This window comes from Hemicordylus capensis, chromosome 1 (assembly GCF_027244095.1).
Source record: "Hemicordylus capensis ecotype Gifberg chromosome 1, rHemCap1.1.pri, whole genome shotgun sequence".
Classification (NCBI taxonomy): Eukaryota; Metazoa; Chordata; class Lepidosauria; order Squamata; family Cordylidae; genus Hemicordylus; species Hemicordylus capensis.
The window spans coordinates 336,397,393-336,454,253 of record NC_069657.1 but is presented as its reverse complement, the minus strand read 5'-3'; the positions used below and the strand labels follow the sequence as shown (position 1 = coordinate 336,454,253).

Sequence of the window (56,861 nt, the reverse complement as noted above, 5' to 3'; positions counted from 1 at the left end):
CGCAGATAGAGAAAATGGTAGATTATGCCAGTGCCATTTTCTTGCAATTACATCAAATACAGACACACAGTTTGAGGGTAATTCATAGACCATAAACACTGGTCAAGTCACACTGACTGCAAAGGGCCCACAGGAAGTGAAGATAGTGGCTGCATCCACATGTAACATGAAACCACAGGTTGGTGAACCTGCGGTTTTAATTTTAAACTGTAGATCACATTGCAGATGTTCTTTCTGGAAACCTCTTGTTACAGGAGAGGGAAGCCTCTCCCTGCTGCTTGTCTGCTGAGGACGATTCCAGCAAGCAATATGGCTGGAATGTGTATAAATTGTCAGCATGTCAACGGAGCAGCCACGATTTGCCACAGTCTTAAATGGGGCATGCCGAGTGCAACTGTGCCTTTTCGGAGTGGTCCGCCCATTCTTAACATGCAAAGGGCATTTAAATCCCTTTTCATGCCATAGCACTTAGCAATAGCAATAGCAATAGCACTTACATTTATATACCGCTCTATAGCCGGAGCTCTCTAAGCGGTTTACAATGATTTAGCATATTGCCCCCAACATTCTGGGTACTCAGAATGTCCAGTTTGGCCATGCCATGCCGTGCCAGTCATGCCAATGCCGTGCCAGCCATGCCATGCTGTGCCAGCACTTCTGACAGCAATGGCACCATTGCCCTCCTAAGAGCCCAGCATCAAAACAGTCCCATACAAGCACGATTTGGGGGTTGGGGGCCACTATTTCCTGTTCCTCGGGAAAGGGAAGGGGAAATGAAGAGTTCCTAGCAGAGAATATGTATATGATGGAGGGCAAAGGATATTGGTGGGTCCATCCCGCCATGACCTAGGATGCTCTTGCAAGGAATCACCCCAGCATGGCAGTGCATGTGAACTAAACCACACTCCTGCTCCCTTGGCAGCTTGCTGCCAGTGGGCTATTAGTCTCATGGAAGGGCCAGTCTAATGGGGAGGACCATGGGGTTGTAAACACTAGGTCTTCTGTCAGATGGCACACTCATGAGTTGAGCTAACCCCCCAAAAGGGGACCCCGCTTGTGTGGGGCCCCCACTCACTCTGGTAAAAGAGAACTTTTTTTTTTAACTGCAAACTGCTCTTCCCATTGGAAGGCTTGCATACACCCAAAGGAGATTTTGAAGTTCTATGTGTCAGAGCCTGGCCATGTGCATGGACAGTTGGAACACCGGTTGTGGGGATGGATCTTTACTCCCATTCAAAATTCCCAGAATTGGTCTGCCATTGCACCATATGCAGATCTGCCAGCGTGGAGAATTGTGGGAGATAGGGGCCCCAGTTTCCAGTGACCCCAAGAGAGTGGTGTTGCTGTTTGGGGGGCACAAGTAAGGGTGCACATATCCACATGGGCTGACAGGCTGGAAGGGGGCACGCTTTGACAACTATTTGGCAGCAGTCACCAAGACAGGGAGACGAGTTGCCAGCCAGGGTACCCATTCCCACTGCTTTCCTGCATAGAGCAACCTGGTTTGATATAGAGCCCCAATGGCCCAACACTCTCATGAGATTGCTGTCTGTGGGAGAAGGGGTTGTGATTGTGGCAGACACCCCTGTCCCCACAGATGGTTCTTCTCATGGGTTCAGACAGGGTGTCCCCATGGCCTGGCACTCTCTTGAGCGAGTGTGGTCTGCCCCAGGTCAGCACACATCCTCATCACATATGAGGATTTACTCTTTTCACTGGAGCAATGCTGATCATGTTGCCTGGCCCTGCTCATGAGTAAGCTTAGGGAGCACAAAGATCCCCAATGGGGAAGGGGCTGGACCCCTGGATCTTTTTTCTATCAAAAATAGAAATTGGATTCTCAAGAATCCCTGCTTTGGCCTGCTTTTTAAACCCCATCACAGGTACCGCCCCCCCCACACACCATATGTCCCCATCCCAGTGCTGTGATGGAGTGCCCTGCTTCTGTTGCCACCTGTGGTATTTGTGCTTGTGGACATACATTGTTGTCACTTTCTTCCCAGGGAGCAAAGCACTTTAATGTCTGCCCTGTCATCTCATCCCCATCCCCACCTGCTTGCCAGGAGGGGGTTGGAGCAAGGTACAGAGTGGGAAGGGGGATTGCCCCTGTGTGCCTTTGCCACTTGACAGGCTGACAAGCTAGGGATGGGATGTGGTGGCATCCCTGTTGCCAGGCGGCAGCATTGCTGGATAGATGACAGAGGCAGCCAGCAAGAAGCACCGCCGTCATGGAGTGGACATGATCCCAGGCAGGTCTGCGCTGCCCTATGCGCTATGCACTATGATGGCGGTTTCAATAACAGAATGAAACAGTGGTTATGGCGGCATCCAGTTTCGGACATAACTCTCCGGTGGCCAAACTGGAGATCTTGGCAGTGAACATTTGTGCAAACCAAAGGTTCAAATTGGAGTTTGGTGAGCCAAACCACAGGTCACTTTGGGCTCGAAACGACGGTTGTACAAATCCAACCTGGAGTTCCAACCTCTGCCCCGTTTAACTCCGGTTTCATGTTATGTCTTAATTCAGACAGTGAATCTTGTGAATACAATCATTGCCTGAGCTTGTTTTGGAAGCACTGCAACACTCACAGAGCAGCCTATTGTCTGTGCTGGCCTTTTTGACTTTCTGACTTTGGGCAATGCTCACTAATTCAGTTTAAATGCAGCTTCATTTTGTGGGCCAGTTCAGATAATATCCCACCTCCCAAACCAGCATACATGATGAAAAGGTGGAACATGCCAAAGGCATGCATGTCCCATCATCTTTCCCATGCGACCTGCTACCTTCCCAGTGTGTTCCTTTATTGCTTCGGGCAGGAGGTGGGGAGTAGTGGCTTGTCTGCTCTACACGTGGCAACACGTTTACTTGTTAAAAACAGTTTACTTGTTAAAACAGTAGTATTTGGGATTTGTACAGAATGTCAGTTCAGACAAACTGCCCAGCCTATGTGATGAAACAATGTGCCAAGAGAATGACAGGATGTCTGGGAAACACATCAAGATATCTGTGCTTTTGACACATTCCCTTATGTAATTCTGTGAGCTGGCCAGGGCTGAGAGGAACAGCATTCAGAGTGGCCCACTTTTACTCGTTTTCCTACCTTGAGCCTTTGGGATGTCACAGCTATACATCTATATAAATAAATGGATTTAGATTATCCTATTCAGAGATAACACAGACACAAATGGTCTAATTCACCAAGGTGATTTGCAAATGCAAGGAAAATTTTCCATGCACAGCTACAATGCAATGCTTTTTCAAGCCCCACTGATCTGGATGAGGGCTGAGATCTATCTGCCCCCTTGACTTGACAGCCCTGTTAGTTGTCTGTAACAGGTGTCCCTCTTTCAGCAATACTTCAGTGGGAGAGAGGCTGCAATTAGAAGCAAAGGTAGCCTGTGTTGAGGGGAAAGGAATATATTATCTGTTGCATAGGTTGCTTTCCTCTTTTCTTGTGCTCTGTCTCAAAGCATGGCATGGATAGATAGGCAACTGGGCAACATAACTCTTTTTTCAAGCTCTGTGGCAAGCTGCGATAGCACAGCACCAGAACACATGGGCCACTTTCAGATGCAGTGTGAAACCTCAGGTAGATTAACCTGTGGTTAATCTGTGAGCCTGTGAATCATCCTGCAGATTATCACTGAGCCATGGACTTGCAGACTCCAGCTTGTGGGCAGAGAGATCCCCAATCTTCCTGGTTTGCCAAGGCTGCATCCCTGCAAGATCCATAGCACTCACATTGCCAGTCTGCGGGCAAGGCATCAGGACATCAGTACAGTGGCAACCATTGGCCACTGTCTTCAAGGGGGCATGCCCAGCATGAACGTACCTTTTCAGTATCAGTTGCCTACTCTCAGCAGGTGAGGACTGGAGTTGTGGAGTGGCTCAGCACCAGGTTGGGTCAATCAGCAGAGTGAGTGACTTGGGCATCACAGCAGTATTGATGGCATTGCCCATCATAGTTAGGTCACACTGGCATGTCAAAACATGCTCTGCTGATTAGCCTAACCTGGTGCTGTGCCTCTCCACAACTCCAGTCCTTAATTGACCTGCCAGGGTAAATGCCTCCCCAGAGGTCAGAGAGGTCTGGAGTTCACCTATCATCTTCTCTAGGAGATGAATGGCAGGCAAAGCCTGGCTCAGATCTGCTGTCTCAGCACACAAGCTGCTAGTTGCAAGGAGGAATTCTCGACTGCCAAGACCAGCTCAGAAATGAGCTTCCAGTCTGCTGTGGACAGGTCGCATACTCCCAAGCAACAGTTCCTCACCTCTTGTTGGATGGCCACTTCTTCTTCCTGTAAGTGCTGGAGCATGAGAAAAACTGAGTCCCACTGCATCTCAACATCCCTGGGAATGATGCAATAAGATAGGCTGAGCACACACTGCTTCTCTCAGAGCATTCACCTAACCTTCTTGCTGCGGTGGAAATAGGCAGTGATCTTACAGCACTTGTCTACAAAAGCAGCCATGGTAGCAGCAGCCTCTGAGGTGTGGGATCCCCAACACTCCCTTGCCCTTACCTCCTTGATGCCAAGTTCATCCATCACAACCAGGTGCAGAGTGTGTGCCATACAGCATATGGACAAAAACTGCAGTTGGTGTGACACCCTCAGCATGTTGGCACAATCACTCCCCGTGTCCCTAAAAGCTCCAAACTACAAAACTGAACCAGCCAAGACATAAAAATAAATTTAAAATTGGTGTGTGTGTGCGTGTGTGTGTCTCACAAATATGACAATGATGGGACAGTCGGTCAGTTCACATGGTTGGGTCGGGAAGTTCGGGAGGAATTTTTTTTAAAAGGCAGGTGGATAATCCAATAAATCCAAATAAAGAAGTAATCCAAAGGTAGGTGTAGATGGTGGAGGCAAGACAGGCGGGGAAGCAGCAGCAAGACAGGTGGGGGGGGGGCGGTCAGGCGGCAAGGTGGGTGAGCCAGGTGGTGGCAGCAAAGTGAGTGGGTCAGGTGGTGGCAAGGTGCGTAGTGAGGGTCCAAAGGCGGTGGTGGCAGAGGCAGGTGAGGCTCTGGCAGTGGAGGCAAGTGGGGGTCAGGCAGAGCTTGAAGACAGGCAGTTGTCCAAATGTGGTGGTGGCAGAGGGAGGCGGGGGTCAGGCAGTGGAGGAAGCAGGAAGGGGTCCAAAAGCAGCAGCAGAGTCAGGCATGTGCCGGGTGGCAGCAGAGGTAGGTGGGGGTCCAAAAGTATCAACAGAGATGAAAGTTTGGGTGGTATATAAGTTAAATAAATAAATAAATAAATAAATATTGTAATAATAATAATAATAACAACAACAACAGAGGCAGGCAGGGGTCAGGCAGCAGCAGAAGGAGGCTGGGATCCTAAGCTGGCAGCAGAGGCAGGCGGGGGCCCGAAGGCAGCAGCAGAGGCAGGCGAGGATCCAAAGGTGAAGGCAGGCTGGAATCCAGACGTGGCTGGCAGGCAGTGGTCCAAAAAAGGGCAGGCAGGTGTGGGTCCGAAGGACGCAAGCTGATGGGGTCTGAAGTTGGTAGCCAGGTCAGGGTCTGAAAGATACAGTCAGGCAGGGGTCAAAAGGAAGCAGGCAGGCAGGCAGAAGTCCGAAGCCTAGTTTACATAACCAGACTGCCAGAAGAAGCACTTTGACTTCTGCTTCCCGCCTCTCACCAGGACCATAAAGGTGAAAGCTGTTGCTGGGGTACCCGTCTCCAGGGTTTCAGAGATCTGGCAGCTGGGCTGGGTGGCAACAGCCCTCTGGCCTGCATGTGTTCCTCTATGGCCTGTCACTCTCATGAGAGAGTGGTCCTTGGGAGGATTTATAAGGTTTTATCTTGACACTTGGCTTTATTGCCTGGTTTATGAAACCAATAGCTAGGTGTAACCCAGGATGGTTTATTTCAACCGTTGTTCTTATGAGGTATGGCTGATATTGCATGCTTGCTCTCCCAGGTAAGGGGTTGCCCCCCCCCCTGTAAAAAGTAGAAAAGAACCACTCCAGAATTCCAGGGGCTGACTTTTAACCCAATCTTTGTCACAAACTCCATGTGTTTGTGAAAACACTTCTGCAGCCTTTGATGGCAGACCTCTCCCGCTGTGCCCGTCTTGTCACCCCATCCTTTTGTGCAGGTTGACAAAAGGGTGCCATAAGACACAGTGGAAAGTGGTCTTCCCCCAATGTGGTTCTCCACCTATACATGCATTGACGCTTGGAATGCGGCAATGTGGTTGCAACAGCAGGAGGGGCTCCTGGACTACACAGGGCAAGGCAACTGTTGGAGAGGTGGCCATCAATAAGTGGGACAGGCATTGATTTGACGAGTTTCTAGGCTGGTCTGAACCACCCTCTCCATGGTTTTGGAAGCAGCCACAGCACAGAATCCAGGTTACGACAGCAGGATTTGTATGACACGATGCCAACTTCAAACCTGAGGTTCCAGCAGTGAAACTCACTACAAAATGAAGGTTTGGATTACAGTTTGGGGACGGAAACCTTCGGTCAGTTTGGTGCCAAAACCATGGTTTCACACATTCAGATAACCATGAAATCGAACCTCTGGCTCAGTCACTTCTGGTTTGGCAAAGGCAGCCATTCTCTCAGAGAATACTTTGGAGAAGGTCAGGTCTTCCTCAGCATTTTATTTTATTTTATTATTTATCTACTTTTTAAAAAGATTTATATTCCGCTTTTCCTCCAAGAAGGCCAGAATGATGTACATAGTTAGGTTTCTCCTCACAACAGCCCTGTGAAGTAGGTTAGACTGAGAGAGAAGTGACTGGCCCAGAGTCACTCAGCAAGTAGCATGGCTGAATGGGGATTTGAACCCGGGTCTCCCCTGTCCTAGCCCAGTTTTCTGAGAGGCATTGGGGAAAAACAGATTTGAATGAAATTGCTTCCACCCTTCCCTATCAGCCCATCTCCTTCTGGCAACTTTAACCTTGGGAATGAGTGCAGGAGTGAGTAATGAAGTGAGATGACTTGAACCAGGATAGGCTATACAGGCCTCCTCCTCATGGGGCCATGAACTCCAGAGCATGCTCAGGGTGTTCATTTCCTTCCAGGCTTCATTGCATTTGTAGTTTTCCATACTTCTCAGTTCAAATTAGTTTTATTGGAAATAACTTGCATACAAGGGGTGAACACCACTTTAAGTCCATTCCATTTCTAGAAGGAACAGGAACACAGGAACACAGGAAGCTCTCATATACTGAGTCAGACCATTGATCCATCTAGCTCAGTATTGTCTACACAGACTGGCAGTGGCTTCTCCAAGGTTGCAGGTGGGAATCTCTCTCAGCTCTATCCTGGATATGCCAGGGAGGGAACTTGGAACCTATTTGCTCTTCCCAGAGCAGTTCCATCTCCTAGGGGAAATATCTTACAGTGCTCACATGTGGTCTCCTATTCAAATGCAACCGGGGGGACCCTGCTTAGCTAAGGGGACAAGTCATGCTTGCTACCACAAGGGTTAGTGCTCTGCTCATTAGGGGATGTAGATTTCAGCATGGGAGGTGTTCATATTCTAAACTCTTGCAATTCCAAATGTAGCCTCATTATCACTGGGTATCAGTAGCAGTGTGACATCTTTTCATGAACCACATGATCTTTGATGGAGGAAACCTGACCAAGACTAGTTCAGCACTCAACAATTTCCTGATTTTCTATCTGTAGGTCAACAGAAAAAACTATTGGTGGAACTCAAAATATGCCCTCATAGGTGTTGAAGTCTAGTCTGACATTCTGCCATCTGGTCCATTGCAAAAGAAACCGATGTCCATTGCACTGAGAAAGCCCAGGCAACCTTAAATTTAACTGTGATGCACAGATTTTTGTCTCTGAAGCGGATAATGTAACAATTATCTTTGAAAACTGTTCAAATGTGCTAAATGATAAACTTAATTTGCAAACTTGGCTAAACACAGAATCCAAGAGGTTGTATCAATACAGCCTATGTGTAAATGGAATTCTAGTGCTTGAATGTTAGCAGCTGGTTTAACTTTATAGACTGCATGCATGAAAAAGGATAAAGGGAAGGAGAATATATTTAATTTTTTGTTTTGAGGATTACTCTTGTGACTGACGCTTCTGCTTGCATTTCTTGCAACTATACAATATTGCATTTCAATATTATCTTGAGAGTGGTTAGGATTCTCAGGAAACTCAGCCTGGGACTCAGCTCCAGCAGGAAGTAAGTCTTGTGGCCACTGAAGATAAAACATAATTCTCTTCCTGGTAAGTGGGACAAAATTGCTTGCCTGTCCCTTCTCACAATTACCTATGCCTGCTGCACTAGCCTCTGTAGTTGCTATAATTGGGATTCTGGCTTTAATCAGTGTTGTCTTTTTTTTTTAATCTTGGCCCTGGTGTATTTTAAAACTTTTTAATTACAGGTTGAATATCTCTTATCCGAACTGCTTGGGACCAGAAGTGTTCCAGATTTTGGACTTTTCATAATTTTTGAATATGTGCATACTGTAATGAGATATCTTGGGCATGGGATCCAAGTCTAAACACGAAAGGTTACTGTACACTGTATTTTTTTTTTTTTTAGGTTTTATTTAAAGTATAAAAATTGAATTTACGATAACTACAGGTAGATGCAAATGTAATGAAAACTAATTGCGAGAAAATTTTCAACGCAATAACGTTGCTGGTCACGTTAGACTAAAACATGGTATTTTAGGTGAAGATTAAATTCAGAATTCATGTGATAATAATGTTGAGTCGGTGCTGCAGGCACACGCCATGGTGATTTCTGGATTTTGGAGCATTCCCAATTCTGGATGTCCAGATTAGGGATACTCAACCTGTAGTATTTATTGATGTTTTATTGTGTCTTTATTGTAAGCTGCCCTGACCAATAGATAGTTTTCTGGGATTGTTAATATAGCCAGCAACACCTATTTGTATTCCTGTTCAAGCACATGCAGGGCTGTCAATGCACTCCCACCATGTCCTCACACCAAGCACTCACACCATGTCCAGATCATGCAGAGTGATAGATGCCAGTGATATGTACCAGCATCTTTATGTGGGTGTGTCTTATATTCAGACAATCAATTGTGCACCGTCCACTTAAGTACAGCTCAAACTTCAGCCTGTCCCATCTATCTCTTTTCTTAGACTAGGAGAAATTATGTGGAGGCTTGTTGTTTAACCTCTGGGGAGCTGTGTATAACCTTGTTACTAAATCAGTAACCTGTATAAGTGCCTGAATTCAGTAGTCAAGGAACTCAGGAAAAGCCTTCTTTCTATCTCTGAAAATAGGTCACCTGGTTTCCATTGAGAGAAAATCCAGAGGGAGCATAATGTGTGTTCATAAAGCATGCATAGCAATCTTCCTGTAGGTCCCTGAAATATATAGACATTTTACTGGTACATATAAAACATAGTACTTTCATTCTAATTCTGAGCATTCCTCACAACTGGACTCCATTAATTCCAAACTGTCAGCAATGTAAAGATTTTCAAAGCTTGGTCATGCTTCTATTTTTCATACAAAGATTGATTCTTGACTCTTTGGATCTCAACATGAGACAAGCTCTTTTTGACTCTCCTGTAAATGCCACTTCCTGATGCCATGCTTGCTAGGGATGTGCATGAACAGTCCGTGTACTCTCCGGGCCACACAGAGGGATGCCTTTAAGTAAGCAGGTAAGGTGCTCCTTACCTGCTCACCACCGGCGATATGCATGTTGATGCTGATTGGGGCTATAGGTAGGGACACTGAGACCACACACATCTCTTTCAAAATTGAGTGCCAGAGTGGGGGGAAGCAGTGGGGAGGGGGTAAACAGGGAAGGAGTGCCTTACCTGTTTTTTAAAGGCATCCCCCCTGCCACCGAACCTGTTTGTACACATCCCTAGTGCTTTCACAGTTGGGACAGGATTGAAGTTGTGCCTGACCTTAAGGGATGGGCCAAACTCTGCCACCATCTTGCCCCCCTAACATTTGTGGGTGGAGTGGGGGGGGACTGCCAGTTTGGCTTACATGTCCCGGGTACCTGATGCCCATTTGGCCAGGTTGCCCTCCTATGCCTGGGGCCTCAATAGAGGAGGCTAGTAGGAAGCCAGTGCCTTCAGCGCAGCAGCAAGTGACCCTCCTGGGAAAGGCAGTGGATGACCAGTGGCATGTTCTAATATGGGCATGGGGAATATGGACTAGGCAGTATAACAGCCTGGGGGGAGGATGGTATATTATCCCCATGGTGAGGTTTCTATGCCTCTTGGGGATCATTTGCTCATGTCCATGAAGAAGATTTGGAGAAATGAGTATGTGGATATATTTTCCTTGCTCTTCTGAGAAACTGAGTCCAAAGCAATGGACAAGCCTGACAGCAGGGAGAGTGAAAAGGTGAAGCAGTAGATTGCATCTGGTCCAAGTGGCTGGTCAGCTACCTGGTGTACATGGGAGTAGTATTACAAAAGCAGCCTGGGTGGGCAGCGTCTATGGTTGAATACCCAGACATTATTTACCACGCTTTGTCTGAATTCAATGGTCCCGCATGGGACAGCTATGATGAGGTGTTCAGGATGCTAAACCCTTCTGGGACTGGATTGTTGGCAACCAACCTCAGTTTTGGTTGCAGACAAGGACTCCCATCCTCCCAGTCCATGGGGATTACTCAGATAGTGGGCACGTGAGAGTAATCAGGTAGCCAATTAAAGGACAGGTCTCTGGGCAGGGGGTGACATTTCACCCCCTGTGTTGCGAATTTGGATCCTCTGGGGCATGCTTCCAACATCAATGACATTTTCGATATGCTCAATCTGTGGAGTCTGCACCCCTTCAGCACCTGAATCGAGGCCAAGGAGCCCACACTGGCTTCAGTGAGCATCAGGGCACCAAAATGTGTGGGTGTGCATGTGCCAACCCTTCTTTTGGTAAAGGGACTTAGTCCAATTCAGTTACTCCCTCTGTCCAAACTCTTACAGCTTGATCCAGTTGTGGTATTTGTGGGACAGATTTCAATTTGGTTTTCGTATCCCTTACCAGGGTCCCAGGGTGCCTTCGAGTGGATAACTTAAAGTCAGTATGAGGGTTGGAGGATGTTATGTGGGAGAAAATTGACAAGGAAGTAAGGGAGGGCAGAGTGCTTGGTCCCTTCCCTGAGCCACCAGTCCAAAGTCTGTGGGTGTCCCCACTGGGTGTGGTCCCAAAGAAAGCTAAGGGAGAGTATTGGCTTATTCATCATCTTTCATTCCCTGAGGGCGGATCCATGATCAGTGAATGATGCCATACCTTGCCATCTCTGTTCCATTCACTATATGCCGTTTGATTTGGTGGTTGAGATGGTCTGTGTACAGGGAATGTGACTGCTTTCCGGCTTTTGCCCGTGCATCCTGCTGACTTTGACCTCCTGGGGTTTTCTTTTGATGGCTCATTTTATATGGATAGAGCACTACCTATGGGATGTTCCATCTAGGGATGTGCACAAACTCATTCGTGAACACCTGGGAGGCGTGTGTATCAGCCATTTCTGGAATGACGCTGACGAGGGCTGCAAGGAGGTACGCTGAAGTCCTGTGCTAGCAGTTTTGAGGAGAGTGCTGGTAGAGAAAAAGCGGTGGGGTAGGTAAGGGCAGTCTAAAGGAACCCCCCCCCCACCATCACCTCCAAACTAGCTTGAACACCAGACTTTTGAACCGGTACCGTGCTCCCTAAAAGGATATGCCTATCTGGATAGGCACATCTAGTCTGGCCAATCTCTCAGTGCAGTTTTGGTGTGACAACATGGCCACTGTGTGACATGTTTTGGTGTGACAACATGGTGTAGTTTTGGTGTGACAAGATGATCACAGCAGGTGATCAACTCTGTGACTTGCAGGAGCCCCAGGGTGATGGGCCTTGCATGGAGTTTTACATTGCAGTGCTTGTGGCATAATATTTTGTTTGCTGCAAGGCATTTCCCCAGATTAGATAACAGCTTTGTGGATATGCTGACTTGGATGCAGGAGGAGTGGTTTCAGGTGGAACATAGGAAACATAGGCACATAGGAAACTGCCATATACTGAGTCAGACCATTGGTCTATCTAGCTCAGTATTGTCTTCACAGAATGGCACCGGCTTCTACAAGGTTGCAGGCAGGAATCTCTCTGAGCCCTATTTTGGAGAAGGCAGGGAGGGAACTTGAAACCTTCTGCTCTTCCTAGAGTGGCTTCATCCCCTGAGGGGAATATCTTGCAGTGCTCACACATCAAGTCTCCCATTCATATGCAACCAGGGCAGACCCTGCTTAGCTATGAGGACAAGTCATGCTTGCTGCTTGCCCTGGTGGCCAGGGAGCTGACCATGGTCTTTCCTGCCAGTCTTTGGAACCTTGAAGGCTTGAAGTAGAGCAGGCCATTCATTTCTTGCTGACCCCTAACACCAGAGCCCAGTACACAGCTGTCTTAAATGCATTTAGGCAGTTTAGGCTGTCATGGGGTCTGCATGACATCTGCCCCTTCTGGGTTGAGCACATTTATTACATTTTTGGGTTAAATTAGATGACTGGGGCTTGGCACTAGGGATGTGCATGGAACCGGCGGGGGCTGGTTTGACGGGGGGGTGGCTTTAAGGGAGGAGGTGGCTGCACTTATTCCCCCATCATGTTTCCCCCACAGGCGCATGAGTCCTTAAGAGCCCGTTAGGGCAACAGCATACATTATGCGCATGCACTCCATGTGCACGCACATGAATGTGATGTGTGCATGTGTGCGAGCGACGTGCACAGTTGCCATTCCTACTTCCGGGTATATCTGGAAAATGGCAGCATGGGGCAGCAGGGAGGTACACTGCTGCCCTGATGGGCTCTTAAGGACTCATGAGCTAATGGGGGAAACGTGGCGGGGGGCCGGGAGTACACACACCCCCACCCTTAAAGCCACCCCTGTTGAACCTTCAAGCCGGCAGGGGTTTGAACTGGTTCGGAGGCCCATAAAAGGGCCTCCAAACCTGTTCGTGCACATCCCTACTTGGCACCTGGGTACATTGGAGGCAGGCTGGTGGTGTTGGCCTTCCATGCTAAGCTAGAGGGACATGGCAACTGCATTTCTAATTTTAGAGCTCACAGAATACTAGAGGGTTGGGCGTGGATGAGCCCTTCCCCCCACCCCAATTCCAGGGTTCTGTTTTCCTCTCAGGTAAGTTGGTTGTGCTTTTAAATTCCATTTGTTTCTCCAACTTTGAGGTTATGCTGTTCAGAGCTTCTGTACTAGTAGTGTTTGTCATGGGCATGCTATTGGACTCCGAGGATGAGGAGGAGACAGGCAGTGTGACAGCGGAGGGAGTACAGCAACCTCAAAGGCATAAAGTTACAGAGGCAAGTGGGACCGAATCACGGGACGTTGAAAAAATAACAGAGCCTAGTACGACAGCTCCTGTGGAGGAGGTGCAGCTGATCTCAGCTGTAAGGAGGCATCAGTCGAAGAGACAGGAGGAGATTAGGAGATGCACGCGCAGAATGGCTCACCTAACAAGAAGAGCTGCTGAGTCAGGGACCCATGATTGAAAACACATGGCTTCAGCCTATTTAAGATGGCTTCACCTCAGCCACATTGCTGATAGCAACGTCATGCTTTGGTGAGCTATCCAGCTGTGTTCCTGCTTGGTTTTTTTTAGTGTACTTTGACTCTGGACCATTTGGACTGGCTTTGGTTTGGAAATTACTTACTGCTTGGCTCTGACATTCTCCTTTTGATCCTTTGCCTACTTCATGCTTCATCTGCTGATATACAGCTCTAGATTAGCCTGACAGGTTTACAACAGTGTTCTTTGGGGCCTTTCTGATCAGCGAGCTGGTGGTCACTTCAAGGCTAGTGTCCACCAGTGACTTTAATTCAAAACATGAAATGCTGAAAAACAGAACTCAGGTTTGGACCTGTCTGGACTAAAATCTGCTGCATCAGAATAAAGATGCAGACACCCTCCGATAACCACCCGCACCCTGCTAACTAGAGCAAAGATGCACCTTTTAAAGTGGTGGCTGCCTTATATTTAACAAGGACCTAGCAACTGTCTCTATTCAGTCCTTCTGTGGACTGAAGCGTTCCTTCTGTGGCTATTGCTGGCGTCTCCCTTGTATTTCTTTTTGGTTCGTGAGCTTTTTCTAGGGACAAAGAACCCCTCTTCCTATATAAACTTCTTTGAACATGCTTTTTTTGTTTGAAAGTGTTATATAAATGACGATGAGTATTATTATAGTTTGAAAATCTTTGATCTAACCTTTGGACATGAACTCTGCCTTTCTTACCTTGTCTGGTGTGCTCTGTGACACAGATGCTGTTCTTTGAAAACAACAAAGTTGCTTTCATTCTGCTTATTGGTCAAGTGTATTGGGCAGACCTTTGATTTTCTTTTATCCCAAGTAACTAGTATACTTCTGCCAATGACCATTTCCTTTTCTAATTTCCTGTTTCTGGATGGTATTAAAGTTCCATTCCCTTAGTTCTCTACCACAAACACAATATTCTGACACACTTCAAAATAATTAAAAGGAGAAAATTACAAGCTTGGCCTTAGCCTCTACTAATATTGATTTGAGGATTTCAGTTACAGCAATAAAAGTGCATAGAGGCACAGACTTTTGCGATACTCTTATGTCAATGACAGTAAATGAAAGATAAGAACTGACCCCTGCTACAGAAAATATCCTAGAGCCAGTGCAATCTATATTCAGGTCTGGTTTGTGAAACAAAACTTAACTAGTGATACAGATTTCTCAGTTGGGAACAAATCCAAAAGATGGAGGAGAAACATGATATGGAAAAAAAACCTTTTGCCTGTGGAGCATTTCACTGAGAATGGACATTTCTCTCAGTAACCATCATTGGAAATGAGGGACAGTTGATGAATATTTGAGGAGAGGAGCAAGACTGTACCTGTTAGCTATGTGTTCAACACTGACTTGCCCACTGGCTACACTGCTGGATAGCCATGCATTCGGTGTTAGTATGAAAGAGACTGAGTTGTTTCTGTTGATGGCTTATCTATGTGATCTGGAATCTTGGCCAATCCTGCATTTTAGTTCCTATGGATAAGCCCTTCACAGGTACAGCTCAACCCCTTCCATACAAATGGTGAGCATGTAGCTTCCTGGGGACATGGCCATTTTGTTATTTGGAGGACATGGCTAGTGGCTCTGATACCGCTTCCTTCATATGATGGTCTCTGTATGTGACACAGTTATTTCTGAGCAGGGCTTATGCTATGGTAGCTTGTTGCGTTATGTTTCACTTGAATCTGAGTTTCCAGTTCAAGCCCAAGAATTCCTTAACAGTGGACCTTAGAGAGAATGCATTGGTTTGTGTGGCATTTGATAAGCTGTGCCAGACATTTTTGCCCTCAATATTTCAGACTGTGTCAACAGTGGAGATAGATGGCTGCTGGTGCCATCAACCCCCCTTACTCAGATATTTTGTATGTGTGGTCTGTGCCAGATGAGCAATCTGCCCCACTACTTGCTTGTTATATGTAGAGCTGAGAGATAAATACCTTAATAAGGTGGTAAGTCCAATGAAGAAAAGGTGGCTTTTGCTGCAATCAAATTGAGATGCTTGTATTACTCAATCACTCCATTCACATGACCATGCATGTACATGGTCCCAGGTCAGGATATAGCCTCTGCGATACACACACTCAGTCACCCCATTCACATGACCGGGCATACCTGGGTACAGCCTCTGACCTGGATATGCATGGTCATGCAAATGGGATGAATGTGTAGCATTGTTTGCTTTGGCTTAAAGATATGGGCTAATTTTCTCAAGACAATAGCAGCTGATTATAAGGGGAATTCTCATATTTGAGTTGAGTGTGTGTCCTTGTATTGATCTGTAGGTGATACTGGCTGACATGATGTGAATCAGTAGGTCAATGAAAGAAGGGCTGCGGGTCCACATGGAGCTTCCAGCATCCCTGTAGTGATGACATGTTTCACAGCTGAGTGGCTGCAAAGGAGGAGGGGAGAGCAATTTTAGAGTCTCTGCTCTCCCTTCAAAAGCCCTTCCCATGCATGTTGCTCCCCCTCCCCCTCCACGATCTGCTCAGCTGTGCAATGTGCTATCACTGAGGGGAACACAGCCCTTCTAATGCTGACCTACTGATGTGCAGCATGTCAGCCACTGTGCTGAAAGATTGTATTGATAATTATTTAGTATAATGGCCTATGAATATACATCATGAATAAACTTGCACTTGTACTTGAATGAGCTGGTGCCCAAAACTGCCTTTCTGTACTTGAAGTATCTCACAGGCTCCTTACATAAGGACAGTTATGAATCTGATTCTACAATGGATTGAGGGCACAGTGATAATACATCTTTCTACACTAATTCTACTCTGAGCCGGGTCTCACAATCAGTGAGACCTGGTTTCTAAGGGTGAGCGGAGAGTGTGGGCTTAGCCTGCTCTCCCCACACAGAAGCAGACAGTCTGCTCTGGGCAGATGAACCAGCAGCCCACACGACTGCCAGCTCCATAACAGTGGGGAAGCGGGGGCCAATCGGCCCCCAGAAGGTCCAGCATGCCCTGCGTGACCATTTGTCAATTTGTAACATGATATCTCACTCAAGTTTGAAATATTGTTTTGAAGGTTAGTAAGTGCATTGAGAACACAAATTGTACATTTCATGTATGAACCCAGGGAGGAAAATGCAAAGTATATTGTAATGCAATATCTGCCTCAGAGACTAAAATATGGGAACGAACATTAGTGAGCATCTTTAGCTCAAAAATGTATGTTTCAAGTTTGACACCTGGTTTATCTTCTACACTTATTTTCGAAGGCAGAGGGAAATGCAGAGTAGATTAGAATTTTATATCTAAAGTGGATCCCTTGAGCGTTGTGTTTTATTTGCATAATGTGGGTATGGGATAATTCTACAGCTTTTGGTCACTTGTAAGTTAAGGTGTGCTGTCAAGTCGATTTCGACTCCTGGCACCCACAGAGCCCTGTGGTTTTCTTTGGTAGAATATAGGAGGGGTTTACCATTTCCACCTCCTATGCAGTATGAGATGATGCCTTTCAGCATTTTCCTATATTGCTGCTGCCCGATAAAGTTCCAGAGGGGATTCAAACTGGCAACCTTCTGCTTGTTAGTCAAACATTTCTCCGCTGCACCATTTCAGGTGACTTAGATAGTATATAACCACAAATGCATTAATCCATAAGTGTATTTTTCTATGTATTTTCAGGGTGCATATCCAGCCCGCAATACTTAAGGAGTTCTCCCTTGCTTTACTAAACAATTCCACAAAAATATTTTTTTATACATCACCTATGTTTCTTTCCTCTGCGTGCAAAAGATTTAAGTGAGTAGTTGCTCCTCAAGCTTCTCCTCTGTCTGCATCCGTGTCTTTTATGGGATCAATGGGCACCATCCAGATTAACCCTGCACTGATGCTTCAGAGTTTTCCATCATAAAAGTTTTTTTAAAGAAACAACAGCCCCCCCACCCCATTCCACTACTGCCTGCACTTTTTGAAACGATGTCCCCGAGAGGTATAGAAATAATCTGGATGTCAGCCAGTATTGTGCTTTCTAACATAAACACATCTTCACAAGAGGCACTAAAAGCACCATTCCGTGAAAGTCAATACTAGACAGAAAGAGGAGAGGAAATGATTAAGTGAGTAGTTGCTCCTCAAGCTTCTCCTCTGTCTGCACCCATGTCTTTTATGGGATCAATGGTTGCATTTCACATGTAACACAGAATCAACGGTCCAATGGTTCCGTCCTCCCCTCCCCCATACGCTAACCTGTCCATGTTCGGATGTAATGCCAGGAACCGAACTGCAGTCTGGGAGACTGCAGAGAGGAGGGGGAAGTGGCTGCTGGGCTTCACCTTTTGCATGAAGGATAGCCACATCAATCAGAACAGAGAGAGAGAGGAGCTTCCTTCCCTCAGCCTAAGAGAAGTCTGCCTCCAGTTCAGTGTTTGGACGTAACACCGCTGAATGCAAAACTTAGGTAGGAGCAGAGAAACTCACAACAACCCAAGCGCTCAAATTGGAGTTTGGGGAGGGAAACCTTTGATTGCTTTTTGAAAGGAACAGAGGTTCCATGCACTTGGATGTACTAGAAATCCAGCCTCTGCCCTGTTTAACACTGGTTTCCCATTACATGCGGTTTCCCATTACCTGCGAATGCAGTGGGTACTCTTGCTATCACAATGCAATCAAGTCAGTCGTGCTCATGCTAAGGATGTCTGAGTGTCCTAATACTGAAACTGAACTGAACTGAAAGTGGGCAGCAGAAGGTGGACGAAACTATCGGCAACTTGACTTTTGAAATAGCTGACATTTGGATGAGCTATATTTTGAGACAGGATGCTGTCATGGATCAACTATTAGCCTCAGACAACAAGAGGGATCAAGCAGGTGTAAAAAAAAATGCCCACGAGAAAAGCTAAACAGAACCCAGCTTGTAGAAACAAACTGTAACCTTATTCCTGATGCATTTATTCCTTATCAAGCTATACACATTTTATAATTTAGCCAAGACAGTTTGATCTATTCTTTTCCATACTCACTTAGTGATGATTAGAACATCCCCTGAATAAACATTCCCTCCAAGCTTGAATTGTTACCAGCTTGAAGTTTGGTTGTTGAAGCTGTCCTTCACTATGGGTTTTCCATAGACTGGTGCCTGATCAGAATTTGGGATATGACAAAAAAGCTGACATTCCTTAACAGTCTAGGATAGTTCATAAATGAGTATGTTCCCAGAAAATAGGGAACCCATCTCCACTCTTCTAGCCAAAGATGAGTAAGACAGGAGTTCTCAACCCTGGGTTTCCAAGATGTTGTTGAACTACAGCTCTCATCATCCCCAACCACAATGGCTGAAGGCATTTGAGGGACCTGTACTCAGGCCCACTTGTAAAATGAACACAAATACTGCCTTCCACACAAGAACATGTACCTGAAAAACAGGTACAACATAATAGGGCTATGCATATAGTCATCAACATTAAGTTAGGCAAACCCAGCTATTAATGCTCGTTCGAACCCACCCAAATTCCTCAAGCTCAGCTTGCTCAAATGTCGGTATCCCAGCTTCTGAATCTCATTCTGTACTAGGGGTGTGCACAAAACTGGGTTGCCCGGTTCAGTTCAAGTCCAGACTGGACTCGTACTGAACCAGGCATGTTCGGTTTTGCCACACACACACACACACACCCATTCAGTTTGGTCTGGGGGGTTTGTGATTTTTTAAAAAATCCTTTTGCTTACCCCCTCCAGGGGGCTTCTTCGTGGCCACAGGTGGTTTCTGCAGGTTCCCTCTCCCTCCACCAGCCTCCATTATATGTCAAATTACCCGGGTTGGGGGGGTCTTTGACCCATTCCAGGCCTCACCCCATGGTGGTGGCCATTTTGGAGGCCTCCGCGCATGCCCAATGGACTCTGCATGGCCCCAAACCACCCCCATATTGTCATGTGCAAGGCCCTAATGTCAGAATAGGGCTTGTGTTTCACTGAAATCAGCCTAAGTTAGTCCTTATTAACTTGTCTCATTGATGTCAGTGGTGTTTAATCATGACTAAATTACCTTGGATCCAACTCACTGGAATTCTTCAGAAATTTAGATGGATCTGAAAATTTGTCAATTTCATATGAACATAGGAACATAGGAAGCTGCCATATACTGAGAGACCATAGGTCCATCTCGCTCAGTATTGTCTACACAGAAAGGCAGCGGCTTCTCCAAGGTTGCAGGCAGGAATCTCTCTCAGCCCTATCTTGGAGATGCCAGGGAAGGAACTTGGAGCCTAGATTCTCTCCCTCAGATGCTAGAATGTTCATGAACATATCATTACTACATAGTAATTTAGTCAATTCTTAGGGAGGCTAATGATGATTCTACTGTCTTCATATTATTAATCTACAGGAAAGATATTTCCAAGATTCTTGAACAAAGAGACTACTATGTGCATATTCCTATAAAGAAACCCACAGTTATAAATATTAGTATGTAGGCATGTCGTGTGTAGCAAAGTAAAGATTATTCTACTATTTTTGCTTTGTTAACCACAGCCTTTAAAAAGACTACAATTCCCAAATAACCTTGTGACTTCCCCAAGATTTCTGGAAGAGGAAATGTCCTCTTCCAGCAGCACTTTTCAAACATAAATCTCACTCCTGCATCTATGCTTGTCTTCTCCTTGTAAGTAAAATGGTCAGGAGGGGGGAAATGCAGAATTAGCAAAGGACCGACAAGGCAGTCAAAGAGGGACAAAGCAGTTTAAAATCAAACCACTCTGCCAGTCCACAGTCACAAATCCAATCAGGGGCCACTCCAAAGGTCAAGGCAACCTCTGATCCAAATCAGGGCTGTTTAACACAGATTGTGTGTGTATCTGTGTGTGTCTATGTAAATATGAATATGTCAAATATTTATATACTGTTGGGGACCCCCCCCCACACACACACCCCAGCATTAGACCCAGAGGTACCAATCCAGAAGTATATGGAATTCAGGTTTGTGTATGATTCCATTTTATTAAGGAATGAATTAATGCCTGAACAAAAGGTGAACTGACACCCAGATCTCATGACTGCCTCTGCTAACTGCTCTGTGAAAGAAGAGGCAATCCAGCATTGTATTGTGAAATGGGTACTCAAAGAAACACAAAGGCCAGGCCTGAGCGATCAAAATGCTAAAATCTAACCCACTATCAGATAATGCCTGGAAGAAGTGAGAAGCTGAGCTCTCACTTCCTCCTGCAAGGTCTATGTTAATCCTTGTAAATGATTGCCCTGCTATGCCGAAAGGGGATACTCAATTGCTGTCTATAGAAATTCCACTCTAGGTAAATGCACACAAAGAAAACACCTATAGATTTTAATTCTTACTTTAGTAACACCTTTTAACACCTTCTGGGACCAAGTACCAGAAATCTGGGGACAAGAGAAGATGCCCATTTGCAGCTCAGAGACACAGATTTGCTTTGGGCAGATTAGAATGTCTTTCCCCTAAGTAGCAGCTTATAGAAGATGGGATTCAGATCCCCCTGGACCTAACTAATATCCTGAATAATTAAAAGACAAGATCCAGAAGGTAACAGCAAATTGTCACCTTTTTGGGGACCCAAGAAGGGTGAGGATATTTTGAATAGACTCTATGGAGATCAAAGGACGATACAACTATAAAGAATGAGGCTTGTTGGACAGAGTCAGCAATCTTGCCTAGAAAGCATACTTGCTCAAGAGACATCCCAGAGTTTGCTGCTAAGCCATGGGGCAACAAGTAGGAACTCTGTCCATGGACAGAAACTGTCTGTGACTTCTGCTGCACAGTGAGAAGTCAAGACTTCCCCAGCCATGGTGCTCTCACTCTCAGCCTCGCTCTGAGCAAACTGCCTGCTTGACCATCACTCTCAAGCTCACGCCTCCAGCTATGGCCTCTCTTCTTCAGCTGAAAGCCCCACCTCTCTCAAGCCTCTTACCCTGGTAATATGCTGCTTCACAAGCCTTGGATCCCTCCAACTTTTCCCCTTCTTCTCCTTTCCCCTCTTCCTTCTACTAATTCCTGATCTCCCCAAACCATGTCAGTCCTCAACCTTCCTTACCGCCTGCTTTCCATCTATATCTGAATTATATTAGGCTCTAGGAAGATTTAGTACACACACATATGTTAGTTAGGAACACTGGGTGAATGTTGTTGCTGGCTATGGTTGAAATATTGTTAGTAATACTGATAGATTGTTCTGTTTTCTGCTCAGTTAGATTGATGTTGTTATTCTTTTATACTCAATAAAGCCCATTGAATTATTGAGGATTGCTTTGATCTCCTTTCTTCCTTGCACCCAGACTATACATGGTCACCGTATAAAAGAACTGGTCACTTTGTGACACTGGTAAAGCCAGCCTAATATCATATGCTTACTCCTGAGCATATCTAGTATACAAATCAGGCTTGGTTCTCAACAATATTGCTTTTCAACAAAACTTCCCAAAGTAGTTTACATAGACAAATTTAAAAAATAAAGATGGATCCCTGTTCCCAAAGGGTTCACAATTTAAAAAGGAAACATAGACACCAGCTACTGGAGGGATGCTGTGCTGAGGATGGATAGGACCAGTTGCTCTCTGCCTGCTAAATAAAGAGAATCACCACTTTTAAAAGGTGCCTCTTTCCTCAGTTAGCAGGGGACTGTATGTCTGTATGTGTGGGTATTTTTTGTGTATGTTTGTGCATAGAGAGTCCATATATACTTGTATACTTTATAAATAAGATATTAAATGAAAAGCCATTTAAAATGGTTGCTTAACACTTGAGTATCAGGGAGCGGTTGCTTCAAGAAGGATTACATATATGCATTTCAAGTACAACAAACACATTTGCGAAGGTTGCTTTGTTGTCTTTTCTACATCAGTTTTTCACCTGGGCACTGCAAACATCTATGCTAGAAAATATTATGACATTTACAACAATGTTTTCAAGAGCACCAAATTCCCACAAGATTTATAATAAATGTAGCATGAATATTGGAAGGAAAGGCATTCGCTTTCTGTGTTACTCAAGATGCATTTTTCTTTGGGGCCTGTCTATTACTGCAGTACTTGGGTTAAATGATACAGAGGGACTTATTTCATTTTGCAATGGAGCATTGTAAAATTACTGGCCCTTAAGAGGCTATAAATTGTCTAAGCAGGGGGGGAAAGGAGTCAACCCCGATAAAATCATGAATGGCTTTCCTATCATTACTGGAACTCTAATTTTCTTGCTTATTGCTTGAGTTGATAAAACAAATAAAAGAAAGAATCTTGGAGAGATTTCTTTAATATGCAAAATGAATTTCAATGTTGTCTCCTGCTGGTATTTTTATGGAAAACCTGACTAGATGGTACACATGGAACACAGAAATCTGCATTTAGATGGAAATATTATGAAATGTGTGATATGGTACAGAGTAAGTCTTTTAATGGCGATAGCAAAGTGTTGCATTATATGGTTGACTGGAGAGACAGCATGCCTATAGGCTTTCATGTCCTAGTATAACCAACTGCCCTGATTTGCCCAAGAGAGTCCATTTTCTTTTAGTCTGAATCTAATATTGATTTTTTTTTAATCAGCTGGGGAAATAGCTGGTTCTTTACTCAGATACATTTTGACACCTGCACGTGAATCATAAACTGTAAACAATAGTAGCACTCTGCCCTTACATAGCACCTTTCATCAAAAGGTCTCAAAGGGTTCAATCCTGATTTTAAAGAAGGCAATGACCTCATTTTCATTGACTGACATAGAGCCATAGAGTTAAGTTATTTACAGATGTGAAATAAAAATCTAAGTCTCAGAGCATTTCCATACATGATATACATAAAGCAATTCTGAAGATCTTTGGCACAAATGATGCATGTTCAAATTCACAGAAATATGTATAAAACAATGTCTGTACAAAGCAAAAGAACTATTTTTCACTTTGGATGTACATACAGCTAATGTGGTTTTACATTCACATCACATACATTGGAAAAGCAAATCCAACACCAATGTAGGCCTTAAATATCAAAACGCCCTGTTCAGAAAATGTCCTCCCTGACAAAGTTTATTAGATCAAATGAAAAGCAGAACTACTTCCTTGCAAGGGGATTTAAAGGGAGTTCTATTTCCTGATGTAATTCAGGAGACAATTTAGTTTTAATTGCTTGGATCCAGTGGGCTTGGTGTGCCTGCAGAAGTTCTAATGAGCACAACTCCATATAATCAGGCTCTCCCAGGTGCTTCTGTGCCAGAGAAAGAGTTACACATTTTATACATATATATATATACACACACACACACACACACACATATGCATAGATGTTTCTACCTACATTAACAGTAGTGGGCAGCCACTAATGCAGAGTTATATGCATTTGTAGGCTTCATTAATCTTTGGCTCATGATGCTATGCTAGGGCTGTGTGAAAACAGTCTACATTAGATTTTGTATCCTCATGGATACTTTGGAGGGAGCTCTGCATAGACTCAGCATTTTGTGAGTCTCAATTCAGTGCAGTTCAGGCCTGGTTCAAAGGTTTGCTTCGGTTTGAATTTGAAGCCCTGGATTACTCGCTTGAACCACACTCAACCAATCACTATAATTAGGAGTCAGGAAGGAACATTGTCTTTTTAAACCTCATTTTAATCCCAGCAGCATGAGAGTAGTAGTTGTGGGTGACTGCTTTACTTTTAAAAAGCTTCCTTCGCCCTGCCACTTTCCCCTCCATGGCATGTGCAGTACACACAGGATCTTCTGGGTGTTGTAGCCTTTTCATGCGTTGAGAGTACTGCAGCTGCTCCTGAAAAGACTATGATACACAGAAGCATGCCACAGAGTAAAAAGAAAGAAACAGAAGCCCTTTTTAAAATGAAGTGGCCACAGCCACTGCTCTCTTGCTACCCTCTTGCTACTCTCTTGCTGCCAGAAGCAAAATTAAATTTGAAAAGACAGTGCTCCTTCCTGTCTGATAAGTGCAAGAGTCAGGGTGAATTGGTAGGTGAATGGGGGGATGGGGGGGCGGGTCCAAGGTCAAATCAGATCCTAATTTAATTGAGTTCATTCTGACCCAATTCTATTTGATCCAAACCAAAAGGTACGTTGATTTGGATCAAACAGAGTTCAATAAATCCATTTCAAATAAAGTCCAACTAATCCATTTATTATTTTTTTATTTTTATTTTTTATTTTTACATTTTATGTCTCACTCTTTCTCCAAGGAACCCAGGAGAGCAGTGTACTACATACTTAAGTTTCTCCTCACAACAGCCCTGTGAATTAGGTTAGACTGAGAGAGAAGTGATTGGCCCAGAGTCACCCAGCAAGTAGCATGGCTGAATGGAGATTTGAACTCAGGTCTCCCCGGTCCTAGTCCAGCATTCTAACCACTACACTACGCTGGCTCTTTCACCCTTTATAATTGCAAATGTGCATTATTAAAATATGTAGGGCAACAATACCCAGAGGGATAATAACCAACTGCATTATTGACTCTATAAAGTATAAAGTAAAACCATCTTACTGATATCGTAAACTGAAGGAAGTATAATGGCAGGATTTCTTTTACTTTTTACATAAACATTTAATGTATGTGAAATCTTAATGAGGTATTATTTCCATTGCAATGTGTGTCTTATATTGTGCATATGTAGATGAGTGACAGACTGATAACCATAAACTCATTAGTTTGGTCCTTTTAGCAGTTTCACACTGAACACCACAATTCCTTCAGTCTCCTCACACATCCATGTCATCTATCCATCCACTTTAAATGGCTTGGGTCCAAGGTATTTAAGAGAACTCCTTCTTCTTCATCAACCCTGTCACTTATCAAGATCATCTGAGGAGGTCCGGTTGCAGTTGCCACCAGCTCAGTTGGTGTCAACTCAAAATCAGGCCTTTTCTAGAGTTGCCCTTGGACTCTGGAACATGCTTCCTAGTGAATTTAGAGTTTCGCCTTCTCTGAATGTTTTTGAGAAGGACCTGAAAATATACCTGTTTAGCTGAGCAGTCTATAGTTTAAAGCTTTGGGTTTTAGTTTTTTTATTTGTATTTTTAATTTTTTTTAATTGTGTCAATGTTTTAATGGTTTTTATATTGTGAACCACCCAGGGGCTTTTTGTATGGGGCAGTGTAGAGATGTAATAAGTAAACAAACAAACAAAATACTTATGCAACCAAAATAACTTTTGAAGCTTCATATGCAGTTTCATTCAAGAAACAGTTTCCAAAATGGAAGACAAGGAACACGCCACAAGGAACTGATTATTTTCCAAAATGTTGGAAAAATATTGCTTGGAATCTACTAGTTACTAGTCTCCTAGTTACTGAGTTGATGACTGGATTGTTGTCACCTCAGTAATGATGGCGTTTTCCAGGTTGCTATACTCTTAAAACATACTGACACATATTTGAAGAGGCAGAAATTTCATGTATTAAATTCTGGTTCAGAAAGGTACTGTGTGCATGGTTCAAAGCAGTGGATGCCTGCTTCCAGTGATCAGGTCTACTTAGTTAGAGAACTTTCAAAGTTCTCCCTATGGTATCTTCACTTCAAGAAAAACAGATCTACTTTTCCAATGATTAGTAGACTGGTAAATGCCTTCCTTAGTGGTGACTAAGGAAGGCATTTACCAGTCTACGTTTCCAAACCATGCCCTCGGCATATCTTGAGGGTCGATTTCATAAAGTTCCTGTGGAACAGCACCTCTGCCACTGTGGCCAGGGGCCAGTGGGGGATATTAAACTTTCTGTCCTACATTGCCCCTTTTATGGAACCTTAAGAGGAAAAACACTAGGTCGAATTATTGATAAATTCATGGGTTCTGAAACAGAATGTGTCAATTATTTGCTGGCAGATGTGTTTCTTTATGTTAGTTATCAAGCAGACATTTTTGCACTGTGGTCTTTTAAAATTAGGAAGAGCACTATATCTGCTAGCCCTGCTACACATCTGGCTAAGCTGTAGTTCCAGGACTAGCTCTCTTATTTGAGTTGTACCCACCAGAGATGTAACTACAGTTAGCTATTTAGGATGATATCTCTTTTCATTGTCATGCATGTTGTTTAGTTAGTTATTGAGGTTGTGCACACAACTGTGGCAGCAGCGGGGGAGGCGGGAGGCAGAGTTGCACCCCCCTTCCCCCCACCCAACGAATGTCCTGCTCCTCAGAGCAGCACAGATGAAGTGCCCACACAATCCCCACTGCTGTTATTCACATGGATCTTTGGAGGCTGGGAAAACGGGTCCTGGCCTCCAGATATCCCTGAATACTCTTTGTGAGCAGCACAGTGTATTCTGGGATTCCCCCTCAATCCGGGTGCTCTAGGCACCCAGCTCTGTGTATGCTCGGGCTGACTGCAGCCTGAGCATTCACACCACCCCAGACCTGGGGTAAAGGGCACAATCATGCCCTCTAACCCTGGTAAAAGCCAGGTAAAAATCTTGGGCTGCCAGGGTAGGCAATGCCGGGATCGGCACAAGTCTAGGTAGGGCTGCTCATAGGAATAACCTCATTATGTTTTATCCTGTCTTAATATGTCTTATCTGTTCTTCTTTATACATGATGTATTAGCTATTATGTTTCAAGTGGTTTTATTATGCTTTAATATGACATGTGGTTACAGTAATAAATATTAGTTATCAAACTGGACTGGTAACTGCATATCCAACAATGAACGAATAGTCTACCATTTTTGTGGGATGGAGAACTTTAATGAGGCTCTGTCTATCCCGCATCCCTCCTGTTTGGAATGGATTCAGGCCCACCATCCTGACCATATTGACCCAAAAGCTGATGCTGCCGTCAAAACCTACAGTGCTGACTGCCTATTGAGGGATGGTGCATACATAAATACATGTGCTCACAGGACCTAGACAACCAGTTACTGCACACACATTATGTGGATCAGCAACACTATGGAATTCTGGAGCCAGTGAATACTGGCTAGCTCCAAACGCACAATGAGACAGCAGGCAACAAGAAATCTGGAATCACAGTATACTATAACTACATGTATTTAAATGCTGATGAAAGGTTATTGATAGAGCAAAGAGAGACCTTTGATTTAACTTGACCATTTGTCAATTTGTAACATGATATCTCACTCAAGTTTGAAATATTGTTTTGAAGGCTGGTAAGTGCATTGAGAACACACATTGTACAATTCACGTATGAACCCAGGGAGGAAAATGCAAAGTATAGTGTAATGCAATATCTGCCTCAGAGACTGAAATATGGGAATGAACATTAGTGAGCATCTTTAGGTCATAAATGTATGTTTCAAGTTTGACACCTGGTTTATCTTCTACACTTATTTTCAAAGGCAGAGGAAAATGCAAAGTAGATTAGAATTTTATATCTAAAGTGGATCCCTTGAGCGTTGTGTTTTATTTGCATAATGTGGGTATGGGATAATTCTACAGCTTTTGGTCACTTGTAAGTTAAAGTGTGCTGTCAAGTCGATTTCGACTCCTGGCACCCACAGAGCCCTGTGGTTTTCTTTGGTAGAATACAGGAGGGGTTTACCATTTCCACCTCCTATGCAGTATGAGATGATGCCTTTCAGCATTTTCATATATTGCTGCTGCCCGATATAGTTCCAGAGGGGATTCAAACTGGCAACCTTCTGCTTGTTAGTTAAGCATTTCTCCGCTGCACCATTTCAGGTGACTTAGATAGTATATAACCACAAATGCATTAATCCATAAGTGTATTTTTCTATGTATTTTCAGGGTGCATATCCACCCCGCAATACTTAAGGAGTTCTCCCTTGCTTTACTAAACAATTCCACAAAAATATTTTTTATACATCTCCTATGTTTCTTTCCTCTGCCTGCAAAAGATTTAAGTGAGTAGTTGCTCCTCAAGCTTCTCCTCTGTCTGCATCCGTGTCTTTTATGGGATCAATGGGCACCATCCAGATTAACCCTGCACTGATGCTTCAGAGTTTTCCATCATAAAAGTTTTTTTAAAGAAACACCACCACCCCATTCCACTACTGCCTGCACTTTTTGAAACTATGTTCCCGAGAGGTATAGAAATAATCTGGATGTCGGCCAGTATTGTGCTTTCTAACATAAACACATCTTCACAAGAGGCACTAAAAGCACCATTCCGTGAAAGTCAACACTAGACAGAAAGAGGAGAGGAAATGTAAAACCAAATGCATATTCTTGTCAATATAGGTTTTTAATTGCATTCACAAAACCAGAAAATGTAAAGATTTAATGTAACCATCATATGTAAGAATATCTGATTGCTTTTGTTAACTCTGAATACCCTTGAATGTATATGATGTGCTGTGTTTCACTTTATTTCACTTTAACTCATCATCCTTGTGGTAATATATACTCTACTTTCTATAGAAATGACAATAAGTGACCTTATGGTGTCTCTGGATGCCCCCTTGGTATTGCTGTATCATTGAAAGTAATGAGGACACACAAATTTATGTGCCCTTAGGTGTGCTGTGGGGATGTAGTTCCCTAGGGGTTAATGGATGACTGTGTTTTAGTTGAGTAATCAAGTTGAATACTGTACTTCAGAAGCTGTTTTCAAAACACATACATGGGCTGTAGACTAATGACTATTACTCTAATATGCTTTCAACCTTGAATACTCTTTAAAGGCACTGCTTGTCTGCTCAGCTTTATAAATAAATAAGCTTTTATTGCTTATAGCATGCTACAATAAAAGGGACAAAAATGGGCATAAAAATCTATTTCAATCAAGTGTGTAAAAGAAACCATATATTTGGAGGGAAATAATGTTAGCTTTCAAAAAGTCACAATGGCTACCAATCCTAATTCTATATGGGTACCATGTTACTAGAGTCTTTTGATAATATATGTAAGCAAATGCAACTAAATCTCATTGCAGCATTAGATATATAAGAATGTAGGATGGAATTACATGGTACAGTGTTGTCAATGAGACTGAAGGATCAAACCGCCATTCCCCCATTTCTTTCCCTTTTTTGTTTCATGTGTTCTAGGGGTGTGCAATTTGGATTTTTGGTGTTTTGATTCAGATCCTAATCAAACACCCCCGATTTGTTTTGGATCCAAATCTGGCCCATCCGAATCACCCCCGATTAGATTCAGCTCTAAATTAATCCGAATCTGAATTGATTCAGATTAAAAAACAGTCCCTGGGGCCCAAAGAGTGAGGTGGAGTGGTAGTGCCCAATGAGTGGAAGCTACCACCCAAATTGCAGAGGGATTGGCCAAAGGGCTGATTTTTGGTGAATTTTTGAAGTTTTAGTGTCTTTGGGGCAGATTGGGGGCATAACGTGGGATCTGGGCCAAAATAGTGGGGTGGGGTGATATTCCCAATGGGTGGAGGCTACCACCCCAATTGCAGAGTGATTGGGCAGAGGGCTGATTTTTGGTGAATTTCTGAAATTTACACGTTTTTAAGGTTTCCCCCCATTAGGTATAATGGAGGGTGTATCGCTTCACTTTGGGGGGAAAGGGGTGGCCTAGAGTGGTATGGGGTTGGTGGTAGTGCAGGTTAGGGGCAAGGAAGCTACCTGAATTTTTTCAAAGGATTTGGGCAGATTGCTGATTTTTGGTGAATTTCTGAAGTTTACGCGTTTTTAAGGTTTTTCCTCATAAGGTGTAATGGAGCTTTCATCAGCAGCCCCATAAGTGCACTTGGGGGGTGCTGGGGTGGCCCAGAGCAAGTGGTGGTATAGTGCACATAGGGTGCCAACCATCCCCATGGGTTTCTAACCCATGGGGTAGGTACAGGGTTCAGTTGTTTCTGAGGTGTTCTGAGTGTAGATTCTATGATAGCAAATGAGAGTGGATTCATGTTGTCTCATTGAAAATCTCATTTGCTGTCATAGAATCCACACTGAGAACACCTCAGAAGCAACAAAACTCCAACAAACTCCTATGTTCCTATATGTTAAAAGCACATGTGCAACGTTAGCCAGGAGGTTAGCCATTATTTTTCTTAGCTGAAAAGTAAGACAAGTAAGAAATTGACATGCTGGTCACTACAGGTAGTCAGTGACACTGTGCCATTGTCTCAGTGCTCCAATCCCATGGGTCACTATGCTGAGAATAAGCAGCTATCCCTTGAAGATCTGGTCAACATTTAGCCAATATCAGACAAGGGGTCAGGGGACAGGCCTAAGCCTTGGCATACTTGTGCTTCATCATAAATCAGCTAAATTGCACTGATATTTTGCTTGCCCTCTCTAGTATCATACTAGGAACATAGGAAGCTGCCATATACTGAGTCAGACCACTGGTCTATCTAGTTCAGTATTGTCTTCACAGACTGGCAGCGGCTTCTCCAAGGTTGCAGGCAGGAATCTCTCTCAGCCCTATCTTGGAAATGCCAGGGAGGCAACTTGGAACCTTCTGCTCTTCTCAGAGCAGCTCCACCCCCTGAGGGAAGTATCTTACAGTGCTCACACTTCTAGTCTCCCATTCATATGCAACCAGGGTGGACCTTGCTTAGCTAAATGGGCAAGTCATGCTTGCTACCACAAGACCAGCTCTTCTCTTTAATCAGAGACAGTGGCCATATTTGCATGTATGTGGAACTGTGGGTACTGAACCTGCAGTTTCATGCCCCCCTCCCCCTGCTTTCCCATCCGAATTTGGACATACTGGAGAATGTCCTCCCTGCAGTCAGTGAGAATGCAGAGAGACAGGGGAGCTAGCTATATGGACTTCCTTTTGGCTGAAGGACAGCCTGCATAGCCAATCAGAAAGGGAGAGAGGGAAGAGCTTCCTCCCTCAACTCCAGTCTGGCCAAATGCAGCCTCCAGTAGATGCAGCCTCCAGTGGAATGGAGGCTCCCTGGACCCTTGGTTTGGAGCAGCAAAACTCACTACAAACCAGGGGTTCAAACTGGAGTCTCCATGGTGCAACCTCAGGTTGCACTATGGACAGGACTGGAGTTGCACACATTTGTACATAATGGTAAGGAAACTGTGGGCCCTTGCAACTCTGGTCCCCTGTTATGTGCAAATGTGGCCAGTGGCTCATAAGACTTAGTTTCAGTCCTAGTTCTGAGAAACATCCCTAGCTCAAGGTCAATACTGCAAGTCATAAGATAAAGTCACAAAAGTGCAATATATATTTCTGATTTGAATATGATTCATAATATAATGTATTAATACTAACACCATGACTAAATGCATATTATTTATTTATGTATCCATACTAGTTTTAGACTGCCCGAAATGTACATCTCTAGGTGGTGTACAAAATTTAAAACACAATATGAAAAAGTAAAAATTGATTAAAATTCCACAAAACACAACAAAAACCATCTCATAGAACAGCTTATTAAAATTAATTCCAGTTAAAAGCCTGCAAAAACAGGTACATCTTGAGAATCTTCCTAAAAACAAGGAAATGCTCATATTTCAAGAGGGAACATATTGCAAAGCCCCAGGGCAGCCACAGAGAAAGCCCAGTTCCGAGTTGCCATCAAATGAGCCAGCAGCAGCCGTAACTAGACCTCTCCAGAAGATTGTAATAGGCAGCAGGGGTCATGACAAAGAAGGTACTCTCTTAAATATGGATTATGGAATATAATAAAATTAATAATCCTGTGTACAGCTTTGTTGAGTGCTCTTCACTACTTTTCTAACTTCGTATGAAACATTCCTTTTTAATATCCAAGCTTACTGACAGGTAGAAAGCTTTTTGGTATAACAATCTACTATGACGATCCATTAGACTCAAGCATTAGAACTATTTCATTAGCATCCCCCCACCACCAAATTCATGTTAATGCAGAAGGCAAGTAATAATCAAGAATGGGAAAGTTAACATTCTTTGATGGATTAATGATTGATAATTTTTCATCCTAATATCGGCAAGCTAAGACTGCAGACATATATTATTATTCTTCATTCCTTCCATCTGTCATATTGAACACAAGCAAACTTGCCTTCCTTCCTTCTGTTTAATGGGCTGTAAGGTATTGACCTAGACCTACAGACTGCTCATTTCTGTGATTGATGGAGTTCTCCTAAATAACATATATTTGGAAAAGGGTTTTGTTTTGTTTTGTTTTGTTTGCATGCAGTTTTGAATGAACTAAAAAATGTTTGACTTCTCATAAATTCTTCCTTTTTATTTGATGAATATGTCAAACTTTTATTTATTAAAAAAGGTAAATGGGAACTTGTGCAAATAAAATTCAATTTCCAAGGAATAAAGGAAGTTGTAATTCTATAAATCTGTTTTGTGATTGGTTCATCATAAATGAAAAAGAGGAAAAAATACACTCCATGCTTAGAGAAAGATTCTCCTTCTTCTCAAGATGGGTGGTGTCTCATTCTCCAAATGACAATGGTATAATCAATTTACTGCCGTTCTTAAAACAAAAATTTCATTGGTGCAGTTGGCACCATTGCTAGAAGAGCAATGGGCCATATCCTTACAATTGCAGGTTAAAAGAAGTTTAAGCAAGTGAATTAACTTGCCCAGCCTCTCCCAGGAGCAGCCAAAGCCAACTGCACAAAATTAGGCTTAACACAATTGGGTCTGGGACAGTGAATGTGGAGCTGCAGAGCATAAGGAAACCCCACCTCCAAATCAGGTGCAAGCATTTCCTGTGAGCACGAGCAGAGCAAGAGAGGAGCAAATCGTTTTCATGGTAAGCAAGCAGCATCTGCCCTGTACCATCTGCTCTTGAATGAAGCAAGCGTATTTCTCCTAGAATAAATAAATACTAAATAAGCTAACAAATGATCACCCCATCATGCAACCTGCTGTAACTTACACTGAATTCTCCCCCAGAAGACCACATGATGAGGGTGGACCCCCCGCCCCATGTGATTGTGAAAAGCCTAGAGGTCATATGCATTATCTTAGTGGCAACATGACAACACAATGTACAATGATATTTTCAGTCACCAAGTGGTGGAAATCCATATGAACCTCTGAAGGTGCCTTATACCGATGGGTCCATCTAGCTCAGCATTGTCTATAGCAGCTTTCCAGGGTTTCAGAAAGTCCTACCAGGAGATGTCTCCAGCGCAATGTGGAAAATCCATCCCCTGCTATGGCCCCAGTCTAGAGCTCTGGATTTACTTTTTTGAATTGAATCCCTTATATTCCATGGACATGCTAATAATTCAATAAAATTATAGCACTCATTCACAATATTTGTGGTTTCTCTTTGCACTGACTATCTTACCATGAAATATGATCTGTAGTATCTACCTACCTTCTATTCTGTGCATAGGTCACTACTACATATTTGTTACATTGACCTGGGCAAGGATATCTGCATGAATGATTTCATCTTGCCAGGATATGTCAAGGTTGCAAGGTAAGCTATGAGGGCATTATTATATAACACGATACAGAACAGGTGGATAAGAGCATTTCTGTTTTGATAGTTTGTCAGCATTATTATTCGAGTTCCCTGCATTTTGCTCATGGTGAGCTACAAAAGTATAAAAGCATCGTGGAAACTCAAATTGTAAAGCATATAAGCCTACCTTGACTTCCAAGTAGAACATAAAGCAAGGACAGATTTCTGAACTTTGGGCAGGGATGTAGGGGCATGCTGGAAAGTTTTAGGTTATATATTTACTGCATGACGTGGTCCAGCTTGTTGTCAACATGAACTCCCTTCATCTTTCTCTGTCCTGTAATTCATCCACAGATAATGGTGACTGAAGAATTATTTGAGGTGGTCCTTGTTCACCACATCATAGTGCCACTACAGATGCTTCATGAAAACAGCAATGCTACCAAACTAACTTCACCACATCTTCACATTGCTCCTCTCCCTCCCTCCCTCCCTCCCTCCCTCCCAGGGCACAGGTTGGAACACTGTTACATCCAAATTTGTACAACCATGGTATTGAGCCAAAAGCAACCTGCAGTTTGCCACAGCAAACTCCAGTTTGAACCTCCAGTATACACAAAGGTTTGCCGCCAAGACTAGAGGTTTGACTGCTGAAGCATTACTTCCAAACATGGAAGGTGCCATAACCGCTGTTCCATGCAGTTTTTAGAACTGCAATCATATAGATGGCAGTGCAGACCCACCCAGGATCATGCCTGCTCCATGCCTGTGGCACTTCTCACTGGCCGCCTCTCGGAACACTCACCCCTGCCTCTCCTTCTCCGATCCAACAAAGCAGTTGCCCTGCAACAGGGGTGCCACCATGTCCAATCCCAAGCTTGTCAGCCTGTCTAGTGGCAAAGTCACAGAAGGACATTCCTTCTTTCCATTCTGTCTCTTGCTGCCCTCTTCTTGCAAGCAGGAGAGAAAGGGGACAAGATGACAGGATGGGCACCAAGTGCTTTGCTCCCTGAGAATGAAGTGACTATTATTTATGTTCACAAATACAAACACTCCAGGGGCAAAATAAGCAGAGCACCCCTGTACAGCACCATGACGTCCACATACGTTAGGGTAGGGATACCTGGGGTTGGGTTTAAAAGGCAGCACCAACCAGGGATTCTTGAACAGCCAATTTCTATTTTTTTTAACAAATAAGTTGGGGAAGGGGGCCCCAGCCCCTTCCCCTTGGGGTATCTGTGTGTCGAGGCTTACTCATGAGAAGGGTCAGGCAGCAGGATCAGCATTGCCCACGTGAAAGGAGCTATTCAATGTATGTGATGATGATGGATGCTGATCCTGAGCAGACCACTCACTAATGAGTGTGTAAGGCCATAGAGACATCCCCTCTCAGCTCATGAGAAGAACCATCTGTGGGTACAGGGGTGTCAGGTAGAAGCACTAATAATGCACAAGGACAAAACAACCCCTTCTCCCATTGACTGCTTTCTCACAAGAGTGTCAGGCCATGGGGGCTTGATAGCAGATGCTGCCCAGCCAGGTTGCTCTATAGAAGTTAGCAGCAGGGATAGGTACCCTTCCATCAGCTCTCCCAGTCTTGGTGACTGTTTCCAAGAAGCTCTCCCCTTCTGAACCCAGAGGTTGCCGGACAGTTGGATGAACGTCTGCCATGTGATTTATGGTTTGAAATTGAAACTGTGGATTAATCAACCTCTGATTTCACGTTATGTGCGAATGTGGCCTCTGTCTATTTCATTGAGAATCTCTGCCATTGTCCAGTTTAGAACACACTGCTGACCACCATCATTAGACACAGTTGGTAGCTGAACAGCTATGGCTGATGTATACTGTGAAAAAATATAGCTGATTATTATTTTCACCACAATGCCTAGAACTTAATGGCCTGCCTTAGTATAGTGTAATGTTGTGTAGTGTAGATAATAAAGAAGAAAGCACATTAAGATTGTATTTGGCATTCATCAAATATGAAGTATTGTTAGGATTAAATTCACCTCTGCTCTGATATAGTTGGCAGAGGCATGTCTTAATGGCATATTCGTATTGCCCATGTCCATTCTTTTCATAACATTGATTTGAGCTTGGTTTTTATATTATTCCAGGCTCTTAATCTTTTTAAAAGTTCTCAGTAAACTCAGCTGGAAAAATACTCTGCTACCACTTAAGATAACCATGACATATTTTATTTAGAATGCAAAACAGCAACACTGCAATGGGGACTGCTTTTCTATAACAAATATTAATTTAGTTAGGTAGTGTTGAATCTAATTTCTTTTAATTACGTAGTACTCATGTATTTGGGAGACCAATCACTCTTGTGAGAAACTAATTTCTAGGCTGCTTTAGTGTAATCAAGGAGCTGAAAGATGAAGAGGCAGAACAATGGCACCATCAGCTCTTATATTATCATAAATCTACTGTAAATGTCCTGGGTATTGCGCCAGATGAGGCTATTATATAATGTGCACTGCAATTCCTTGAAAGGGGAGCAGAAAGCAAAGGAGCTGCAGATCCTACTTGAAACCATATTCATTGACTTTGAAAAGGAAAACAAGTCCCACTTCACTGTTTAGAATGTGGGAATTCCCATCAGATGAGTTTGTTTTTTCCTTGTGTTTTTAATAATGAACAAACCCCTGCGGCTCAGGACAGATTGAAACTACTGAGCATGTCCTCCTATACTGCCCGTTCTATAGAGACATTCATGCCTCTCTCATTCTCCCATTGTTGATCAAGTTCCTGGGATGTCTGAGACAGTTTTACAGCTTTTTGTTACTCTCTGACGCTAAGCCTGCCATTATGTATAGCTTTGCCAGGTACTATGCGGCTGCGATCAGCATCTGTAAGGAGATGATATACTGTGAGCCCCTTTAGCCTTAATCTGATTCTTGATTACTCTGGATTGACCTCACACTTGCCCATGCCTCCCTTCCCATTGTTTTTTATTGCATTGTATTGCTTTTCTAATGATTTTTATAATATTTTTACCATTTTATACTCTCCTCTTTATCTTTTCTGTGCATTTTTATAATAGAAATAGTATTATTTTATCTTTTATTTTTAATAATTTAGTATTAATGTGTACATATGCAATCATTTTTATCTCATCCTTAATTTTAGCCTTTTCACGATATGTATCATCATATAATCATAACTTTTAACTTGTACTCACCTTTAGTAATGGGCGTAATCAGGGTGGGGCAGGCAGGGCACGTTTTTCATGCCCCACCACGCTCCCACCCACCACCAAATTATTTTTTTCAAAAAAAAAAATTTTTTTTTAAAAGAAGCCAGTGTGTGTGGGGGGGGGTGCTGCCACCAAGCGGCCCACTGCCGCTGTCTCCAGGCGCCCCCAACCTGAACCTCCCTACTCACCCCGTCCCCCCCACACACTCAGTGAGGCGGTGCACGGCGAGCGGGCGTTCCCATTGGCGGGTGGGAGAGTGTGCACCCCACACTGATCAACCGGTCAACTGTGGCTGCGCAGCAGGGAGCAAGACAACATGTGTTAGTTTAAAAAAAAAATTAATAAGAAGCCAGCGGGCGGCGGCACCACTACGCGAGCCCGCTGCCACCATCTCTGGGTACCCCCTAACCTGCACCCCACCACTCACCCCATCCCCCCCACTCACTCAGTGAGTCGGTGGGCTGCGAGCGGGCGCTCCCATTGGCGGGTGGGACGACGTGTGACCTGCACTGATTGGGTGGCTGCCCACCGCCAATCATCTGCAGCTGCCTGAATAACCATGTGGATTGGTTCCCCCCCATTTTTTTTAAAAAGAAGCCAGCGGGCGCTGCCACCACCAAGCGGGCCCGCTGCTGCTGTGCTGTCTCCAGGCGTCCCCTAACCCGCACTCCCCCCATTCACCCACCCCCACTCACTCAGCGAGGTGGCGCACGGTGGGTGGGCGGGCGTTCCCATTGGCGGGTGGGAGAGAGTGCACCCTGTGCTGATTAGGCGGTGGGCCGCCTGCTGTCATGCCACTGGTCATCTGCGGCTGCACAGCACGACCACGTGGGTCAGGACTAGCAGCAGTAGCAGGCAGCAGCAAGTTGCAACTCATCAGCATTGCAAACTGAGCAAAGAAAGAAGTAAGTGTGGATCTTCTGGCCATTTTCCTCCTCTGTCCCGCTCTCCCCCCAAATCAATGTATTATATTGTTATGTGCGTGAAGAATCCTCGAGCGGAGGGTTGGTGGTGGGGAGTGTCTCTGGGGAACTCTCCATGTCCATTGCTAATGCTAAGGCAGGGGCTGGGCGCGCCGCCGCTGTGCCTGGGATTGGGAATCTGGTGTCCTGGACTTTTGCCTTAAGTTGATGTTGGGGACGGTAGATGTATGTGCCTGCTTCCTGCCTGGATAAAGTGCACTCCTAATCACCTTCTCAGTCATGAGGGCTGAGGGACCTGATTACACCCTCGCTTGGCAAGCCTGCCCAGGCTCCTTTCCTGCGTGTCTCCTCCCCGCCGGAGGTGTTTTGCCACTCCCAAGATGGCTGCTGCTTCCGTGCTCCCCCTCCTCTGCCCTTCCTGGGCTGGCCGCCACTCTGGCCATCGCCACCTCCTCCTCACCACCCACCATGTCTCTGGGCAGCAGAAGCAGCAGCCAGTGTGGCAAGGAGGAGGAGAGGGAGAGAAAAAGAGAAGGGAATTGGGAGGGAGGCATTGCATAGGAGGAGGAGGAAGCAGGGCAGGGGAGAGGCCTGTGTGTGTCGCTCTCACAAGTGTGTGTGTGTGTGTGTGAGAGAGAGAGAGAGAGAGAGAGAGAGAGAGAGAGAGAGAGTGCCATGCTTCCTACCCTGCTGCCTAAGTAAAGCCTGCCTGAGCCTCCCCTAGTCGTAGATGTTTCATGGGCATCTGCCTCGGCTATGCAAACATCTGGGAGAGTTACTGGCACAGCCTGCATTTTGGAAGAGCACACAGGAGCAGCAGCTTAGTAGTTTATCCTCTGTATGTATTCCAGTGAACAAGTTCAAGCACCTACAGATCTCCATCGGCTGTCTAGGGCATAGACTCCTATGCCATAGGGCATAGATTGTGCTGCCGCTGCAGTCAGGTAAAGAGGATGAAGTCAAGTGACAGGCATTCTAAGAAAGTAATCTTCTGGTCAATTTTTCAGTGGCAGTGGGGGGCACAGAAGGGGCAAGGTGAATTTGTGGGTGGGCAAACTTTTGAAACAGTCTCTGCATGTAACACACATGCTGCAATTTGTTGCTTTGGGTTCTTACAAGCAGGGTTTAATCTGAGCCAGGTCTCAGTTCCAGGAAAACTTCAACCCCAGCAGTTGTGAAGGCATTGTAAGATCCAATTGAGATCATTTTATATTGCATATGTGCATAGATAGGTTAGCCATATTGTATTAGGTAAATGCTTGACATGAGTCTGGTTGCTTGACACGGTTTTGGGCCTTGATCTTAGCATGAACCCATGAGTGAATGCCAAGTTCCCCTGTTTCAGCAAATTTTCCATGCTGTCAAAAACAACCCCCACAAAAGGCTTCTGTCTAAATCTAGAGAGAATCGGCCTGTCAGTTCAGACACACTTCCTCATTTTTTGGTAACTCATATCAAGAATGCTCCCTCCCAAATGTTCCATCTGAAGGAGGGGGTCACTCGACCTACACCTGGTTCCTCTTTCGGACCTTCCCTAGCCAATGATATTAAATGTCAAATGGAACAGGTTACCGAAGGGTCATGGATGGTCAGGACCCCTTCCTTATCCAATCACTGTTGGTGCGGGGGCGAAGGGATGGGGTACTTAAAACCCTAATTTGAGGATAGGGGGAGCGAGCTCTCTCCCTCAGGGAGGGTGGCTCAGGCACAGCTCACAGGAGAAGGAAAGGAGGAAGTTGATCCGATCAATCAATTTGACAGCACCTAACATCTAGCAAAAAGAGGAACACGTCGAGGTTCCCTTGGGGGTATAGTATATTGTGACTGCAAGGGTCTGGCTGTCCTGTCAGTGTCTCAAAGCTGTGAGTTTTGTGACTGCTTTGTGTGAGAGAAGTAATTTTGCTGCATGCTGTATGCTGTGATTCATCTGAATATTGGTAAGAAAATAAATCTGTTTTGATTAAATATAATTTCTTCACTTTTCCTCGTGTCTTCTTGGGTCTTGGGATTCTTGACAGCCAGCACCATAAAAAGGACCCATGGTAATGTGAGGATTTTTGCAGCCCTCATTTATTCCTGGTTGCAGGGATTTTGGGTTATCAAAAATCTCTTACAGCATAAAGGGGATGTCTCTTGCTAAGAGGCACAGTCTTGCTGCTTTAGCTAGCACCTTGTCCATCCATGTCTGACCCTATTCTACAGGGGTGGGTGTGTACATAATTATATATGTGCGGTGCTATGCCTTTGAACTAACAACAACAACAACCAGTCAATAACACCTGTCTGACTGTGTAAACAAGAAATAATCCTGCAATCCATACAGGAAGCTATATGGTTCTCAAACTTGGGTCCTCAGGTGTTATTGGACTTCAGCTCCCATAATCCCCAACCAAAGGCCACTGAGGCTGGGGATTATGGGAGTTGAAGTCCAATAACACCTGAGGACCCAAGTTTGAGAATCACTGGGCTAAAGCATAGAGATGGGCAGTTGATCTGATTAGCAAATAAAATTACAAGAGTATTCTAATGATGAGCTACTGTTGTTGTATTCTATTGGAACAAAAGTAAATATTTTAAAACTGAACTTGAAAAACATGCTGTTAATAAATAACAAAAATGCATTCATCTTAACAATCAGTAATTCATAGTTACTTGTATGAGTCACAGCTTAGTAAATGAAAGATGCATGTCAGATGTTTAGACCGGGGGGGCGTGCCGTGGGAGGGTGCAATTTCAGTGCTTGCCCTAGGCGCCATTTCCCCTAGTTACGCCTCTGAGTACTAATTTACATGTCTATTTTAACTTGTCTATTAACTTAACTATTTAACTTTACATGTCTATTTTAACTTGTCTCTTTTTAATTTGCAATCATCCTATATGTATCATATCATCATCATATAACATGTAATTTTTAACTTGTATTCACTTTTAGTATTAATATGTATTCATATATGCTGGTGTCTGACTGTAATAAAGGTTGATTGAATAATGTACAAAAGCATTTTCACATGTGTCTGTGAAATGTTTCATCTGGGCCTGTAAATGTCTCTTTAATATGATTGTAAAAGAGCCTTTGGCTACAATGTCATCTGATTTCTAACCTGTGTGAATAACATTCACACATGCACAAAAATAGCTTTAGAGAAACTTAAACATGCTGTGTGGTGAAAACACTCAAACATTCATCCTTGAACCCTGACTCATATTTGTTAAAGTCAACAGGGTAGTCAAAACAGGTTTGCCAATAAATTCATTAACAGTGGAATTTATTTCAAATTATGTGGCTCCATCCATTCTAATTATGTGACTGTTTTAAACTTGGAAGACAATTAAAATAAAGTGTGTCATCAAGTCAATTTTGACTCCTGGAACCCACACAGGCCTGTAGTCTCAGTCTCAGTCTCTCTCTCTCTCTCTCTCTCTCTCTCTCTCTCTCTCTCTCTCTCTCTCTCTCTCTGTTCGTAGCATACAGGATGGGTTTACCATTGCATCCCCCCCACACAGGATGAGATGATGCCTTTCAGCATCTTCCTATATCGCTGCTGCTCAATATAGTGCCAAAAGGGATTCAAACCAGCAACCTCATGCTTGTTAGTCAAGCATTTCCCCCCCTGTGCCACTTAAGGTGACTTTGGAAGACTGTTACTTACTTATTTCATTTTATTTCATTTCTACACCCCCCAGCCCAGAAAGGCTCAGAGCGGTTCACATCCAAAATTCAAACTATTAAAATTTAACATAAAACATAAAATAAAAGCAATTAAAATATTAACATGAAACTCATTTTAAAACCAGTTAAACATTATTAAAAGCCAGCCTGAAAAGATTGATCTTTATGGCTCCCTTGAAATACTATAACAGGTAAGCCTGTTATACCCACAGGGAGCACATTCCACAGCCTATGGGTGACAACTGAGAAGGCCCAATCCCAGTTTGCCGCCAAATAAACTGGTGACACCTGAAGACAGACCTCTACTGATGATTTTAAAGAGAGGTGGGCATCTCAGGTAGCCTGGGCCTGAGCCATCCAGGGTTTTAAAAGTGATAACTTGCACTTCATAGTTTACCTGGTAACATACTGGTAACCAGTGCAACTGTATAAGAACAGGCATGATGTGATTAGTTGCCCCTGAGATCAATCGAGCTGCCATATTTTGAACTAAGTGAAGTTTCCAAACTACGTTCAAAGGCAGCCCTACATAAAACACATTGCAGTAACCTAGCTTGGAGGTTACCAGCAGATGCACCACTGTTTTGAGGTCATACTTTTCAGGGAATGAGCAGAGCTGTCATATCAGCCGAAGCTGGTAAAAAGTGTTCCTGGGCATTGCTTCAACCTGAGACACCAGGGTGAAACCAGGATCCAAGAGCACTCCCACCCAAACTGCGTACCTGTTCTTTCCGGGGCAATGTAACCCCCTCCAGAACAGATTATATCCCATCCTCCTCACAATGAGCCTACAGGTCATATAAGTCTACTTAATGCCATTTGTGTTTCCCAATATTTTCTTCTGCTATATGCATTTCCAAGTATATGTTTTAAAATGGTGTGTGTGTGAGTGTGTGTTTAAAATAAGACTAAAATATTATGCATTCGGGTCTCAGAGAAGTTCATGGTTTACATGTTAATTTGCTTTCATTCTGTTTCATGAAATCTTGATCTGAAACTTCTTTTCTGTGTTCAGTCAAAATCTCCAATGACTAAATGAGTTGTTCTGCACTAGATCTTTGTAAAAATAATTTCCCACCTGACATAGCTAGATGAATCCAGGCCAAATACAAGGTTGCTATTTCACTAATTTATTTTGACACATTTTTGTTTTCTGCTTTTGAAGCTCTCTTGTGAGGTTATGGTGTCCAACACATGCATGAATAAGTACTGAACACTTTTTCAAACTTCGCTTCCACTTTTGCAGCCTGCAGTAGCAATTAATTTCAGTGGAACTATGGTGCTTTCGCATTGACATATATCAAAACACATCTCATAGCTTAATCCAAAGCCATCATTATGGCAGTGTCTCACAGGGTCAAACACAGACACCTTAGCGAGAGGACACTCTGGATGGGTTACACTTCCCGGAAGGAACAGGTATGCAGTTTGGAGTTGCTTTGGGATCCAAACCTCTCCCTCATGTTCCAGGTTGAGGCAGTGGCCAGAGATGCTTTTTATCAGCTTTGGCTGACACTCCAGCTGCATCCGTCTCCTGATAAACAACCTCAGGACTGTGGTATATATGCTGGTAACCTTCAGACTTGACTCTATGTGGAGCTATGTACATAGTCCAGAAACTGCAATTGGTACAGGATGCAGCAGCCAGGTTGCTGTCTGGGTCATCTTGGAGACACCATATTACTCCTTTTGAAAGAGCTACACCAGCTGCCAATAAGCTTCCAGGCAAAATACAAGGTGTTGATTATAACCTATAAAGCCCTAAACAGCTTGGGCCCTGGGTATTTAAGAGAACGAAGCTATTCTCACGACCAGCAAAACCAGGGCTTGAGGTCTGAAGGCGGGGTTAGCACTACTGCGTTGAATCTCGGCAAGCTCTCAAACAGGGTTCTGTCAAAAGAGGGTCACCCAGTTCCCAGCCCCTCCTCTAAAACCAGGTTCAGCAAGCAAGGGAGGTTGCCTACCCCCTCCAAGTGCTCCTGTGGAGCCACAGGATGATGTGGGATGCTGCTTGAGGCTCCCTTCCTCCCTCTTCACCAGGATACCATAGAGCCAGGATACCAGAGTGCCCTGCAAGGCAAGCAGAATGTTTGGGGAAAGCCTGGCCAGCCACAGCTCTCAGCAGCACTTGCTCAAACTTTCTTAAAGTGACAGGCACCTTGCAAATGCACCCAAGGGAAAATATGAACATAGGAAGCTGTCTTCCACTGAGTCAGAACATTGGTCCATCCAGCTTAGTACTGTCTATACACAGACTGGCAGTGGCTTCCCGAGGCTCTCAGGCAGGATCTCGCTCGCTCTTGCCACCCCCCCAACTCTCTCGCCTGCTCCCACAGCCCCCACAACTCTCTCGCCACCCCCCACTTCCCCCCCACAAGTCCCCCCCCCTGCAAGTCTCTCGCTCTGTCATCTGTCTTTCTCTGTCTTGCATCTCCCCTGCCACTGCCAGGGACTGTTACCTGCTCGGCTGATAGCCTCCGAGCTCCCTACTCCCTGCTGCTTCTCAGGTCAGCCAACCGTCTGCTGCCCACAGCCTCCAGAGCCAACTGTCCAGCTCCCAAAGCTGCCCCCAGGGCGCATGGCCCATCTTGAAGAATGAATAATATAGAATATCCCGCTCTTCCCCCAAGGAGCCCAGAGCAGTGTGCTACATACTCAAGTTCCTCCTCACAACAACCCTGTGAAGTAGGTCAGACTGAGAGTGAAGTGGCTGGCCCAGAGTCACCCAGCAAGTATCATGGCTGAATGGGGATTTTTGTGCTCCTTCCTGTCCCCTGCAAGTCACTGGACAAGAGCAGGAGTGTCCCTGCCCCTGCCTGCAGCTGCCCTTGCCTGCAGCAGCATGGTGTAGTGGTTAGAGTGCTGGACTTGGACTGGGGAGACCCGAGTTCAAATCCCCAGCACCCTTGCTCTATCCAGGCGGAAACTGCACAGGTGATGGGGCTGCTGCTCTCCCCTTCCTGGTGCCTTTTTTGGGGGGGGGTGCTGCTGTAGCTGCTGCTGCTGGGAGCCAGTTCAAAGGGAATTGGGCTAGAGATGCACTTAGCAGAGGTGTTGAGGGATCCGCCCAGGAATCAAGTCCCTGCCCCACTCAGAATCCAGGGAAAGGCAGGGTAGGGAGCAGCAGCAGTCTTGCCAATGCTCTCCTCCTTCCCAAGCAGACGGCGGCTGCTCTGGGTGGGTCCAACAACATCTCCAACAGGCAGGGAGCGGGTGGGATGGCCGACGATCTTCCTTCAGGCAGGGGAGCCCCTTCTCAAAGCACAACAGGCCCGCCGTACATCTCACCTCCAGAGACTCCCAGAGGTTCGGCCTGCTGTCGCGCTCGCTTCCAGGCTGGGCCAGGGCGGTGCCAACAGAACTGGCCACTGCTAACCAGGGCCGTTCTGCGGCACCCCGCTGGAGGATGGGGCTCTCCTTCCTGGGCGTGCTCCTGCCCTCACACCTCGCAGCTGCGTGAGAGGGAGCCCTTCGCACCCTGCGGGGGGATGTTGAAATGCGCTCCATGTGGGGAGTGTGTGGGGCCCTCGAACATGTGGGGCTGTAGCATATGGCCAGTGGATGGGGTGGGTGGACAAATGTTCAGCATCAGCATCACCCACTCACCGCTGAGCCAAACTGCTGACCTTTGCAAGTATTGTAGCCACCATGTGTGCGGGGGTGGGGGCTGGAGCCGGCTCCTGTGGTGGTGGTGGGTGCAACAGGAGTGACCGCTGGTCTGACAGACGGTCCACGCAAGGGACACGGAGGCAGATGGTCAGCCCAGCAGCCACTCCTGCTCTGCCTGCCACTGCCCCGGGGGGGGGGGGAGCGGTGCGCACATGGTGACTGGGATACTTGCAAAGTGTTTCAGCCTCATGGTGGCAATGGCAGCGGCGGCGGGGGGCTTGCGTTGGCCGCAGGGGGCTCAGTGGTGGGCAGAGCAGCTCCTACACCCACTCGCCTGGTAACATGAGTGGCCTCTGTACACGCGCAGAGGACCAAAATGGGTTGCAGATTGACTTCCCTGTTATTTGGGAGGCTGCCAGGGAGTGGCAGTGGCAGATTGATGGGGAGGCTGAGTCGCCACTTGGCTACGGAGGCAATGGGGGGCAAGGGGGGTTCTTACTGTCTATACACACTATACAGTGGGGTGGGGGTGGCATAGAGACAACAGCTGTGGGGAGGCTGAGGGGGCAGGGCAGGTTCCCCCTTCTGCCTTCCCAAACCATGCTATTGTATGGTGGGATGGGGCTATGGGGGCTGCCACAGCAAGAGTGAAGGGGGTGATGGCACATGTGGCAAGGAGGGCAGGTGCACACTCCCCATTGCCTGATTGTCTACCCGGCCACTGTGATCAGGGGGCAACTGGACAGGGGTGATAGGAGACACATCACATCGCCCTTGCCACCAGCTTAGTGCCTGGGCTAGTTGTGGGGCATCTGGCAGCTGCTCTCACCGGCATCTGGCAACTGCTCCAGGGAGCATCTGCTGTGTCCCTCCTGGATCTGGGGTGTGTGTTGGGGTTTGTGTGTGTTCATGTTGGCTTTTCCTCTGCTGGCAGCAACAGCTGAAGCGATGCTCTTCTCTCTCCTGCCTTGTTGTGAGCAGAGTGTTTTGGGCATGGGGACAGTGTTCAATGCCTTTGACAGTGCTGCAGTTGCCAGGAAAGGGTTAACTGAGGCTACCAATCAGGGAGAAGCAAAGCGAGACTCTGAGTGGTCTCCTTGGGTCACGTGCTTGCCCTGTCCACTCAGGGAACTGCTGTTGCCATGGGCGTGGCTGGAAGACCAACAATGCTACCTGGGGCTGGCGAACCTTACAATGTTAATCGTGTGTCGCTCACACTCCGTGCTGGGTCTGCAGCATATGCCCATCTGTTTGCTATGAGGTAAAAATAGGGTTCTATCTGCTTTCAGGAGGTAACCCTATTTTCTGCTCATCTGAATAGCTTCAACGTCTTCTTTGCCATGAGTCCCACTGCCCATTGAGATCATCTATGGTGGCGCAGTGGTAAAACTGCTGCCCTGTAACCAGAAGGTTACAAGTTCGATCCTGACCAGGGGCTCAAGGTTGACTCAGCCTTCCATCCTTCCGAGGTCGGTAAAATGAGTACCCAGAATGTTGGGGGCAATATGCTAAATCATTTAAACCGCTTAGAGAGCTCCAGCTATAGAGTGGTATATAAATGTAAGTGCTATTGCTATCTTGAGAGGTTCATCTGCTGTTGCCACTGGCTCATCTGGTGGCTACTCAGGGATGGGCCTTCTCCATTGTTGCCTCGAGGCTTTGGAATGTGCTCCTTGTTGAAATAGGAGCCTCTCCATCTATGACAACTTTTAAAAAGACAGCCAAGACATTTGTTCACCCAGGCCTTTAATTACATTTACAGTTTTTAATAGTTTCCTACAGTTTTAACACTGTGTTAAATTTTAAAATTGTTTTAATGTTTTAATTTGATTTGTTTTTATTGTAAACCGCCCAGAGACATACATTTGGGTGGTGTATAAATATGAGAAATATGAGAAAATTAGATAGATAGATAGATAGATAGATAGATAGATAGATAGATAGATAGATAGATAGGTAGAATATAGTCCCTTCTTTTGTGCAAGTCAGTTGAGGTAGGGACATTCATGGTTAAACAATGGGACTGATTTTTCTTTATACACCATGATATATTCTGATAAATGGCTCTGGCAATGAGGGTTATGGTAAAGCTTTGCAACATTGTGATGGGTAAAGACACATGTGACAAAACAGGGTGCCACAGCACTGGTTTCACATTAGATTGGAATGCCAGACGGATGACAAACAGAGGTACTAATCGAAAAAATGAACTGTTTATATATATTTTTATTCCTGGCATTTGAAATTTTTGTCCATGTTGAACTAAGAATGTTGACTGACCCCTTACTCAATCTCAGTAGCCTCTTTAAACTCCAACTGTTCCGAAAGAGAAGTGGGGGCTGGAGGAAGGCAAATATTGTGGTCACAATCGAGTACAATGCTAGACTTCCTAAAGCCCACTGAAATAACTGTATTGGATTGCTGACATTGTATTTTGGTTTGTGAAATAATGAGGTTATTCACGCGATCACTGGGAAAGGAGTGTAGCCTGCTTTCCAGGGATCGGGGGAACCATCGGGCTCATAGGCAAGCCCAATGCTCTCAAAGCGGCTAGCCCGCCTAATTCCCCCTCCCCTTAAATGAGGTTAATGGAGCAAGTGCTCTGTTAACCTCATTTGGTTGCTCAAGTGTCACCACAGCGTACAACGACACACAAGTAGACCCCCGACTGAGGGGGCTGCAAGAAGCCTCCTGGGCTTAGGGGTCTCTCCAGGATGCCCCTCACGCTCACATGGGGCATCCTGGAACTTCCGGGGGCTGCGCAGCCCATGATCCCCACAGCCCCCACCAGCTCCATGATAGAGCTAGCAGCTGTGTGGGTGGCTAATCCAGCCAGCCGCCCAGCTACGAGCAGCTGATCGTCTGCGGGGAGAGCGAGCCCACTCTCCCCGCAAGCCCAACAGAAGCTCTTCTCACGGATCATGAGAAGAGCTTCAATATCAAATAGTCTGGAGCTTCCAAAAAAAGGAAAGAAATTTAAATGAGGAGAATCTACCATTGCTTGGAGTTTAATGTTCTAACTTTGTTTTTAATCTGTGTTGTTTTATTGTATACTGCCCAGAAACATGAGTTTTGGACAGTATTGAAATATGCTAAATAAAATAAAATAAAATAAAATAAAACTCAATTGACATCACAATCTAGTGTAAGTGGTTTCTTCCAGTATTTATGTGCTTTGGTAGGTGTTATGAATGTTCACATGTCCACCATCTTGAATTGGGGTGGATGACATCATTACAAACTACACCATTGAGGTGTTCCTATGTGTTCCTACAGCTGTAGCAAATTTGGTTCAAATTGGTTAAGCGGTTCACAAGTTAGCTCACTTGTGCCTCAAGCATTTATGTGTCCTCTATCTTGAACTGGGGTGGGTGACATCATCACAAACTAGGCCATTGAGGTGTGCTTGTTTGTCACTACAACTGTACGCAATTTGGTTCATATTGGTCCAGGCACTGAAAAGTTGATGATTGGTGGGGGGACACACACAGTCACACGGATACACACGCAGAATGCTGGGTGATCTCATAAACTTACTTCCCTTAAGGAAAATGGCGTAAAAACTATAGACACCAGCTGACATCCAGATTAATACTCCACCAGTTAGTTCTGCTAAGTCCAAGCATTTGCATTCCAGACTAGTGTTGTGCTGGTGCATAAGGGTGTGCTTGCAGAAACTGTGGCATGCCTCCTGCTGTGTAATCTCTTCCTCGCTCTATAGATGTTGCAGGGAATGCAAAACTCTCTCCAAGCCTTATTGCACAAGCACAGCACATGCACAAGTGGACTGCTATGGAAAGATAGCTCACAAATTTGAGCATTTGCTCAACTATGCAACTTATTTGCAGGTGTGCATCTTTGTTCATTGCACTACTGCAGTGTTAGTCTGGATGTCAGTCAATGTACCTAAGTACAGTGCCTACAGGAGTCTGCTGGCAACCCCCACTTTCTGAACTTATGTGCTCCGTAGCCCCGTCCCTACTTTTCCTGGGTATAGTGTTTGCCCTTGCAAACAAATTCCGTATATGCAGAGAAGTGGGGGCAGGGTGAGGAAGCATGTTCATACAGCAGGAGCTCGCAGATATGCTCTTGTGGGTGATGCACGTAGCATCAGCATCAATTCTTTTCATGACAAAGGAATAGGTCAGTTTCTTGACTGAAATAATTCTGGAAAGATACACTACAACAGAGGTTCTAAACCTGAGGTCCATGGATCCTCAGGGATCCGAGGGGTAGGTCCAAGTGGTCTGTTGAGGGGAAATTGCTGTCTTTAATCTGCTTCAGGATAGTTATTTTTTTTTAAAAATCCTCTCCCCCCCCCACCCAATCTAATTTTTACTGGAGCCTTGTAAACATTTATTATATAAATGGGGTCAGGATCCACAGTAATACTTGAGGATATGCAGAGGTCCAGAGGTCCAAACTGTTGAGAAGATCAACCCTAGGTTCTTCCTCTACCAGGATATGTGGCTTTGAAATAAATAGTGCACTAGTCTTTATTGCTAGTGCAGAGGAGGGAAAGTGTACAAAAGCACTTGCATAACAGCCCATCCGATGCTCAGAATAATGTTTTCCTTTCAGCTACTCTGCAGTCCACTGAAGTAACAACAGGCTGCAGCTTTTCATTTCAAGCCCCAGGCATTTGCAGCCAATTCAAAAACTTCAGGCCAGTCAGGTGAGAAGGCAGCAGATGGGTATATGCAAACATGACTTTAAATACAGCACAGAAGAGCTAACTGAAGGAGGAAGAAGCATCTGAGTTTTCCTTGCCTGAACAGGACAAGGGCCAAATGTTGTTCCTGGCAACTGTACACTGTGCTCAATCTGGTCCAGGTGTAGATTCAGCCAGCTTGGAGGAGATGTGTGCCTGCATCTGTCCTTGACGGACTCCAGGGTTCTGTTCAAAAGGGGGAACATGCTGTTGGGAGATAAATTTCCCTCCTTCTAATTACAGGCCTTGCCATCTTCTGCCCACTTCAAGTGTAAATCACCTAATCATAAACAATTCCCCTTCACAGTTCAACACAGATTGGATGTAATTTCCTGACAACACCAATCTGTTCACTGCATATCATGCAAGCTCAAGAATAATATTAGAGACTTTTCTGGTCTTTTGAGAGGAACAGAGACATAAAAGAGGGGGAAAAACAGCTAGAAAGGGATCTGATTATGCTTCTTAACATGTGTTAGATTAATACTGCTGGAGTATTTCTCTCTGTTGAGGTTAGGAAATAGAGGAAATCCTAATTGCCTGTTGCACTTTGAAAATCATCATTTTATGTTTGCTTCAACTGAGGTCAGGCCCATGTAAAAAGATGGGAATTTCTGTACTCAATCGTACTTAGCATTATTTTAAATAGGATTTTTTAACCGCACCAAAGAGACCTTCAAAGTGGCTTACAAATTAGTGAAACAACAATAAAATCAGCATAAAACCACATCTTATGAACCAAACAGATAAAGCCATTCTCAATAGATGTACTATGGAATAAAATGGCATTCAGATTTTCAAACGTCTTCCAACAAAACAGTTTAGCAGTTGTTGAAAAACAATAGTGTTTGTTTGGCTATCCTCTTTGGGCAGGGAGCATCATAATGAGAGTGCTGATGCTGAAAAGGCCATGCTTCCTGTGACTTGTCTTTGTTGCTTCATCAGGCCAGATCACCTGAAGAAAGGCTTCAGTGGATTATCTCAGCACAGAACAGAGGGGATGTTGTATGAGATCAGGCATTCCCTTTATATGTTGAAATCCTTGACACAGGTATTTACCTTAGGGGTGTGCACGGAACCAGCTGGCCCGGTTCGGTTCGAATGCAAACTGCACTTGAACCTGACTGGACCAGTTCGATCCATCCCCCCTTCAAATGCCCCTCCCCATTTGGTTCGGTCTGGGGGTGGTTCGCTATTTTTTTAAAAATCAAAAACATATGTATTACCTCTAGTCCCTTTGGGGGCTTCCTAAAGGCCACAGGGGGTTTTGTGACGGTTCCCCCTCCCCCGCTGGCCTTGTTTATCATTGCTGCAGCCCATTTAAGTCTTTTTTTTGCCCATTAGGGCCTTGGTAAGCTGGTACAGCAGCCATTTTCCCTTCCACCGTGCATGCACAAATGGCTTCTGCAAGGACTGCCATGTTCCAGGGCCTCAAAGTGGCCATTTTTTTATTTTTTATTTTTTTAAATGGCCACCACACATGCACAAATGGCCTCTGTGAGGCCCTGGACCATGCCAGGCCTCGCAAAGGCCATTTGTGCATGCAAGGCAGCTGGGAAAATGTCCACCGTGCCTGCTTACCAATGCCCAAATGGGCCAAAAAGACTTAAACAGGCCATGTCAGTGATAAATGAGGCTGCGGCAGTGATAAACAAGATTGGAGGGGGGAGAGGGAACCTTCATGGACCCCTCCCCCACGTGGCCTTTAGGAAGCCCACCGAAGGGGCTAGAGTTAATAAATATGGTTTTGAATTTAAAACTCAACAACAACGAACTGTTGGTGGGGTGGGGGTTCGGTCCCGGTCCGGATGGAATGGGGTGGGGGGGTTGGTTCAACCCTGAACCCCCAAACTATCAAACCAAACCCCTGAACCCCTGAATCCCCAAATCAGTTTGCACATCCCTAATTTACCTAAATCTAAGATGACTTTAAATTTAAGATGACTCCCCTAAAACAATAAGGTTATACCTATATTTATCTAAAGGAATAGGACACTGAATTTAAGACGATTCCCCTTCAAAAAAGAAAGACTCGTACTGGACACAAAAGGGGCTTTGTTACATATAGTAACTGTAATCAATATATAATAAAATACAAGTCTGCATGGAAAGAAATCCCACCACCACATGATTGTCACTGCTTTCAGAAGCACCAGAACTTCTCATGCTGAATTTCATTGTTTTGCTGTATGAACAGGGAATGTATTAGAGGTGTGCACAAAACTGGAAAACCCGATTCCATTCCAATAGAACCGAATGTGTGTCGAACCGGGTCTGGTCCAGTTTTGTGCACACTCAAACCAGGCCTGGTTCGGGTGGGCTCAAAGCCGTAATAGTAAAGGGGAATCTGGTAGGGATTCCCCTTTACCAGTAAGGGGGAAAGGGGGACCAGGGGACTTAGCTAAAGAGAGCTGGGGAAGGAGAGGAGTTACATTTTCACCTTAAAGTTGCCACTGTCAGTGGCTGCAGCAGCCGTAGAGATGGTGGCAGAGATTCCCTTCCACCCCCCACCAGAGCAGGCAGGGCCATTTTGGCTCTGATTTTGGCCTCTGCACATGCATGGAGTTCAATAAAATGGTCCCAACTGGGCCCCAACTGGCCCTGCCTGCTCCAGCAGAGATGGGCGGTCCCCCTACTGCCACCCCCACCCACCCATTGTCACCACTGCCACTGCCACCACCAGCACTGGTGGCAACTTTAAGGTAAAATCCAACTCCGCTCCCACCCCAACTCTCTTTAGCTAAGCCGCCTGGTCCCCGGCTCTTTACTAGTAAAGGGGAAGGCTTACCGGATTCCCCTTTATCATCATGTTCCGAGCCTATTCAAGCTGAACTGGTTTGGCTTCAACTCGACCCAAACCCCATCAACCCGGCTCGACACTGAGCCAGCTCACACACCCCTAGAGTGTATGTTCACTAATCCCGTTTTTCTTTTTTAAAAAAAGAGCTACTATAGATTCAGTTGATAAACCGCCTTTGAGAGACATTCTAAAGACAGCCTCCACCATGTACCCTCCTGGCATAAAGGGGCATGGCAGGGAATTCTGCAGAGAAGAGAGAACAAACCATGGGGAGGAGAGATCAAATCTCAGTTATCTCTCTCTGGGAAAAATAAAATGAAGCCATCTTACTTTGAAAAGGTCCACCATCCTCCTCCTCTGTACAAGAGTGACTATGGTGGATAATGGCACCATGGTAATGCCTGAGAAGCACAAGGGCTGCCCTCATGCTGGAGTTTCCAAGGGCAGAGTGAAGAGTGAGAGTACCTCACTGTTTTTCTGCTTTACACACACACACACACACACACACACACACACACACACACACACACACACCACCCCAGCTGTGGTGCAAATCCAGATCATTTCCAACTCTCCCACAGCATCTTCAAGCCCATTTCCTCACCTCTACTCATCTTGCCCAGCCAAGCTCTTTCTCTTGAGCATGGTGCACACTGAAGTTGGCCCAGGAGGCTACCTCTTGCTCCCCTGTGTAGCTCTTTCCCCCACTCAGCCCATGTCTGATCAGCCAGCCCCTCCAGCCCCATCTCCTCATCGCATCACCCACTAGGGATGTGTGAACTGTTTTGATGTTGAACAGGTTCAGTGTTGAACCAGTTCAGTTTGACTGTTCAGGCTGACTGAACCCAAGCTGCGGGGGGGGGGAGGTTTCGAGGGGGTGCTGGGCCAGACTGGGCCAGTCTGGTTCGGGTCCAGTTCAGACTTGAACTGAACCAGAACAGCCAGTTCTGTGCACACCCCTATCACCCGCTGCTGCCTGAGCCCCCTCAAATCAAATGCCAGACCATTGAGGCAAGCCAGAGAGAGAAGCGGGGAGGCTGAGAAGGATAGGAAGGGTTGCTTGTTGTTACTAGTGACTGAGGTTTACTTCTGATTTAGCAGCTGCAGAGCTTGGTGAAAGCAGAGGGCAGGGTGAGAGCCCAAAGTGGAGTTTGCTTTGGAGTGGCACAGCCTGCAGATCTTATTGAAAGCATGTTTTCTCCAAGCTCTGAAGCAGCTTACTTGGATGGAACTTCTTTTCAGTAAAGTGGCTGTGACTGTTACTTTAAAGATATGTTTAACTTTTTCTCTGTGGAAATCAATGGATTTAATTTAATAGCTTTTTCGTTTTGACCTGACGCTTCAAATCAAAGTCCCTGGGAACCTGATCTCCTCTTTGTTTACATAGGAGTAAGTCCCACTGAGTGCAATACTTACTCCTAAGTAAGTGTGCCTATGAGCGTCTCCAAATTTCATTGTTTGCCATAGCACAACAAGGAGGCACAGTCCTTCTCCCTCTGAGGCAGCTAACAGTGCCTGAATAGAACATGTACCCAGGCAGGAGGAAGAGATTTCCATGAATGTGTGGAAGGCCTCAGGGATGTGGCAAGGCAGATTGCGCTGCCTGAGAAGGTGGACAGGCTGCTTGGATGTTTGAGACCTACCACATATGTGCTTGATCCTTGCCCTTCATGGCCGGTGAAGGCAACCAGAGAGGAGCTGGGTCCGTTGGTGGCAGGGGTGGTAAATGCCTCCCTGAATCTGGGGGTGGTGCCCTCCATGTTAAAGGAAGCAGTAATTAGACCACTCCTGAAAAAGGCCTCTTTGGACTTTGCATCTTAAACAACTTCGACTGGTATCTAACATTCCATTCTTGGGCAAGGTATTGAAGTGTGTGGTGGCATCTCTAATCCAGACTGTCTGGGGTGAAACTGATTATTTTGATCCCTTCTAGTCTGGCTTCTGGCCTAGATATGGGATGGAAACTGTGTTGGTCACCCTGGTGGATGGCCTACATCAGGAGATAGAAAGGAGGAGTGTGACCCTGTTGATTCTCCTAGATCTCTCAGCGGCTTTTGATACCATCAACCATAGTATCTTATTGGGCTGCCTCTCTGGGTTAGGTCTTGGGGGCACTATGATACAGTGAATTCGATCTTACCTTGAAGGTCACACTGAGAAGGTGGTGCTAAGGGATGCCTGCTCTACCCCTTGGCCATTGGCCTATGTGGTGCCACAGGTTTCTGCTTTATCCCCCATGCTTTTTAACATCTACATGAAAGCACTGGGAGAGGTCATCCATAGGATGCAATATGCTGATGATACCCAGCTCTATCTATCATTTCAGGCAGCTAACACCAGTGAGGCAGTGGATGTCCTGAACCGGTTTCTGCAGGCTGTTCTGAATTGGATTGGGGCAGACAAACTTAATCCAGACAAACTTAATCCAGACAAGACGGAAGTGTTCTGGATTGGTAAAACGGATTATCCAAGTGGTGAGGTAGATCTGGTTTTGGATGGGGTCACACTTCCCCTGAAATACCAAGTTGCTTCTGGATTTGACCCTGTCTTTGGAGGCACAGGTGACAGCAGTGTGCAGGAGTGTCTTTTCCCAGCTATGGCTGGTAGACCAGCTGTGACCCTCCTTGGAGAAGTCAGACCTGACCTCAGTCACTCATGAACTGGTAACATCCAGATCGGATTACTGCAATGCAGGGTTGCCCTTGAAGATGGTTTGGAAGCTTCAGCTGGTCCAGAATGCTGTAGCAAGGATGCTTGTGGGTACTAGTCACTCCTTTGAGGATCACAGCTATCCAGAGGCACCTTCACTGGTTGCCAGTTTGCTTCCAGGCCTGATTCAAAGTGCTGGTCTTGACTTTTAAAGCCCTACATGGCTTGGGGCCAGGGTATCAGCTGGCCCACATTTTCCCATAGAAATCTGCCAGGACTCTTGGTTCAGCATCTTGAGCCCTGCTCACAGCCCCCACCATTGACTGAGATTCAGTTGGCAGGGAAAAGAGAGAGGACTTTCTCAGCTGCTGCCCCTCAGCTATGGAATTGGAATGCTCTCACAAAAGAACCTCGCCTTAAGGTTTTTTGATTCATTTTAGAAAGATCTTAAAACTCATTCATTTAGAGAGTCTTTTAAAATATTTTAATGATAAATTGATATACTTTTAATGTTTATTTTTTATTTGTTTGTTTTTAATTGAGATTTTTTTAAAATTAATTTTATTTTATGCTGTGTTTTATTTGTTTTATTGTTATAAAATTTGTATTACTTTTATTGTTGTGAGCTGCCCCGAGCAGTATTGTACTAGAGGGGTGGGATATTAATATTATAAATGAATGAATGAATGAATAAATAAATAAATAAATAAGACAAGCAGCTGCACTTACTTTGAGGAGTTGCAGCCTCTGCTTCTCAGACCAACCCATGCACAGATAATCTCTTGATCACAGCGAGCTGCCTCAGTAAGGATTCCTGGTATGTGCATTTAAAATGACCCCCCACTTTCTAAACTCAAAGAACTTGGAGAAAACCTTGTCCTGGATTCAGGTAAATGCAGTATTTATTTCTGGTTTCTGTTCCAGTCTTAACCTGAGTCGGTTTTCCTACCCTCCTGTACTGGCCTGGAGACTCCTGGAATCTCCACATCTATCTCCCTTTTACTATTTTAATTAGGAATGTGCAAATCAATTCAAGTGATTTGACCTCAAATGAATCATGCTTGGGGGCACTGGCCAGATTCAAGATTGAATCAAATCACCCTAGATTCAAGCTTGAATCGATTTGGTGATTTGAGTCACCATTTTGTCCCCTCAGTGATTTGGTGATTTGAGTCACCATTTTGTCCCCTCCAAGCTTCTCTACCACTCTGGTTGGTTCCTCATGATTGGCTGGTGATCTCCCTTGCTTGTTGGTGTGGATTCTCAGTTTGAACTAAGTTCTTCATAGGTGTTCCCTATGAAGAAGTTATTTCACAACCATGAATCCACAAAAATTCCTAAAAAATCACCCCTTGGCCCTATTCCTTTGGGGATTGAGTGGTAGGTGGCATACCCATGGAGCCCTACCATCCGACACACTTTGGTGTCCCCTAGCCCTTAAAAATTAGGCCAAATTGATTCCAATTCAAATTGAATCAAATCAATTTGAATTGAATCAAGCCCAGATCCGAGGCAGTCAATTCGAACTCAAATCAAATCAAAAAAATCAATTT

General features: G+C 45.0%; 1 long non-coding RNA gene across 1 annotated transcript; it reads right to left on the bottom strand.

The window, feature by feature from the left end:
* Positions 1 to 5,236: 5,236 nt before the first annotated feature.
* Positions 5,237 to 43,568, bottom strand: LOC128340047 (uncharacterized). Its single transcript, XR_008313425.1, has 2 exons — positions 43,504 to 43,568; positions 5,237 to 5,525 (listed from the first exon to the last, which is right to left on the bottom strand). It is a non-coding gene; the product is annotated as an uncharacterized LOC128340047 (long non-coding RNA).
* Between the last annotated feature and the right edge of the window lie 13,293 nt (positions 43,569 to 56,861).